Genomic DNA, 72,089 nt, shown 5'->3' with positions numbered 1-72,089 from the left:
AATGCAAAGTGAGGTTGTTAGTGAATGGTTTCTGGAGAAGGGATATTGCAGGGAGGATCTAGAGAAATGTAGGGAAGAAATAGAGAGAGAAAATGTAGGAGAGGGAGTTTCGGTTAAAACAAAGAAAGACTTCCGTTTCTCCTTCCTCACACAGTATAATGTCCATGCTGGAATAATTAAAAATGTAATAAGTAAGAATTGGTCAACTCTAAAGAATGACCCAATACTAGGGAAGGATATCCCAGACCATGCAAATGTGATTTTCAGAAAAGCACCAAGTCTACGGACTACACTGGTGCATTGCTCCTCACATGCTGAGGGAGTAAGGAAAGGGAATAAATTCACCTGGTGTGGGTTCTGTCTGCCGTGCTGTAATAGGAAGAGAGAAAAGAGTAAGAGGGATACCCAGACTGTACATTCCAATCAGAAGGGCCAGGATTACAAAGTAAAAGGGTTCATCACCTGTGAAAGTGTAGGGGTGGTCTACATGCTGGAGTGCCTGTGTGGCCTCCAGTATGTGGGCCGAACCATGAGAAAATTGAAAGTGAGAATACAGGAACATGTTCGAAACATCAGAAAGGGACTTGAGACACACAGTGTCTCGATGCACTTTAAAACCAAACACCAGAAAGACCCTAGTGGTCTGTTATTTTCCGGGGTTGAGCTGGTCAAACCACATTGGCGGGGAGGGAATTCCATCGAGCAGATCAATAGGAGGGAGGTTGAGTGGATCTACAAGATGGATTCATTACAACCAAAAGGGATGAACGTGGATTTTGATTTGAAACCCTGTCTCACCTGAGAAAATTTTCTGTAGTTCCCATTTAGGCCATGTAAAGACCTGTGGCAGTACTGTGGGAGTGACCGCATTCGACGGGAGTTAATCATGTGGATCGTGACGTGTTCAGTCATTCATGGATGGAGGGAGGTGGCCCTAGGAGATGTACTCCACCATTGGTAGGAGGAGATCCCGTGGGGTGTGACGGGTTGGCCGTCCATGAATGAAGGAGTGAGGCCCTACGATGTGTAAACTGCTATTGGAGGGCGGTCCCATGACGTGTGAAACTACCACTGGTTGGAAAGGATCATGTGCTTTTTGACACCCACATTGGTGGAAATGGACCGCGTGAGGTATGGTACGTAGGTTACCAATGAATGAAGGAGGGCGGTCCTCTGCGTAATTAATCATGTGGGTGGTGACATGTTTAGCTAACCATGAATGAAGTGATAGCGTCCAGGAGATGTGTTTGTACTATTGGTTAAATATTTGCTGTATGGGGTGGGTGAGTAGTCCGAATTATGAGTATTAGTATGTTATGCGATCAGATGTGATCAGATGAGAATTAACTATGAACATGTTATGCGATCAAGATGCGATCAGATGTGATGTAATTATGAACATGTTATACGATCAAGATGCGATAAGTCCAGATATACTTGTATGTTAAGTATTAATATAGTGATCCAAGGGAGGTTGTGATATGGATTTTATGAGCGTATTTTATGTATTCAATTGAGTTTTATATGAAGCCGTAAGGGCTATGACGATTTTAAGGAGGTGTGGTAGCTTACCACCGGCAGGTATATAAAGACCGCCCCTAGGTAGGCGGAGGAGATACCCCTGACGAAGCTTCCTAAAGCGAAACCCGGGTCGGGTGAATGATTTGTACATACTGCCTGTTACCATATCCATCTTGTAAGTACAATAAAGCCTTGCAGTTGGAACTTTTGTGATTGTACTTCACTATTTGTGGCAACCTTGATTTCTCATAAGGTTCCCAAAGGAGAGGTGAATCTGAGTGAACTGACCGCTTACCCTTATCCACGAAAGTTATGTGAGATCTGGAAAGGAGGATTTTTCTGCTTTGTCCTGGAGCAGCGCTGTCCATTTACAGAAACGCTTTTATAGATGTGAACATTACCCACTTCACTATTGGAACTCGCGACGCACCAAAAGAAAGGCAACGTACTAAAGGCTGTTTTGTACATTTTATTTCAGCAGCGACATTGTAGTCCAAGATGCATCCAGACATCCTCCCCATGCTGTCTCCGACCCATTTCGGTGGAGGTTCCATCAATTTCTGACCTTTTCCTATGAACCAGGCACCCTCCCCTTTTCAGAGCAGGGGGTACCTGGTTTAATGCTCGGGTCCTCACATTGACTTCTATAGGGCTCGGGTGCTCGGTAGAGCACCCGAGCATCCCGGTGTGCTCGGGCAGAGCACCCGAGCATCTGGGTGCTCGATCATCACTAATGGCTACATCTGAAAAATAACAAATGTAAAGCTCTTGGAATGCTATGATGAAAATTGCTTGGTCACTAAAGCCCTAAACAGGTCGGTCACTAATTAACTCGCTAGAAAACCCTTTTCCATGCGTAAAAATGCATACTCATGATGACTCTGCTATCCTTGACTCTGCACCAACAGCAATGTATGTGTATAAAATAATACGTAGATATGGGTGTTTCTGGGCAGGTTTTATAGAAATTGAGGTTTTATTATAATCAAAATCACAAATACATGCAGTTCTTACCCAACACTCAAATAAAATCATAAAAAGTCAAATAATACTTCCATATAATGCCCAGACAATATAGTCAATTGGTGCCCAAACACAATGGGGGTCATTTATCATTCCCATCACAAACAATGGGGGCATATCTCCATTGCCTGAAAGGTACGGGTCCCACCTCTGGGACCCGCACCTACGAGAACGGAGCAGGGAGAGCTGTGGCTAGAGGACCCCATATTGTATGTGATGGCAAAACCCCTTTAAATTAGGCGTATTTCATGTGCAGATTGCGGCACAACAGCTCACGCCAGTTCTAAAATTGTGGGTGTGGCATTGGAATGGGACGGGTCAGTAGGCCCGTCTCATTTACCATTTTCTATGCCTGTTTTAAGCGTAGAAAATGCTGGTCTTAATATTCAGGGGAACATTTATTAAGAATGGCATTTTACACGCCAGTCTTATTAAAGCCCTGCACTGGTGGTAGATCCGCCGCAGTTATGTAGAGGCGCCGGCCTCTCCATAACTTTGGCTCATCCAGCGCCAATCTAAATGTACAACAGCTTCCGAGCTTTCTTACATTTAGACCACTGTCTACGCCTAAAACAGGCGACGAAATTGATGAATGAGACGGGCCTTCCTGCCCTTCCCCTTTCCCGCCCATGCCACACCCACAATGTTAGACCTGGCGTGAGCGGGGTGAAGTCGCAGATAGTTGCGCCGCCATCTGTGCCTGAAATACACCTAATTTAGATATTTTAGATTAGTAAATGACCCCCGCAGTGTGCATATATTATTGCACATACAGTCCATATAATACCATCCTATATTGCCAACACAATACTGCTATATACAGTTCATAAGCTCATACCGCCCTACTGTCCGAGGTGGTTATTATCGAGTAGATATTACTGATAACAGACATACCTATACAATAATAATAGCCTTCTAAATAAAAATAAAATAAAAATCCAGACTAATGAATCTCTAATTCTGTTATTGTTTGGGTGAGTTTGATGCAAAATAATGAAATCTAATACGGCTTCGTTTTCGCGAGTCATCTCATTTCGCTCATACCGTAACATGCTAGGAGTCTCCTTAGACATAGAAAAAAAAAAGAACATGTTCTCAGCAAGGAAATGCCAGCAGTTCTTTGTAATGAAGGTTCCTGTTACAAAAACACAATCAGTGATAATGACTGCGATATTTTTACAACGAGATTTATATGTTTTTGTGAAGTTTTGCAGCAGCAGAATATCAAGAATAAATGTGAAATTATTATCTTAACATGTTGCCTCCTCTAGTGAATATAAATAGGGTGCCGCCGTAATCAGGAGTCTTTCATTTCAGAGGGCAAAGAGTTATCTCCTCCACAAGCTAAAATTAGGTTAGAACAGATAGGGAGACTTTCAGGCACTTCGGCGTAATGAAAAACAGGAAGGTAAGCATCTCCAGAAGAATTTTTTTTTTTTTTTTTAGGTAACTGATATGGATCTGCGACCCATCAAATGGGCTTTTAAAGGGTAAATGGGTTCATGTAAAAATCAGACATCATATAGTACGTGACAGTCTCTTTCTAACAAACCTAGAACCAGCCCTGGCCTCATATGGATCCAGAGATCTCCACATTTATTGCTCTTATTGTTCTGCAAGATTCTCTTCAGGCTTGCAGCTCAGGGGGTGTGTCCTTTCTGCTGCAGCTCTCTCCCTATTACAGATCAGTGGGAGTGTTCTTTCTGCAGCAGATCTCTCCCTATAAGGCCTTATGCACACGAACATATTTTCTTTCCGTGTCCGTTCCATTTTTTTGTGGACTATATGCGGAACAATTAATTTCAATGGGTCCGCAAAAATCTAACTTTTATTATATTTACTTTTATTAGCCTCTAGGAGCAGGGGGAGGCGTTACTCCGCGTCCTAGTGGCTCCGTTCTCCCACCTCTGTCCACGCCCTCCAAGACTTGATTGACATCGCCTGGCAGCGTTTACATCCTCCTGTCTGGCCCACAGTGCGGGTGAAATCTCTCGCCTGCTCCGTGCCGTTTAGTATTCGGCGCTTGCGAGTGTCCTTCCCTCACTAGGGTGAAATCTCACGCCTGCGCCGTGCCGTTTAATATACGGCGCAGGCGTGAGATTTCACCCGCACTCAGGGCCAGGCAGGAGGACATGAACGCTGCCTGGCCCTGTCAATCAAGTCTTGGAGGGCGTGGACAGAGGTGGGAGAATAGAGCCTCTAGGACACGGATTAACACCCACCCCCCAGCTCCTAGAGGCTAATTTGCATATAATAAAGGTTCGATTTCTGCAGTAACGGGGGCATGTCTTAAAACCGGACTAGGCTAGTTAGGTTCAGCTGACATTAGCACATTGCTAATGTCAGCCAGGTTAATAGTGGTATTTCTGGTGACAGAAACCCTTTAAAGAGGTTTTCCAGGACTTGACTACTGGTGACCTATCCTTAGGGCTCATGCACACGAACGTTTTTTGCGTTCAGTATACTGGCCATTTTTTTAGATCAGTATGCGTTACTTATACTGAACCATTAATTTCAATGGGTCAGCAAAAAAAACTGAAGTGTCTCCGTGTGCATTCCGTTTCCGTATTTCCATTTTTCCGTTCCGTTGAAAGATAGAACATGTCCTATTATTGCCCGCAAATCATGTTCCGTAGCTCCATTCAAGTCAATAGGTCCGCGAAAAAAACAGAACACATACGGAATGTACTCCGTATGTCTTCCGTATCCGTTCCGTTTTTGCGGAACCATCTATTCAAAATGTTATGCCCAGCCCAATTTTTCCTATGTAATTACTGTATACTGTATATGAAGAAAGAACTTCGTGGCACTCTTTTGTAGATACGCTACTGGAAGTCGGGTTCCCACCCCATAGAAACAAGAAGAATATAAACTCCAGTTTATCCAATTTGATAAGTTGTATTTAATAGGAAATGCGGTAAATCATATATGCGCGACGTTTCGGCCACAATCCGGCCTTCATCAGACTGGTACCGCTAATGGAACTATTCGGATCGCGGGCGCACGTTCAGTAGATGCAGATTCCGTACTGCTATTAGTGATAAAGGCACCTCACTAATAGCAAAACGGAATCTGCATCTACTGAACGTGCGCCCGCGATCCGAATAGTTCCATAAGCGGTACCAGTCTGATGAAGGCCGGATTGTGTCCGAAACGTCACGCATATATGATTTACCGCATTTCCTATTAAATACAACTCATCAAATCGCATAAACTGGAGTTTATATTCTTCTTGTATACTGTATATGTAATACGGAAAAACAGAACGGAAAAACGGAACTGAACTGGAAACACTACTGAAACAAAAAATGGAAAAACTGATCCGTTAAAAACGGCCCGCAAAACACTGAAAACGCCATACGTGTGCATGAGCCCTTAGGGGGGGGTCTGACTACCGGAACCACCACTGTTTTTAGGAGCTCCTGCACTGAAACATAGAATCTGAACTACACAGCTCCACACACTATGTAGTGGCCATCCCGAGTTATACTGAATGGGACTCGCACTGCAGTAACCAGGCATGGCCACCACACAGTGGTATTCGCTGGAATAAAGTGGTGGCAGGGCTAGGAATTTTACCATTGAAACAATTCTAAACGGGGGGATTCCATAATTATTCACCCATGGACCACTTGGGAGACATCGCTCTATATAAATAACAGGGTCATACCACAGGAAAAATGTAATATGTAGTACCCCAGAGCGGGCACTACTGTTCCTTCACCCTGCTACTGTCTCTAATAGGCTGACAAATAATGTCATCTGTGTATTTAATTCCAGGTCCTTTTGATATTGTGCCTTAATAATGTTGTTATGCAATTGTATATCATGCACTGAGTCTGGTTGTCCAGAAGGTGGCAGTGTGTCTGGCAGAGTATCTTTAGGTAGAATGAGACTTACCATTCCATTCTCCACCTTTTGAGCAGAAGTGGGCTAGTCCTGCTTCCTACCAAAGGAAGGGCTGCAGGAAGCTATAGTCATTTTAGAGCAGGGATCAGCAACCTTCTGTCACGATCCCTCAGGAGACTGATTTAAGAAAATCAAATAGATTGGCTGAGCGTGGAGGAATCTAACAGCCTCCTTGATTTCTCTTGATTCAGTGTTGGCAGGATAAATGACCACTTCCTTTTTCTCAGCTGTTGCTCAGTGGTCATCACTTCTGCCCTTTATAGTCTGACCCCACCCTTCTGACTATGCGGTAGATGGCTTCATTTGGGTTTGACTGAGTTGGTGTGAGTTTGTCTCTGGTGTTCCTGCTTGTCTGTCTCTACAGAAGTTAAATGTTGCGTTTGTTTGTGTTTGTTATATTCCCTGTTGTTTGTATCTTGGCCTGAGACAGAGACTTCAATTCGTCCATCTGGGGAGGAATGGGTTGTCTCTGGTGCTAACCTCATTCCAGGGCCTTATAGGGATATAAAGGCCTAGGTATCCTGCATATGAATATTCCTACCTTCAGGGTCTATTTATATTGATAGATAGTTAGGGCCCGGATTAGGGTTGTCTAGGAGGTGACCTGTTTCTTCCCTAGTTTCCAGGCCCAGTTACTATTACCCTTCCCTCCTGTGTTCAGTGTGGAGTCCCCCTACACACACACACACACACACACTGATCGTGACACCTTCGGCACGCCAGGTGTTGTCAAACTACAGTTCCAAGCATGCTCCATTCATTTTTGTGAAAGTTCTTAGAAGAGCAGAGCAAGTATGCATGCTGGGTGTTTCATAACAGCTGGAGTGCCGGAGGTTTCCTACCCCTGGTCTAGAGTATAGACCCTAGTTAATTGTGGAGTTGAAAGAGAGAAGGGAATGCCCCCTCCTGCAGCAGGAGTCTCCAAAGGGAAGCAGCTCATAGAGCACCATGACTCCTTACAGTATACAGAGTATTACGAGGGGGTCAACAGCCAAAGACACCCCACTCAAAGGTACCAGAGCTGCTATAAAGTCCAGCTACCAGATTGAAGCCAAAGTCTAGCACAGCAGAGAAAGAGAAAGCAAGGTATGCAAGTTGGCCTGCCAGTTTACACCAAAACCTGCTGGAGCCAAGAGGAAAACCACTTATTGTCAGGATGCAAGTTTATTTAAGTAAAGCTAGGGAGCGATGGTATCCAGGTAGGAGCACCGTGACACATAAAACTATTGAGGCTGCATCGCCTCTCGGCATTCCTAAAAACTTGGGACACAATCGGCCCTGGGAGGCGGCGCGTTGCAAATACATATAAAGATCACTGGCATATTGCCTTGCAGTACAGACACGCAGTGATGGCCAGTTCGCCATGTTCGCCCGCGAACACATGCGAGCTGCCATCTTAACTGACAAGTCCGGCGAGGCACAGGTAAGTCCTTACCTATGCCCGTGCGCGAGCCGGTCTGAAATGAAATGCAGGCTCCGGGTGCAGGCAGTTCCGAGAACAGCCCGATGAAGGCCCCCGGAGGCTGTTCTCGGAACTGCCTGCTCCCGGTGACCGCATTTCATTTCAGACCGGCTCGCGCACAGGCACAGGTAAGGACTTACCTGTGCCTCGCCAGACTTGTCAGTTAAGATGGCAGCTCGCATGTGTTCGCGGGCGAACACGGCGAACTGGCCATCACTGCAGACACGTGCAGACACGTATGTTGTGTATTAAGTGTTGCCGTACTAGGCAAAATTTGTGAACCATGTCTATGAAATGCTAAGAGGTACTTGTTGCAGAACAAGTCAATGGGTCAAGTTCCCTCATTAGGTTTGCATCTTGATAAACTCATGAAAAGGATGGCAATCCTACCGACTTTTCTGAAATATGGATGGCTGAGACTGAGTAGAACAAACAAAATCAGTGCAGATTATGAACAGTGGGTGTGAATTGTGTAAGAAACAGCAGTTTGTATGAATTGGCTTCAGATGGGTAAACGCGCTGTATGAGTGAATACACATGTTCTTGCAGCCATACTGTTACTACAGAGCAGGGGTGAGGCTACGTCCCACCATTCTGTACTAGCATGTGATGATACCCATTAAACTTCACATTGTCGATCGCTCACTTCCTTATACCCATCTGAATAAGACCGATTAAGGCCCCATTCACACGACCATATTGCCGCTGTGCCAGTGTTGTGGACCGTAAACCACAAGCCCACAAAAACACATGCACCGGCTGTGTGCAATCTGTATCACCGTGCGGACCCATTGACTTGTCCTATCTTTTGCTGCATCTCGCGAATCGAGGACCCATTGAAGTCAATAGGTCGGCACCACGATGTGGAGTGCACACAGCCGGTGCCCGTGTTTTGCGCGGTCCCATGGTCATGTAAACACAGCCTTAATCTGTCTTGCGCTTCAAAATTACATGCACGTCGTCTCGCTTGCAGAGATGGCACCGTGTAATTATAACTGCTTGGTGCCATTCTGTGAATGGAACGAGCAAGTGTAATTACACTGCAACACCACTGCAAAAGAGATGGCGCTCAGATAATGTTAAAGCAGAAGCAGCGATTACACGAGTACGGCTACCTGTTCAAACAGCTGATTGGCGGGGGCGCAGGGAGTCAGACAGACGCCAATCTGTAATGATGACCTCTCCCGAGGATAGGTCATCAATATCTTTGACTGCACAACTATCCCAACTACCAATCAGTTGTGCAGTTGATTAGCTCATGCCTTTACGGGCAATCTAAAACACTCTAGGATACTAATTCTGAGATGCCAGTAGCCACCAACATCCCTTCCCCCCCGGGTTGACATATAGATAGATAGATAGATAGATAGATAGATAGATAGATAGATATCAAAATGGCAGCACTCTAATTATTGAACATACCTTTGTGAACTTGCAGCGTCCCACATATGTGTGTAAAAGGGACACTTTAAACATCTGCCTATTTATTTAATGTATTTGCAATGTATGGTATTTCCTATTTATCAGGCTGGCAATGTCTTTACACCCATTTGCCCCTAGGTGGTGCTGGCGCCATGTTAGTTAACAGGAAGTGAATTCAGTTAGGGTACTTTCACACTCGTGTCGCTGGAACTGCCTGCCGGATCCGGCAATTCGGACGCAAACGGATGGCATTTGTCAGACGGATCCGCAACCCACAAATTCATTGAAATACCAGATCCGTCTCTCCGGTGTCATCCAGAAAAACGTTTTGCCGGAACACTTAATGCCGGATCCGGCACAAATGCATTCCGGCAAGTGTTCAGTATTTTTGGCCGGAGAGAAAACTTCAGCATGCTGCGGTATTTTCTCCGTCCAAAAAACGTAAGAGGGACTGAACTCATGCATCCTGAACGAAATGCTCTCCATTCAGAATGCATTAGGATAAAACTGATCAGTTTTTTTCCGGTATTGAGCTCCTGTGACAGAACTCAACACCGGAAAAGAAAAACGCTAGTGTGAAAGTACCCTGTTGTTGTGTGTTGAGGAGGAAAGCCAAGTGTATGGAGGAGAGAAACAGGCCTTATCCACGATCTAGCTGCAATTTCTTTCCTCCGGGACCTGATCAATCCTGGAGAGGACAGACTAAGATTAGTTACAGCAGCTTAGCACTGGACAGTAAGTCTACGTCTAAATATAAAGCAAGCCTAGTGAAGGTTAGAGCTGAGTCTGGCCTATGGACTTCACAAGCACAAGTGACCAAGAGTCATCACTCAACTACAAATGAACTGTATCTGTACTGACTACCTGAAGACAATTGATTCAGTAAATGTTCAACTGTTTGATTACAACCGACTCCTCATCATTTCTACTACTACACTCAACATTTTCACCTTACGGTGCTGGCGTCACGAACACAGGGGCCCAGCCACCAAAGCACCTTAAACTCCTATACCATCAAGGGCACCTCAACTTCCATCTGGCTGGTGTTCCCTGCAACAGAGTCCTGTCTTCCCATCCACTGCACGCCGGCCCAGGGAGGCTCTGCTAACCGTGAGTACATGAACTACTTACCCCCATCAGCCCACCGTAGCCTCACATGTTGCCCCTGCGGACCCGGTCGCTCCAAACTTTTAGATAGAAAGACAGGTAGATAGATCTGAAATAGATATGAGTTACGGAAAAAACAGAAGGAAGGAAGCAATGAAGAGGTAGGACGATAGATACAAAGAAAGAGAGAAGGAAAGAGGTAGAAAGATCGATACAAAGAAAGAAGGAAGGAGGTAGAAAGATAGATACAAGAGAGAGAAAGAGAAAAGAAAGAAAAATAGATAGATAATCTTTATTTATATAGTGCCAACATATTCAGCATTTTACAATCAGGGAGTTCAAATACAGAGTCAAAAATAACATAGCAACAAACAGGTCAACAATTAAAACAAGACGAAGAGGGCCCTGTTAGCAAGAGCTTACAATCTATGAGGAGATGTGAGACAGATAAGGTAACAAGTGCTTTATTTCTACAGTGGTCCAGCCATCTTAACACAATTGGGGAGTAGATATAAGGCTGCATGAGCCGTCACCAGCCAATATCTGTAGTGCTTCTGAGTGCATGGGGTGTGGTGGATACTGAAGGGGGTGGGGTGAATGGTGAAGGGTTAGATCAGGGGATGCGATAGGCCTGTGATGTCTAACCTCCGACACTCCAGCTGTGGTAAAACTACAACTTGCTTGGATGTTCTCAGAACTCCATAGAAATTAATAGAGCATGCTGGGAGTTGTAGTTTCACCACAGCTGGAGTGCCGGAGGTTAGCCATCACTGCGGTAGGCTAACCTAAAGATGTGTTTTTAGGGAGCATCTGAAACTGTGGATGTTATGGATTAAACTGATTTCTTGGGGTAGGTGTCACGGCGGACGGGGAACTCAGACACACAGATAAACCAACAACCAAGCTCTAGGCGAGAAGCAGGGGAAGGGTCACCTCCTAGCTAAACCCTGACCTCTTTCCCTGCACTGCTCAGCCCACATTCAGACCTTGAAGGTAGGAATGATGTGTCCTCGTGCCTGGGCTAAAACACCCTAGATTCCCTGAGATGGTGAAAAGGGGAAAAGGAGCAGCCTGCTCGCACAGAACCTGGATGGGAAAGATGACAAAAACACAACCTAGACAGCAATCAACAAAAACTAAAACCACACTTATCTTTTCTGAGCTGGAACAGACAACCTTTCTTCCTTGCTTCCAAGGCCAGACTGATTTCTATAACCCGCTCAGAACACTGGACTAGAGTGATATTTAAACCAATGACCCCACCCAGTGCACCTGATGGGAGGCGGGTCCAGCACGACTCCAAAACAAAACTAAACTAAACACGTGCTGCTATTCTGGCCGACCTCCGCACATAGTCAGAGCAGGGCATGACAGTAGGGCATTCCGGAGAACTGGTGGAGCTCTGGAGAAGTCTTGGAGATGAGAGTGAGGGGTTCGGATTATGGTGGACGTCAGTCGTAAGTAATTGGTTGAACGGAGAGCACAAGTAGGATGGAAGACAGAGATGAGGGAGAAGATGTAGGAGTGCAGCACTGTGGAGAGCTTGGTGGGTGAGAATGAGGACTTTAAATTAAATCCTGTACTGTATTTAATTAGATACTGATAATAACAATGCTTGTAACGGAGAATACATCTGGACACCACATGCGCTGGAGCTCCTCGCTATCCTTTTCTATTTTAATCTCTGCTTTGAAACCACAACAATGCTGATTATTCTTGATGTACTGAACTCGTTTTTTAGAAATGACATCCATTCGCTTCTTATTAAGAAAGACTTGGACGTTGTCACAGCCCGGATATGTTCTTAGCACTGCTAAACAGTTACAGCTGATCTTCTAGTGCTGATCTTCTAGTGGTGTCTTCTAGTGCTGATCTTCTAGTGGTGTATACTAGTGTTGATCTTCTGGTGTCCTTCTGCTCAAACAAGATCCATAATATATGATGGGCTGAATAAGTCACAGGAAAATGAGTCTGGATAAGGGACTGGTCTTGAAAGAAGTATTCTTTTGGAGAGGTATATACCTGGAGAGTCTGGGTCCAGCAGAGAGTGAGCTGCTTTTTGTTAGCGTCTCTCAGCTCTTTCTTTTTTTTTTTTTTTTTTTTAATATCTTTATTACTTGAAGTATATAAAAGAACAGAGAATTACAGTACAAAAGTATTTTTTTCCTTTTTTTCTTTCCCCTTACCCCCGTGACCACCCCCCTCCCCGTACCTGTGGTGCGTCAAAAAAAAAAAAAAAAAAAAAATAGAGAGGTGCCCCTTCTTGGGACCCCTCTCTATGACGTCCACACGCTCTACTAAGGAATTTTGCCATCTTAATGAGAGGACCCCTGTAATGTTTCTTACCATTCTAAACGTAATTTATGTCTTTTTCATTTTAAGACTGTTTGGATAATTCCTGTCTAATCAGCTGGAAAGATAAACATTTTGTTCTATTCGCATTTAGGGTATTAGCTGTAATGATGGCTCCACTGAGACCAGTTCTTGTGCTTTGCCAAAATCACAGGACGCCTGTTGTCAGCAGATGACCGTGAATATCTTTATATTGAAGTGTATGTCTATGGGAATGTAATGTACCAAATACATAGCTGTATGCCATACAGTTGAAAAATGTATATTGAAGTCCATGGGCCCTGGTGTAAGAGTTCAGCTTGGGCTCCCCTTCTCTTAGTGCCTGAGGCAAGAATTGAAACAGAACCCCCCCCCCCCCCTCCCATGCCAAACTCTCAACCTAACCCCTTCTGTCCAGCCCTACTGTTAAAGACATTCTTGAAAAATATTACATTCAGCTCGACAAAACATACAGCACCACACACCTCTTACATCCAGCGACATCTCTGATGTAGATATTCTCTTTCCTTATCTTCTCCATTCAGACTAGACCACCATGTTGACTTCTTTTAGCCATCTCTTATCTCTACAGAGTTTGACAAACAGACATCTTAGTTTCCTACTTTTCCATCACCCTCCCACCTTCTCAAAACCCCGTCCTGGAACCCCCAATACTGTGCCCGCTGTGCTCCCCAATATTATACTGCAGAAACAGTCCCCCTGATAATACTAGTAACAATCAGATAGCGCCCCCTTCAATAATTATTGGCACACAGTGCCCTAAAAAATAACTGCACCCAGCAAATAGTGTCCCTGACACTAATAGTGTAAACATAATGGGGGTCATTTACTAAGCTGAAATACGCCTAAATTAGGCTTATTTTATGCGCAGATGCGGTCACAACAATTAGTTACGTCGCTATCTGCGACTTCTCCCCGCTCACTCCCCACTTTACTATTTTCTACGCCTGTTTCTGGCATATAAAAAGGTCTAAATTTAAGACAGTTTGAAAGCTGTCTTACATTTAGAACTGGTGCTGGATGCGCTATAACTTCGGCAGAACCACCGCCAGCTATAGGGGTTTATTAATACCGGCATCTAAAACGCCAGTCCTAATAAATGTGCCCCAATGTCCCTGAAAAATAATTGTGTAAGCTGATACTCAGCCTGGGTGCCCCCCACAGTGTTAGTAGTCCTAAAGGTCTCACCATTAGAAATAATTATCTGCCAGAGTGCACTTAGTGGTAACCATGCCTCCAATAGTAATAATGTCCCCCATAGTGCCCATACTAGTAATCGTATCCCCCATAGTCCCCCATTAATAATAATTCTCCTTATAATGTGTGCCAGTAGAAAAATGGCCCCTAATGTGTGTCAGTACAAAAGTAACCCCTTATAACATGTGCCAGTAAAAATAATATCCCCTTTATAATGTGCGCCAATACAAAAAAAATCCCTTTATAGTGTGCACCAGTATAAAAACTACCTTCTTATAATGTGCACAGGCACAATAAATACCCCCTTGTAATGTGTGCCAGTGCAAAAAATGCCCCCTTATAATGCATACCAGGGGGAAGACTACCCCCTTACAATACATGCCAATGCGCAAAAATGCCCCTTAAATTGTGTGCCAGTACAAAAAAATGACCCCTCTACATGGTGCCAAATAAAAAACAATAATCTCAAATACTTACCTCAAGTGATGCAGTACAGGCCCAAGTTGTACGCTGCCTGGCTCAGGCAGCTTGATGATGATTACTTCATTGCGCCGCCTGTGCCAGGCCTGTCTCACTAGGCCTGAAGCCTATCAGAGGGAAAGGTGGGGCAGGGAGACATCAATTGAGACTGAGACTGCTAAGACCCCTATAGCTATGCCCCTGTTGATGTCTACTGGCCTGATGGATGCACAAGGGACACGGTTATGCCATCCGTTGGTGAATGGGGCTCTATTGATATGCGTGGCACATACTATATGCTGAACGGACACTACAGACACAGTGTGAATTGATCCTAACAAATCATGCATCAATGTGATCATAACATGACCAGGACATCCACTGCAGGTAAACAATGAAGGTTCCTATTGAATGACAGCAAGCAGAGAACTTTGTAGAGGTCCATTAGGAAATGATACAAAAAGTCAATTGGAAAACTAAATAATTTTTCAGTATACAAGGAATAACATTTGAAGAAAAAAGTATAGGATCCAGCTCCATAAAACAGGTGTTTCTTTATTTCATGCGGTTAACAAAATCCAACACTTAATGCACAGTAAATAGTCTACGCTTTTCGAACTATAAAATACAGTCCTGATCAAAAGTTTAAGACCACTTGAAAAATGGCAAAAAATCCTATTTAGCATGGCTGGACCACCTCCCGACCGCCTAACGCACGGATGCGTCCGGAAGGTGGTTGATTCATTCCTCCTGGACGCATCCGTGCGTCATCTCGCGAGACGCGAGATTTCCTGTGAACACGCGCGCTCACAGGATCGGAAGGTAAGAGAGTTGATCTCCAGCCTGCCAGCGGCGATCGTTCGCTGGCAGGCTGGAGATGTGATTTTTTTAACCCCTAACAGGTATATTAGACGCTGTTATGATAACAGCGTCTAATATACCTGCTACCTGGTCCTCTGGTGGTCCCCTTTGTTTGGATCGGCCACCAGAGGACACAGGTAGCTCAGTAAAGTAGCACCAACCACCACTACACTACACTACACCCCCCCCCCCGTCACTTATTAACCCCTTATTCACCCATGATCACCCCAGATCACCCCATATAGACTCCCTGATCACCCCCCTGTCATTGATCACCCCCCTGTCATTGATAACCCCCTGTAAGGCTCCATTCAGAGGTCCGTATGAATTTTACGGATCCACTGATAGATGGATCGGATCCGCAAAACACATACGGACGTCTGAATGGAGTCTTACAGGGGAGTGATCAATGACGGAGGTGATCACCCCATATAGACTCCCTGATCACCCCCCTGTCATTGATCACCTCCCTGTCATTGATAACCCCCCGTAAGGCTGCATTCAGAGGTCCGTATGAATTTTACGGATCCACTGATAGATGGATCGGATCCGCAAAACACATACGGACATCTGAATGGAGCCTTACAGGGGAGTGATCAATGACTGTGGTGATCACCCCATATAGACTCCCTGATCACCCCCATGTCATTGATCACCCCCCTGTCATTGATAACCCCCTGTAAGGCTCCATTCAGAGGTCCGTATGAATTTTACGGATCCACTGATAGATGGATCGGATCCGCAAAACACATACGGACATCTGAATGGAGCCGTACAGGGGAGTGATCAATGACTGTGGTGATCACCCCATATAGACTCCCTGATCACCCCCCTGTCATTGATCACCCCCCTGTAAGGCTGCATTCAGACGTCCGTATGAATTTTACGGATCCACTGATAGATGGATCGGATCCGCAAAACACATACGGACGTCTGAATGGAGCCTTACAGAGGAGTGATCAATGACGGAGGTGATCACCCCATATAGACTCCCTGATTACCCCCCTGTCATTGATCACCCCCCTGTAAGGCTGCATTCAGATGTCCGTATGATTTTTACGGATCCACTGATACATGGATCGGATCCGCAAAACACATACGGACATCTGAATGGAGCCTTACAGGGGGGTGATCACCCCATATAGACTCCCTGATCACCCCCCTGTCATTGATCACCCCCCTGTCATTGATCACCCCCCTGTCAGGCTGCATTCAGATGTCCGTATGATTTTTACGGATCCACTGATACATGGATCGGATCCGCAAAACACGGACATCTGAATGGAGCCTTATAGGGGGGTGATCAATGACAGGGGGGTGATCACCCCATATAGACTCCCTGATCACCCCATATAGACTCCCTGATCACCCCCCTGACATTGATCACCCCCCTGTCATTGATCACCCCCCTGTAAGGCTCCATTCAGACATTTTTTTGGCCCAAGTTAGCGGAAATTATTATTTTTTTCCTTACAAAGTCTCATATTCCACTAACTTGTGTCAAAAAATAAAATCTCACATGAACTGACCATACCCCTCACGGAATCCAAATGCGTAAAATTTTTTAGACATTTATATTCCAGACTTCTTCTCACGCTTTAGGGCCCCTAGAATGCCAGGGCAGTATAAATACCCCACATGTGACCCCATTTCGGAAAGAAGACACCCCAAGGTATTCCGTGAGGGGCATATTGAGACCATGAAAGATTGAAATTTTTGTCCCAAGTTAGCGGAAAGGGAGACTTTGTGAGAAAAAAATAAAAAATATCAATTTCAGCTAACTTGTGCCCAAAAAAAAATTTTCTATGAACTCGCCATGCCCCTCATTGAATACCTTGGGGTGTCTTCTTTCCAAAATGGGGTCACATGTGGGGTATTTTTACTTCCCTGGCATTTTAGGGGCCCCAAAGCGTGAGAAGAAGTCTGGTATCCAAATGTCTAAAAATGCCCTCCTAAAAGGAATTTGGGCACCTTTGCGCATCTAGGCTGCAAAAAAGTGTCACACATCTGGTATCGCCGTACTCATGAGAAGTTGGGCAATGTGTTTTGGGGTGTCATTTTACATATACCCATGCTGGGTGAGAGAAATATCTTGGTCAAATGCCAACTTTGTATAAAAAAATGGGAAAAGTTGTCTTTTGCCAAGATATTTCTCTCACCCAGCATGGGTATATGTAAAATGACACCCCAAATCACATTCCCCAACTTCTCCTGAATACGGAGATACCACATGTGTGACACTTTTTTGCAGCCTAGGTGGGCAAAGGGGCCCACATTCCAAAGAGCACCTTTCGGATTTCACAGGTCATTTACCTACTTACCACACATTAGGGCCCCTGGAAAATGCCAGGGCAGTATAAATACCCCACAAGTGACCCCATTTTGGAAAGAAGACACCCCAAGGTATTCCGTGAGGGGCATGGCGAGTTCCTAGAATTTTTTATTTTTTGTCACAAGTTAGTGGAAAATTATGATTTTTTTTTATTTTATTTTTTTCTTACAAAGTCTCATATTCCACTAACTTGTGACAAAAAATAAAAACTTCCATGAACTCACTATGCCCATCAACGAATACCTTGGGGTGTCTTCTTTCCAAAATGGGGTCACTTGTGGGGTAGTTATACTGCCCTGGCATTCTAGGGGCCCAAATGTGTGGTAAGGAGTTTGAAATCAAATTCTGTAAAAAATCACCAGTGAAATCCGAAAGGTGCTCTTTGGAATATGGGCCCCTTTGCCCACCTAGGCTGCAAAAAAGTGTCACACATCTGGTATCTCCGTATTCAGGAGAAGTTGGGGAATGTTTTTTGGGGTGTCATTTTACATATACCCATGCTGGGTGAGAGAAATATATTGGCAAAAGACAACTTTTACCATTTTTTTTATACAAAGTTGTCTTTTGCCAAGATATTTCTCTCACCCAGCATGGGTATATGTAAAATGACACCCCAAAACACATTACCCAACTTCTCCTGAATACGGAGATACCACATGTGTGACACTTTTTTGCAGCCTAGGTGGGCAAAGGGGCCCACATTCCAAAGAGCACCTTTCGGATTTCACCAGCCATTTTTTACAGAATTTGATTTCAAACTCCTTACCACACATTTGGGCCCCTAGAATGCCAGGGCAGTATAACTACCCCACAAGTGACCCCATTTTGGAAAGAAGACATCCCAAGGTATTCGCTGATGGGCATAGTGAGTTCATGGAAGTTTTTATTTCTTGTCACAAGTTAGTGGAATATGAGACTTTGTAAGAAAAAAATATATAAAAAAAAAAATCATCATTTTCCGCTAACTTGTGACAAAAAAAAAAAGTTCTATGAACTCGCTATGCCCATCAGCGAATACCTTAGGGTGTCTACTTTCCGAAATGGGGTCATTTGTGGGGTGTTTGTACTGTCTGCCCATTGTAGAACCTCAGGAATCATGACAGGTGCTCAGAAAGTCAGAGCTGCTTCAAAAAGCGGAAATTCACATTTTTGTACCATAGTTTGTAAACGCTATAACTTTTACCCAAACCATTTTTTTTTTTACCCAAACATTTTTTTTTTTATCAAAGACATGTAGAACAATAAATTTAGAGAAAAATTTATATATGGATGTTGTTTTTTTTGCAAAATTTTACAACTGAAAGTGAAAAATGTCATTTTTTTGCAAAAAAATCGTTAAATTTTGATTAATAACAAAAAAAGTAAAAATGTCAGCAGCAATCAAATACCACCAAATGAAAGCTCTATTAGTGAGAATAAAAGGAGGTAAAATTCATTTGGGTGGTAAGTTGCATGACCGAGCAATAAACGGTGAAAGTAGTGTAGGTCAGAAGTGTAAAAAGTGGCCTGGTCTTTCAGGGTGTTTAAGCTATGGGGGCTGAGGTGGTTAACAAGGTTCCAAGTAGAGCTTCAACATGCAACAAGAAGAAATGAGAGTGAGACAAAACATTTTTTGAGCATTCAATTTAATGAAAACAACGAATAAACTGAAACAGGCTGTTTTTCAGCTGATCAAAAGTTTAGGACCACTCCTCCAAAAAAAAACTAAACCCCCCCAAAACAGAAATCCAACTTCCAAACATGAACTCAGTAATGAGTAGCTCCGCCGTTATTGTTTATCACTTCCAAAATTCGTTTCGGCATGCTTGATGCAAGTTTTTCCATGAGGTGAGTGGGAACATTTCTCCAAGTGGTGAAGATGGCCGCACGAAGGCCATCTACTGTCTGGAACTGTTGTCCATTTTTGTAAACTTCCCTTGCCATCCATCCCCAAAGGTTCTCAATTGGATTTAGATCAGGGGAACACGCAGGTTGGGCCAAAAGAGTGATGTAATTCTCCTGGAAGAAGTCCCTTGTCCTGCGGGCATTGTGTACTGTAGTGTTGTCCTGTTGAAAAACCCAGTTGTTACCACACAGACGAGAGCCCTCAGTCATGAAAAATGCTCTCTGCAACATCTGGACATAGCCAGTGGCCGTTTGACGCCCCTGCACTTCCTGAAGCTCCATTGTTCCACTGAAGGAAAAAACACCCCAGACCATTATGGCGCCCCCTCCACTCTGGCGCGTAGAAAACATCTCAGGTGGAATCTGCTTGTCATGCCAGTAACGTTGGAAACCATCAGGACCATCAAGGTAAAAAAAATTCTCATCAGATAATAAAACTTTCTTCCACCTGAATGTCCCATGTTTGGTGCTCTCTTGCAAAGTCCAAATGAGCAGTTCTGTGGCGTTCAAGGAGGCGAGGTCTTTGAAGCCGTTTTCTGTTTTTGAAGCCCTTCAGTCTCAGATGCCGTCTGGTGGTTATGGGGCTGCAGTCAGCACCAGTAAGGGCCTTAATTTAGGTCGAGGATCGTCCAGTGTCTTGACAGACAGCCAATTGGATCCTCCGGCTCAGTGCTGATGAAATTTTTTTGGGTCTTCCATTTGACTTTTTTGTTCCATAACCCTCAGGATCATTTAAGAAATTCCAAATGACTGTCTTACTGCGTCCCACCTCAGCAGCGATGGCGCACTGTGAGAGACCCTGCTTATGCAGTTCAACAACCCGACCACGTTCAAAAAGTGAGAGTTTTTTTGCCTTTGCCATCACAACGTGTGACTACCTGACAGAGAATGACAATGAATCCACATCTTTTCACAGATTTGGCCTTTTAAAGGCATGTGGTCCTAAAATTTCGATCAGCTGTAAAACAGCCTGTTTCAGTTTAATCGTTATTTTCAATTAATTAATTGCTCAAAAAATGTTTTGTCTCACTCCCATTTCTTCTTGTTGCATGTTGAAGCTCTACTTGGAACCTTGTTAAGATCCAACAATGTAAAATATGATTTTGTGCCATTTTTCAAGTGGTCTTAAACTTTTGATCAGGACTGTACCAGTTCTTACTCATGACAAATATTACACATACTTCCTGCTTCCTATATACTACTATCCCACCAATCCTTATTAGTTGGGATATCACGTGATCTCCAAAGCATGGAAGTGAATAAAAACTGAACAGAAAATTCTGAAATAAAAACTCCACAAAAATAATTATCTTCATAAAAACGAATCTATATGCAATAGATATATGTCCTATCAGTGATATCGCAGTATTAAATCATGTTTTTTATTTAAGCCAGTGGGGGAGCAGGTTCCTAATTGAAACATCCAAAAAGCTTCTCTATTGAGACGCTTTCTTCTGTGATCTCCACTTCTTTAAAGGGTTTCTGTCACCCCGCAAAACTCATTTTTTTTTTTTTTGGATAGTTAGATTCCTCATAGTGCGATATAGGAGAATATAATGCTCTTACTTACTTTCATGCGGCCGATTCTTTATAAAACGAACTTTTATAATATGTAAATGAGGGCTCTACCAGCAAGTAGGGCGTCTACTTGCTGGTAGCTGCTGCAGAAATCCGCCCCCTCGCCGTGTTGATTGACAGGGCCAGCCGTGATCTCCTCCTCCGGCCGGCCCTGTCAGTAATTCAAAAATCGCGCGCCTCGTGTCATTCGGCGCAGGCGCTCTGAGATGAGGAGGCTCGTATCCTCAGCACTCCCTCAGTGCGCCTGCGCCGATGACATCACCGAAAGAGAAGACGTCATCGGCGCAGGCGCACTGAGGGAGTGCTGAGGAGACGAGCCTCCTCATCTCAGAGCGCCTGCGCCGAATGACGCGAGGCGCGCGATTTTTGAATTACTGACAGGGCCGGCCGGAGGAGGAGATCACGGCTGGCCCTGTCAATCAACACGGCGAGGGGGCGGATTTCTGCAGCAGCTACCAGCAAGTAGACGCCCTGGTAGAGCCCTCATTTACATATTATAAAAGTTCGTTTTATAAAGAATCGGCCGCATGAAAGTAAGAGCATTATATTCTCCTATATCGCACTATGAGGAATCTAACTATCCAAAAAAAAAAAAATGAGTTTTGCGGGGTGACAGAAACCCTTTAAGGTGTGGTGACCCTTTCCGCCCCTTGGATCTTTAGCGCTGTCGTATCGCCCTCATGTGTTAGTAGCTACAAATGTGGCCACATGAGATGCATTTGTTGTGACCATATGAGTATTAGGGCTCATGCACACGACAGTATTTTGCGTTCAGTATACTGGCCGTTTTTTGAGTTCAGTATGCGGTACATATACTGAACCATTTATTTCAATGGTTCAGCAAAAAAAACTGAAGTGTCTCTGTGTGCATTCCGTTTCAGTATTTCCGTATTGTGAAGAGATAGAACATGTCCTATTCTTGTCCACAAATCACGGTGCTTGGCTCCATTCAAGTCAATGGGTCTGCAAAAAAAACGGAACACATACGGAAATGCATCCGTATGTCTTCCGTATCCGTTCCGTTTTTGCTGAACCATCTATTGAAAATGTTATGCCCAGCCCAACTTTTTCTATGTAATTACTGTATTCTGTATATGGCATACGGAAAAATGGAAAGAAAACGGAAACGCAACGGAAACAAAAAACGAAACAACGGATCCATAAAAAACAGACCGCAAAACACTGAAAAAGCCATACGGTCGTGTGCATGAGCCCTTAGTAAGATCATTCAATCCACTGCAAATGGTAGATGCTATGAGGTGAAATCTTACATAAACTGCAATACGAAGTTTGCCATTTATGTAATTGCGTGCACCATTTGTTTATTGCAACATGTAGGCTGTACAACTAATTAAATTAAAACTCAAATATGCAAACATATCTCGGATGTGCCGCACTACAATGTCTCTGCGGCCAGCCTGCATTTTGCACCAACACATGAGGGCGATACGACAGCGCTAATGGTCCAAGGGGTGGAAAGGGTCACCACACCTGAAAGAGGTGGAGATCACAGAAGAAAGCTTGAATGACATCGGGCTGCCTTCTCACCGATCGGGTCCCTGTCACAGCAGAGCGGGGACCCGATGGGCTCCCTCACCCGCCACAAATACTTTCTTTGCCACGGTCAGCGCTGGCCGCGGCATAGAAGGGGTTAATCCGCTGCCATCGGCTTTTACAGCGATGCCGGTGGATACAGCATGGCCCCGGCTATCAGGACTGCCAGGCCCCTGCAGGCATTGGAACCTGCCTTCTACAGAAGCCGAAGAGATCCAGCCCCAGGCTAGGTCTCCTAGGCAACCTGTTAGTGTATAACTCAGTGTAATACACTAACAGGCAATGCATTACAATACAGATGTATTGTAATGCATTGCATCGGGCATAAGACCCCCAAAAGTAGTGGGACAGAAATAAAGTTTTAAAAAAAAAGTGTTTTTAGTAATAATGTGTTTTAAAAAATAAAGTTTCAAGTAAAAAAAGAAAAAAACTCCACTTTCCCCTGATTTTATAATGAAAATAGAAGAAAGAAAACACATATTAGATATCGCCGCGTCCGCAGCTCTATAAATTTTGAACATGATCCCCCCCATCTGATAAACACCGTAAAAAAAAAAATATAATAAAAACTGTCAAAAAAGCAATTTTTGTCACCTTACATCACAAAAAGTGCAACACCAAGTGATCAAAAAGGCGTATGTTCGCCAACATGGTACAAAAAAAATTGTCACCTCATCCCGCAAAAAACGAGCCCCTACATAAGACAATCGCCCAAAAAATGTAAAAAATTATAGCTCTCAGAATATGGAGACACACATCATTTTTTTGGTTTCACAAATGCTATTATTGTGTTAAAGTGAAATAAATAAAAAAAAGTAGACATATTAGGTATCGCTACGTCTGTAACAACCAGCTCCATAATGTAATATAAATATCACATGACCTAACCCCTCAGATGAACACCGTAAAAAAACAAAACAAAAAAAACTGTGCCAAAAAAGCAATTTTTTGGCACCTTACATCACAAAAATTGCAACACCAAGCGATCAAAAAGGTGTATGCCTCCCCAAAATAGTACCAATCAACCCATCACCTTATCTCGCAAACCATGAGAACTTACCTAAGACAATCGGCCAAAAAATAAAAAAGCTATGGCTCTCAGACTATGGAGACACTAAAACATACGGTAATTTTTTTTGTTTCAAAAATGCTATTATTATTTAAAACTTACAAAAATAAGAAAAAGTACACATATTAGGTATTGCTACGTCCGTAACGACCTGCTCTATAAAAATATCCAAAACAACCAACTTTTTGGTCACCTTGCCCCATAAAGTGTAATAATGAATGATCAAAAAATGTACCCAAAAATGGTACCAATAAAAACGTCAACACTTCCTGCAAAAAACGAGCCTCTGCACAAGATGATCTGAAAAATATAAAAAATATGGCATTCAGAAAATGGAGACTTTTTTTTCAAAAATGTTTATTATGTAAAACTGAAACAAACAAAGAAAGTAGAGATATTTGATATCATCGTATCCGTAACAACCTGCTCTATAAAAATAGCACATGATCTAGCCTGTCAGATGAATGTTGTAAAAAATAAAAAAGTTTAAACTGTGCCAGAACAGCCATTTTTTGGCTACCTTGCCTCACAAAAAATGTAATATAGAGCGATTAAAAATCATATGTACACCACAATAGTACCAATAAAACTCACCTTATCCCGTAGTTTCCAAAATGAGGTCACTTTTTGGGAGTTTCTATTATAGGGGTGCATCAGGGGGGCTTCAAATGGGACATGGTGTCTAAAAACCAGTCCAGCAAAATCTGCCTTCATGTGCCCTGCCATGTGCCCGTACAGCAGTTTACGACCACAGATGGGGTGTTTCTGTAAACTACAGAATCAATGTAATAAATATAGAGTTTTGTTTGGCTGTTACCCCTTGATGTGTTAAAGAAAAAATGGATTCAAATGGAAAATTTGCCAAAAAAGTGAAATTTAGAAGTTTCATCTCCATTTTCCTTTCATTCTTGTGGAATAGCTAAAGGGTTAACAAAGTTTGTAAAATCAGTTTTGAATAAGTTGAGGGGTTTAGTTTCTACAATGGGGTCATTTATGGGGGGTTTCTACTATGTAAGCCCCACAAAGTGACTTCAGATCTCAATTGGTCCTTAAAAAGTGGGTTTTGGAAATTTTCTTAAAAATGTTAAGAATTGCTTCGAAAATTTTAAGCCTTTTAGCGTCCTAAAAAAATAAAATGACATTAAAAAAATTATGTAAACATAAAGTAGACATATGGGGAATGTTAAGTAATAAATATTTTATGAGGTTTCACTTCCTGTTTTAAAAGCAGAGAAATTGAAATTTTGAAAATCGCGAATTTTTAAAAATATTTGGTAAATTTGGGATTTTTACTAAATAGAGGTGAAATATATTGACTCAGATGTATGACTTTCATGAAGTACAATGTGTCACGAGAAAACAATCTCAGAATGGCTTGGATAAGTAATAGCATTCCAAAGTTATTACCACATAAAGTGACACATGTCAGATTTGCAAAAAATGGCCTGGGCAGAAGGGCGAAAACTGGTTCGGGGTAGAAGGGATTAAAGGGCATTTGTCAGCAGATTTGTCCCTATGACACTGGCTGACCTTTTACATGTGCACTTGGCAGCTGAAGACATCTGTGTTGGTCCCATGTTCATATGTGCCCGCATTGCTGAGAAACATTATGTTTTATTACATGCAAATGAGACTCTATGAGCAATGGGGACATTGCCGTTACACTTATTGACTCTGCTCTTTCTGCAACTGCCGCGTCCTCTGCACTTTGATTGACAGGTCCTGGCAGTGTAAATGTCATAATCTCTGGCTCTGTCAAACAATCAAGCTATGATGAGTCCTCACAATTATGAGCTTCAGGGATACCTCTACCCCCCCCCCCCCCCCCCCCCCCTCCTGCTCATGACTGACACCTTTCTATCTACGCACAGTAAATTCCTTAAAAACTATGTTTTAAACGCCGGTCTTAATAAAGCCCCTGCGCTGGCGGTGGATCCGCTGAAGTTATATGGAGGTGCCGACCTCTCCATAACTTCGGCGCATCCAGCGCCAGTTCTAAATGTAAGGCAGCTTCCGAGCTGTCTTACATTTAGACCATGATGAATGAGATGGGCCTACCGTCCCGTCCCCTTCCCAGCCCGCACGACACCCAATTTATTAGACCTGGCATGAGCAGGGAAAAGTCGCTGATTGCGGCGCAAATAACCTTTGTGCTGCAATCTGCACCAGAAATATGCTTAATATAAGTGATTTCTGATAGTAAATGACCCCCTTTGTCCTATACACATAACAGAGGCAGTTCTGGAGTCCATGGTCCTGTCACAATGTTACGTTGTCCTTTTCCCTTTAAAGGATCAGAATACACCAATAGAAGTCTATGGAAAGGGGAGAGGAGAGCGCTTCAAGGAGAGGCAGAAGCACAGCCACAGTGGCTGCAGCAGGTATATACTTTATTATTAAATTTTTAATGTAAAAAATGAAAATCAGACATCATATAGTACATGACAACGATCTCTTTCTAAGAAAGCTAGAACCAGCCCTGTACCTCCCATGGGTCCAGAGATCTCCCCATTCCTCGCTCGGATTGCTCTGCTAGATTTATAACAAGATGGCAGCCTAGGGGGTGTGCCCTTTTTGGATTCAGCTCAGGGGCATGTCCTTTTCTGCTGCAGCTCTCTCCCTATCACAGCTCATGAGGAAGTTGAAGGCACTGAGCATGTGCATCCACCTCAGTGAGGTGGACAGAGAAATAAGGGGGGGAAAAAAACAGCGCTATACGGATAGAATTTATTGAAATAAATAATATAATGGCTATACGTAATTTTTAATGACATGCAGTTAAAAAAGTATTCAGATGTATTCTGGGGAGGGAGGGGGGGGGGGGGCCGCACTGGCCACCGATGCTTTTAATACTGGGGAGAGAGGGGGGTCTGGTGTCTTTTTTGTGGGACAACCATTTTAAGAAAATAATCAACACAGAATGTTGGACCTTTAACAAAGCATTGTAATAAATAGTGGAGACCCCCAGTGATCAGCTAGTTATCCCCACTTAAAAACTTGCCACCTGCCCTTTACTACTGACTGGTCGTATGTATAGATACCAGTGCCCGAGCTGTACACAGGTTAGATCTGCTTCAGGGTTTGTTTGGTAACTGGTTCAGACAGGGATTACTGGTTGTGTAAATGTGCAAGCCAGTTCAGATGAATCATTGGCTCTGCCTTTATAATACCGTCTTGTGTAATCAGCTCCTGTGCAGACCCAGGTGCCTCCCTGGTTATACACTTCAAACAAATGTACATGTATGTAGTGTGATCTTATGGATACACGACGCAACTCCTTCTGCTCCTTGATTCTTGCCAGGGGTGAACTGACCATAGGCCATACGGGGAAATTTTGCAGAGCCAGAGCCCTCCTCATGGCCGCCAACTAGTTGCATAATGATCTGATGCTCTCAGCCTTACTTAATGCCAGGAGCATCAGGCACTTATGCATCTGGCAGCCGGCCACAGGTGTCCCTCCTAAATTCAACTGTACTGCCATCCTCAGGACGGAGATACAGTTCAGTGCTGCAGCAGGGGCGGCAGTATTTTGTGCTTTTTTGGGGGTATTTAGTGCTGCTGAGGCCGTATTTTGTGCCGCACTGTGGTATTTGGTTCTGCTGGGGCAGTATTTTGTGCTGCACCGTGGAATTTGGTTCTGCTGGGGCAGTATATTGTGCTACACTGTAGTATTTGGTTCTGCTGAGGCAGTATTTTGTGCCGCACTGTGGTATTTGGTTCTGCTGGGGCAGTATATTGTGCTGCACTGTGGTATTTGGTTCTGCTAAGGCAGTATACTGTGCTGCACTGTGGTATTTGGTTCTGCTGGGGCGGTATTTTGTGCTGCACTGTGGTATTTGGTGCTGCTAGGGCAGTATATTGTGCTGCACTGTGGTATTTGGTTCTGCTGGGGCAGCATACTGTGCTGCACTGTGGTATTTGGTTCTGCTGGGGCAGTATATTGTGCTGCACTGTGGTATTTGGTGCTGCTGGGGCAGTATATTGTGCTTTACTGTGGTATTTGGTTCTGCTGGGGCAGTATATTGTGCTGCACTGTGGTATTTGGTTCTGTTGGGGCAGTATATTGTGCTGCACTGTGGTATTTGGTGCTGCTGGGGCAGTATATTGTGCTTTACTGTGGTATTTGGTTCTGCTGGGGCAGTATATTGTGCTGCACTTTGGTATTTGGTGCTGCTGGGGCAGTATATTGTGCTGCACTGTGGTATTTGGTTCTGCTGGGGCAGTATATTGTGCTGCACTGTGGTATTTGGCGCTGCTGGGGCAGTATTTTGTGCTGCACTGTGATATCTGGTTCTGCTAGGGCAGTGTATCGTGCTGCACTGTGGTATTTGGTTCTGCTGGGGCATTATATTGTGCTGCACTGTGGTATTTGGTTCTGCTAAGGCAGTATACTGTGCTGCACTGTGGTATTTGGTTCTGCTGGGGCGGTATTTTGTGCTGCTGGGGCGGTATTTTGTGCTGCACTGTGGTATTTGGTGCTGCTAGGGCAGTATATTGTGCTGCACTGTGGTATTTGGTTCTGCTGGGGCAGTATACTGTGCTGCACTGTGGTATTTGGTGCTGCTGGGGCAGTATATTGTGCTGCACTGTGGTATTTGGTTCTGCTGGGGCAGTATATTGTGCTGCACTGTGGTATTTGGTGCTGCTGGGGCAGTATTTTGTGCTGCAATGTGGTATCTGGTTCTGCTAGGGCAGTGTATCGTGCTGCACTGTGGTATTTGGTGCTGCTAGGGCAGTATATTGTGCTGCACTGTGGTATTTTGTTCTGCTGGGGCAGTATACTGTGCTGCACTGTGGTATTTGGTTCTGCTGGGGCAGTATATTGTGCTGCACTGTGGTATTTGGTGCTGCTGGGGCAGTATATCGTGCTTTACTGTGGTATTTGGTTCTGCTGGGGCAGTATATTGTGCTGCACTGTGGTATTTGGTTCTGCTGGGGCAGTATATTGTGCTGCACTGTGGTATTTGGTGCTGCTGGGGCAGTATATTGTGCTGCACTGTGGTATTTGGTTCTGCTGGGGCAGTATATTGTGCTGCACTGTGGTATTTGGTTCTGCTGAGGCAGTATTTTGTGCCGCACTGTGGTATTTGGTTCTGCTGGGGCAGTATACTATGCTGCACTGTGGTATTTGGTTCTGCTGGGGCGGTATTTTGTGCTGCACTGTGGTATTTGGTTCTGCTGGGGCAGTATACTGTGCTGCACTGTGGTATTTGGTTCTGCTAGGGCAGTATTTTGTGCTGCACTGTGGTATTTGGTTCTGTTAGGGCAGTATATTGTGCTGCACTGTGGTATTTGGTTGTGCTGGGGCAGTATTTTGTGCTGCACTGTGGTATTTGGTTCTGCTAGGGCAGTATATTGTGCTGCACTGTGGTATTTGGTTCTGCTAGGGCAGTATATTGTGCTGCACTGTGGTATTTGGTTGTGCTGGGGCAGTATATTGTGCTGCACTGTGGTATTTGGTTCTGCTGGGGCAGTATATTGTGCTGCACTGTGGTATTTGGTGCTGCTGGGGCAGTATTTTGTGCTGCACTGTGGTATCTGGTTCTGCTAGGGCAGTGTATCGTGCTGCACTGTGGTATTTGGTTCTGCTAGGGCAGTATTTTGTGCCGCACTGTGGTATTTGGTTCTGCTGGGGCAGTATATTGTGCTGCACTGTGGTATTTGGTTCTGCTAAGACAGTATACTGTGCTGCACTGTGGTATTTGGTTCTGCTGGGGCGGTATTTTGTGCTGCTGGGGCGGTATTTTGTGCTGCACTGTGGTATTTGGTGCTGCTAGGGCAGTATATTGTGCTGCACTGTGGTATTTGGTTCTGCTGGGGCAGTATATTGTGCTGCACTGTGGTATTTGGTTCTGCTGGGGCAGTATATTGTGCTGCACTGTGGTATTTGGTGCTGCTGGGGCAGTATATCGTGCTTTACTGTGGTATTTGGTTCTGCTGGGGCAGTATATTGTGCTGCACTGTGGTATTTGGTTCTGCTGGGGCAGTATATCGTGCTTTACTGTGGTATTTGGTTCTGCTGGGGCAGTATATTGTGCTGCACTGTGGTATTTGGTTCTGCTGGGGCAGTATATTGTGCTGCACTGTGGTATTTGGTGCTGCTGGGGCAGTATATTGTGCTGCACTGTGGTATTTGGTTCTGCTGGGGCAGTATACTGTGCTGCACTGTGGTATTTGGTGCTGCTGGGGCAGTATATTGTGCTGCACTGTGGTATTTGGTTCTGCTGGGGCAGTATATTGTGCTGCACTGTGGTATTTGGTGCTGCTGGGGCAGTATTTTGTGCTGCACTGTGATATCTGGTTCTGCTAGGGCAGTGTATCATGCTGCACTGTGGTATTTGGTTCTGCTAGGGCAGTATTTTGTGCCGCACTGTGGTATTTGGTTCTGCTGGGGCAGTATATTGTGCTGCACTGTGGTATTTGGTTCTGCTAAGGCAGTATACTGTGCTGCACTGTGGTATTTGGTGCTGCTAGGGCAGTATATTGTGCTGCACTGTGGTATTTTGTTCTGCTGGGGCAGTATACTGTGCTGCACTGTGGTATTTGGTTCTGCTGGGGCAGTATATTGTGCTGCACTGTGGTATTTGGTGCTGCTGGGGCAGTATATCGTGCTTTACTGTGGTATTTGGTTCTGCTGGGGCAGTATATTGTGCTGCACTGTGGTATTTGGTTCTGCTGGGGCAGTATATTGTGCTGCACTGTGGTATTTGGTGCTGCTGGGGCAGTATATTGTGCTGCACTGTGGTATTTGGTTCTGCTGGGGCAGTATATTGTGCTGCACTGTGGTATTTGGTTCTGCTGAGGCAGTATTTTGTGCCGCACTGTGGTATTTGGTTCTGCTGGGGCAGTATACTATGCTGCACTGTGGTATTTGGTTCTGCTGGGGCGGTATTTTGTGCTGCACTGTGATATTTGGTTCTGCTGGGGCAGTATATTGTGCTGCACTGTGGTATTTGGTTCTGCTAGGGCAGTGTATCGTGCTGCACTGTGGTATTTGGTTCTGCTAGGGCAGTATTTTGTGCTGCACTGTGGTATTTGGTTCTGTTAGGGCAGTATATTGTGCTGCACTGTGGTATTTGGTTGTGCTGGGGCAGTATTTTGTGCTGCACTGTGGTATTTGGATCTGCTAGGGCAGTATATTGTGCTGCACTGTGGTATTTGGTTCTGCTAGGGCAGTATATTGTGCTGCACTGTGGTATTTGGTTGTGCTGGGGCAGTATATTGTGCTGCACTGTGGTATTTGGTTCTGCTGGGGCAGTATATTGTGCTGCACTGTGGTATTTGGTGCTGCTGGGGCAGTATTTTGTGCTGCACTGTGGTATCTGGTTCTGCTAGGGCAGTGTATCGTGCTGCACTGTGGTATTTGGTTCTGCTAGGGCAGTATTTTGTGCCGCACTGTGGTATTTGGTTCTGCTGGGGCAGTATATTGTGCTGCACTGTGGTATTTGGTTCTGCTAAGACAGTATACTGTGCTGCACTGTGGTATTTGGTTCTGCTGGGGCGGTATTTTGTGCTGCTGGGGCGGTATTTTGTGCTGCACTGTGGTATTTGGTGCTGCTAGGGCAGTATATTGTGCTGCACTGTGGTATTTGGTTCTGCTGGGGCAGTATATTGTGCTGCACTGTGGTATTTGGTTCTGCTGGGGCAGTATATTGTGCTGCACTGTGGTATTTGGTGCTGCTGGGGCAGTATATCGTGCTTTACTGTGGTATTTGGTTCTGCTGGGGCAGTATATTGTGCTGCACTGTGGTATTTGGTTCTGCTGGGGCAGTATATTGTGCTTTACTGTGGTATTTGGTTCTGCTGGGGCAGTATATTGTGCTGCACTGTGGTATTTGGTTCTGCTGGGGCAGTATATTGTGCTGCACTGTGGTATTTGGTGCTGCTGGGGCAGTATATTGTGCTGCACTGTGGTATTTGGTTCTGCTGGGGCAGTATACTGTGCTGCACTGTGGTATTTGGTGCTGCTGGGGCAGTATATTGTGCTGCACTGTGGTATTTGGTTCTGCTGGGGCAGTATATTGTGCTGCACTGTGGTATTTGGTGCTGCTGGGGCAGTATTTTGTGCTGCACTGTGGTATCTGGTTCTGCTAGGGCAGTGTATCGTGCTGCACTGTGGTATTTGGTTCTGCTAGGGCAGTATTTTGTGCCGCACTGTGGTATTTGGTTCTGCTGGGGCAGTATATTGTGCTGCACTGTGGTATTTGGTTCTGCTGGGGCAGTATATTGTGCTGCACTGTGGTATTTGGTTCTGCTGGGGCGGTATTTTGTGCTGCTGGGGCGGTATTTTGTGCTGCACTGTGGTATTTGGTGCTGCTAGGGCAGTATATTGTGCTGCACTGTGGTATTTTGTTCTGCTGGGGCAGTATACTGTGCTGCACTGTGGTATTTGGTTGTGCTGGGGCAGTATATTGTGCTGCACTGTGGTATTTGGTGCTGCTGGGGCAGTATATCGTGCTTTACTGTGGTATTTGGTTCTGCTGGGGCAGTATATTGTGCTGCACTGTGGTATTTGGTTATGCTGGGGCAGTATATTGTGCTGCACTGTGGTATTTGGTGCTGCTGGGGCAGTATATTGTGCTGCACTGTGGTATTTGGTTCTGCTGGGGCAGTATATTGTGCTGCACTGTGGTATTTGGTTCTGCTGAGGCAGTATTTTGTGCCGCACTGTGGTATTTGGTTCTGCTGGGGCAGTATACTATGCTGCACTGTGGTATTTGGTTCTGCTGGGGCGGTATTTTGTGCTGCACTGTGATATTTGGTTCTGCTGGGGCAGTATACTGTGCTGCACTGTGGTATTTGGTTCTGCTAGGGCAGTGTATCGTGCTGCACTGTGGTATTTGGTTCTGCTAGGGCAGTATTTTGTGCTGCACTGTGGTATTTGGTTCTGCTAGGGCAGTATTTTGTGCTGCACTGTGGTATTTGGTTCTGTTAGGGCAGTATATTGTGCTGCACTGTGGTATTTGGTTGTGCTGGGGCAGTATTTTGTGCTGCACTGTGGTATTTGGTTCTGCTAGGGCAGTATTTTGTGCTGCACTGTGGTATTTGGTTGTGCTAGGGCAGTATATTGTGCTGCACTGTGGTATTTGGTTCTGCTAGGGCAGTATATTGTACTGCACTGTGGTATTTGGTTCTGCTAGGGCAGTATATTGTACTGCACTGTGGTATTTGGTTGTGCTGGGGCAGTATATTGTGCTGCACTGTGGTATTTGGTTCTGCTGGGGCAGTATATTGTACTGCACTGTGGTATTTGGTTCTGCTAGGGCAGTATATTGTGCTGCACTGTGGTGTTTGGTTCTGCTAGGGCAGTATATTGTGCTGCACTGTGGTATTTGGTGCTGCTAGGGCAGTATATTGTGCTGCACTGTGGTATTTTGTTCTGCTGGGGCAGTATACTGTGCTGCACTGTGGTATTTGGTTGTGCTGGGGCAGTATATTGTGCTGCACTGTGGTATTTGGTGCTGCTGGGGCAGTATATCGTGCTTTACTGTGGTATTTGGTTCTGCTGGGGCAGTATATTGTGCTGCACTGTGGTATTTGGTTCTGCTGGGGCAGTATATTGTGCTGCACTGTGGTATTTGGTGCTGCTGGGGCAGTATATTGTGCTGCACTGTGGTATTTGGTTCTGCTGGGGCAGTATATTGTGCTGCACTGTGGTATTTGGTTCTGCTGAGGCAGTATTTTGTGCCGCACTGTGGTATTTGGTTCTGCTGGGGCAGTATACTATGCTGCACTGTGGTATTTGGTTCTGCTGGGGTGGTATTTTGTGCTGCACTGTGATATTTGGTTCTGCTGGGGCAGTATACTGTGCTGCACTGTGGTATTTGGTTCTGCTAGGGCAGCGTATCGTGCTGCACTGTGGTATTTGGTTCTGCTAGGGCAGTATTTTGTGCTGCACTGTGGTATTTGGTTCTGCTAGGGCAGTATTTTGTGCTGCACTGTGGTATATGGTTCTGTTAGGGCAGTATATTGTGCTGCACTGTGGTATTTGGTTGTGCTAGGGCAGTATATTGTGCTGCACTGTGGTATTTGGTTCTGCTAGGGCAGTATATTGTACTGCACTGTGGTATTTGGTTCTGCTAGGGCAGTATATTGTACTGCACTGTGGTATTTGGTTGTGCTGGGGCAGTATATTGTGCTGCACTGTGGTATTTGGTTCTGCTGGGGCAGTATATTGTACTGCACTGTGGTATTTGGTTCTGCTAGGGCAGTATATTGTGCTGCACTGTGGTGTTTGGTTCTGCTAGGGCAGTATACTGTACTGCACTGTGGTATTTGGTTCTTCTGGGGCAGTATTATGTGCTGCACTAAGGTATTGCTGGCCCTGTGTTCTGTCAATTTGCACCCTCCTTCAACATGGGGCCACTTTTAGTTTTTTTTAGTTTTTTGCAGGGTCACTTTAATCCCTGATTCTTGCTATCCTACACACATAGGAATAGTGGCAGGCAGAAGGCTGTAATGCAGACGTAGATCTACTTCTATACTGTATACACTAAACATTAGGATATCTGTAATCAAGACCATTTACTAAGTAGCTTTTTTTTTATTTGGATGCATTTGGAGCAATAAAAAATTTTCTATGAATGATACGTGGCCATAGCGTGTGCATTTCCTATGTGGAAGGTTTGAATTAACTTATATGACAACAGGAAATAAAATCATCTCTGCCCCGCACCCCCCTCCTCAACCACCACGCTGTCACTACGTTTGCTCACATGCGGCGCTTTACCAGCTTCCATTCCAGTCTGGATATTAGAATGTTTTCGATTTTGCTTTCCCTCCGTATAACAATGACCCACACAGTATAATGTGTTCCTTCTGGTAATTATATCCCAATTTGTTGTGTTTCACACATTCCTATGGATCCGGTTTCCTCTGCTTCCTGCCAGGACTTAGGTATCAGTCCTGTTATTTGATATTCGGGCATTGTGTAGAGAGACGAGAACAGATCAATTGCGAGTGAAGTGGGTACGAAATTCTTCTGCACAATCCAGGGAGTCAGCGAACCAAGAAAACTGCTCAATGCTGCAGCAAGTACACAATCTGTCCCTATCCAACTGTTTGCATTGACACTTTTTATTAAAGGGTTTCTACCACCTCATTTTGACCTAATTAGCTCTCGGACACTAGCGATCTGCTAGTGTCTGCTCTACCTAACCATGTTATTCTCAGACCTGTGTGTGGATCCGTTTCACTAAAAACAAACTTTTATTAATATGCTAATGAGCCTCTAGGTGCTATGGGGGCGTCTTTTCAGCACCTAGAGGCTCGGTCTACTCACATTGTATGCCGCCCCGCTCGTCCGTTAAGCCCGCCCATCTCCTCTTGAATGCCATCCTCCATCTGAGCCAGCGGACGAATTCTCGCGCCTGCGCCGTGCGCGTCTGTATTCGGCGCAGGCACAGTGAATGTCTGACCGCTGCCTGCAAAGACATCTCGGTCATCGGCGCAGGCGCAGTGGAGATGTCTGTGCAGGGAGCAGTCAGACATTCACTGCGCCTGCGCCGAATACAGACGCGCACGGCGCAGGCGCGAGAATTCGTCCGCTGGCTCAGATGGAGGATGGCATTCAATAGGAGATGGGCGGGCTTAACGGACGAGCGGGGCGGCATACAATGTGAGTAGACCGAGCCTCTAGGTGCTGAAAAGACGCCCCCATAGCAGCTAGAGGCTCATTAGCATATTAATAAAAGTTCGTTTTTTTTGTGAAACGGATCGCTAGTGTCTGAGAGCTAATTAGGTCAAAATGAGGTGGTAGAAACCCTTTAATATGCAAATTAGGCATTTGGTGCAAGGAGGGTGTCAGCATTGCTCTTGTTGCAATAAAAGAACCAATACTCCAGGTGGTATTTCAATCTTGAGCACTCTATTTGCAGGATATCAGCATGAATAAGAGAATCCAATGACTTCTGCAGTGGCCGGGTTTGGGGTGGCCCCAATGCCACACTGGGTCCCCTGGACACTGTTGAGGTGTCACCACACGTTGCTGCTCTCCGGAAGGGATGGTAAGGCGTGGTGCACCCCAATGGGAAATAAGTCCAGAGAGTCAGGGTCTGCAGTAAACCAGGGTGCTTCTTTACTGTAGGAATTCAGGTGCAAAACAATACAGGCAAGGCATAGGGCTGGCTTCTCCAGTCTCCTCCCTGGCAGAAGAAGGGTTTTGATGCTGAGGAAAGGCCTGAGCTCGCTGTTCTTCTCTCTCTCAGAAGGCTAGTACCCTGGCCAAGGGCTAGAGGCCCAGGGTCTGTGGCAGAGTATCCCTGTCTCAGCGTCTTCTTCTGGTCACTCAGTAGTCTGGCAGAGTCTCCTTTTCTAAGCGTTGTTCCCTAACTGCAGAACACTAGGGGCTCTGACTGCTCTCCTTATATACAGTGTCTAGCTGAACTAGAACCTTCTAGTGGGAGGGGTGGAGTGGAGAATCTCAGCAAAAACAATTACAATGTTATATTTTCCATCTCTCATAGACTTACATTATAGCTTCAATGATACTCAATGGTAATGACTAAGTAGTTTTTCCAGACAAAAACAGGTTTTCAGACATAACAACAGAGCTAAACCAGAAATTCAAAAGGTCAGTCTGTCTGGTTTTGGTGGTAAACAAGTCTGTCTTTTTCCCTCCAAAATATGTGCTTCTTTAAACCTGTTGAAAATCACTGGCTTTTCATTACTAGCTAGAAAGTCCCAAAAGTCTCTCAGTATTCATTAACCCTTTCCACAGAAATGGAACAGGATATATATCACAACATACATATAAAATGCAGTTACACAGTATTAAACAGCATAAATCAATGTTAACCCTTTAAAGTGAAATACAGTAAGTAGTTGATAAGTAGTTTCATAGGGAAAACAGGGGCAAATGTCCAGACTTCCAAGTACCCTTGCTCCAGGGCACTACACTTCGCTTATGCGTTTTGACTAAACATAGCCTTACTCATAGCACATTAAAATAAAAAAATGCTATGAGTAAGACTATGTTTAGTCGAAACGTGTAAGCAAAGGTATTGTAGTTTTTTATCCATGCTGATGTCCTGCAAATAAAGTGTTCAAGACTGAAACACCTTGAGTGCCGGATCTTTTCCTGAAATAATTTTGGAGCTTTTCAAGTATTGTCCAGGCACCGGCTAATATGTGGTAAGGTTACAGGGTGAGCTGCTCTTTTGTTTTCTGCTGCACACAAGCTCCACTCCTTTCTGTGACCAGCCGGGGGGAGAGGGGATGCAGGTTCCATATGCATGCTGAGCCCACTCTGTATTTTACCTCTCCTGGTTCCAAATGGCCTCTAATGCAGGGAGAGCAGGCTACAGCTTTATAATATCTTGCCCCTTTTTTTTGTTTGTATGCTCCAAGGAGAAAGTCATCATCTATGGAAGGTTGGCAACATTGGAGATGTAGAGATCTACTGACCTCTTATGTAGAGATCTACTGACATGTCGGGGTTCTCTGGGATTAGAACATTGATGGCCTATCCTTAGATTAGACCTTTAATGTTTGATCGGTTGGAGTTTGACCTCTCCTTCCTTGTATACACAGGCATATTGTCTTGTCTATGTGAGCATCTATAGGCGTGTTTAGACAGGTCTATTGTCGGGAAGGAAGCGTTCATTCCCGACAGTCGGCTTCTTGCTCAATGAAGGTGTGACCGCTGCATTTACATGCAGCGATCTCCTTTCCAGTATGAGAACGATATAGCAATCCCTCGTCCCCACAGAGAATCATTGTTTCTGGGCAGTAGGTCGTTGTTTAGACAGCACGATTTGCTGCCCAGGAGCCATGATAGGTGGTGCCTGCATTTTGCTTGTTCATCGGGTGATCAGTGGCACATTTAGATGGCCAGATTATCGGGAACGGTAGTTCCCGATAATCTGGACGGTTATTGGTCTTCATCTGTGGGGTTCCTGAAGATTGAACCCCACTGATTACACATTGAAGGCCTATCCTAAAGATAGATCATCAATGTTATATTGCTGGAAAGCCCCTTTAACAAGGCAGCTCTCTTCTTTTTTTTTTTCCTTTTAATAGTGCCACTAGAGGATACCTTTATTTGTCCCACACTAATGGTGCCATCAGAGTGCCCCCAATAGTGCCATAGTCTTTTTAGCTACATCAGTGTGCTCCCATTAATAGTACTACTATTACGAGACTTCCATTAAGACTGATGTCTATGGCCAAGGGCGTAGCTATTGGGGGTGCAGAGGTAATGGTCGCTTTCAGGCCCAGGAGCCTAAAGGGGCCCAAAGACCCTTGTGCTATATAAGAAGACATTGGTATTATAGAAAGTGCATGCTGGTCAAGTTACACATCTGGCTCGAGGGAAGGGGTTAGGTCAAGAATTTGGCATGAGGGGGTGTCGTTTCAGTTTTTGCCTCAGGCAATATGAACACTATGTGCTTCCCTGACCACAAAGCACTGAGGGAAGGGGGGCCCAAGCTGAACTCTTGCACCAGGGCCCATGAGTCTTTAGCTATGCCATTGTCTATGGCCAAAGGATCTTGAATAACAGTAACAACCACAGGACCTCCCAGTGACAAGAACACTCCAGGGAAAACTGATGGACGTTGTCATGTCTAGTGCATGGCTTGAAAGGGCTTTGCAACTTTTGGTTGGCACGTAGACATCCCATGAAAGGCAAATTGCACTTTCATGTCTGTGAGACGTTGGGGTGCATGAAAGGTAGTGGTTAACAAGTGCAGCGTGCCCAGAGGAGGGGAGAGGAGAGATAGCAGTAGCAATAATGGAGGTTGCAGTTATTTACTCTGATGCCCCCCCCCACTAAGTAGTGATAAGAAGTGTCCCATCAGGGCACTCCTTGGCTTTTGGAATTCTCCACCTTGGGGCAATGATGGGGCACTCCTTGACTTTCAGGAATTCTCCTGTCTGATGGTGGTTTAAGTGCCCTTGGTGGTGTTAAATTTCAAGGTGCAAACAGGGTTCTCTGAAACTTGGGGCAATGGTGTACTGTGATGTGGCTGATGCTGAGGCCAGGTTTTATGTATGGTTTTAAAGTGCACTGTACTTTACTGAGCCTGTTCAATAGATGGTTCACACAAGCACTGTACACATTAACAGCAGTCTCTACAGTTTTCAAATGCAATTCCCAAGGCTGTATGTGGGAGATGGAGGGCTGGGTCTCTTTCTTATAGCATGCACAATCCTCCCAACTCGACCAAGCGGTGCAGTAGATCTCTGTCGCGCTGTAGTATCCTCAGTGGAATAAAGCATCTGAACAGAGGACCCTTTCTGTTCTTTTGGTTTGATGGGAAACCTGAAGCATATCACTCCCACCAGTATACAGAGAAGTTTGTAGCCTGAATATAGGTGCAGTACCATTTTCTGACAAAAGCTCTGAAATCCTCCTTGTATGGCGGATGAACCACAACCTCAAAAGCTGGCACATATGCTAAAGCTTTAGCTGCTTGTAATGACTATACTAGACTAGAGAGGAATGGGTGGTGCCTGCCCTGCCTAGTAACAGTAATTAGGAATGTTTCCACTGTTCTCTACATGTACAGCCTACGAGACAAAATGCACAGAATATAAAGCATGAAACACAGTGACAGTCCCACTGGCAGTGGGGACACTGCAGAGTCATGAGGAACAGAGTGGGTTCCTTCAAGAGTTGTGTTTAGGCAGGGCAGACTGTGACATAGGGTACCACCTCAGAGACCTACAGAGACACAGTAGGGCAGGGTATGACAGAAGTAGTCCCTCAGAGACCCACAGTGACACATTAGAGAAGGCTATGTAGTCTCCAGTCACTTTGGTGCAACCTGAACTTTTGGGAACTCTTGCATCTAATTAATTCAATAAATCTGTTGCCCTATAACATGGAAATAAGCACCAAGGAGGAGATTTATCAAGATGGGTGTAAAGTAAAACTGGCTTAGTTGTCCATAGCAACAAATCAGATCCCACCTAATATTTTTCAGAGCTCCTCTGGAAAAGCAAAGGTGGAATCTGCTTGATTGCTATGGGCAATTCCTTTACACCAGTTTTCATAACTCTCCCCTCACAAGTGTCCGGGCACCTTTCAGGTAGGAGGCGCTATAACATGACTTTTACATGACAAGCGTGTGACATGATGCTTATTCAGATATGCAGCAGATACCTGGCGTCTATGGACTGGGTTTCTATGACAGAGACCAAATGGCTGTCCTCGCTCACACCACTGCGGAGGACAGTTTAACTCCTGTAGTCATCTAATCTCTACTTGATCCATAATCCTCTCTAAAAACCCATGACAGAGGCAGTTTAGGGACAGAAAGTAACAGGAGACGGACTGTCCACGGGGCTGAGGGAAACTGGTGAACGTCTGGGTACCACCAACCAGGATTGTGCTTCTGTTCTAAGCCCACCGCTTCATCTCCAGGTTGCAATGCAGTAAAGCATTGATTTGTGCTATGCCATGCTGGTGATGCTCCTGGCAGAATGTGTACCACGGTGATGGTGATCACTACCCTCGCTGTGCTGCTGAGACGACACTTCTTCAACAAGGTGCAGCCGTAGGTATTCTAGGAGTTTGCCACCCAACTTTCAACATGGGCAGGAAGCTACCCTCTGAAATCCATCAGTACTCATAATCTCACCCAACTAGTACAGCATACCAATAGATATAGCTGATTCCAAAGTTACCTGATCTTAACTGACTAAAATCTTCCCCGAGGGTACTTAAGACTGTTTACCTCATTGAATCTCAATGTATCTTCCAGGCTTCCAGAAGGATCTGATGATAACCCACCTCCAGGGCTACATGGGGCATCGGCATCACCAGGGAGGTGAGTTAAACTACCAAGTACTGTAGGTGTATGTAGACCATGAAACCTTTCCCTTACCAAATGCATGGGAATACCAGTTGGTACTAACGTTAATGGTCATAGCTGGAATACAACGGCAAACCTCTAGTGAGAAACATCTGCCAACAAGTCTCTTCTTTTTTTCCAGGGCTGCAAGCCGTTGAACTGAAGACAAGCCCATGTCCACTCTAGAGGAGCCTGTGAAGGTAGGTCACTAAGTACCTTCATATATTCACTGTCGGTGTTCAATACCGAGGCTCCTTTGTCATAGTGAGTGGTCAAAGCCCCCGCCGTTTTGACATGTCTCTATGCCAAAGTTTAACAATACCGTTGGCACGCAACTAAGAACCTCCCTGGCACACATTCCAGGGGTGTACGAGACTGGCACTAATAATGCCACTTAACGTGAAACTCATGAAAGGCTTCACAATTTCAAGTGTATCCCGCACTGCTGAGGGGCAAAAGGGGAAGTCTGAGGGCCCATTCAGCTGCCAGGCCCTTCACTGTGCCAACTACTACGAAGTCTCTAGTGCAGTTCCCACATCACTGATATGGCGCTGCAGTACAGTGTGAGTTTAGGACTACACTACATGGGAGATTTCTTTTGGTACTATGTGAATCACCTGTGATACTGTAATTCAGGTTTCATTGTAATAAGCTATCATATAAAATTAGGCATGCACGTCGCAGAAAGGGGGGTTCCACACCTTGGGATCCCCATGTGTAAGTCAGGATGGATGGTTGCAGCCGTCTTCATTCTGTGAGCCATATGGCGTCTGGGTGGTAACATGGAAGAGAATAGCGCACACTGAGTTTCTCGACACGGATCCCCAGTTGGTCTGTGCTGAAAAACAGATCTGCGATTTGAACCATTGACTTTAAAGGGGTTTTCTGAGACTTTTTAATTGATGACCTATCTTCTGGATAGGTTATCAGTATCTGAACAGTGGCGGTCCAACACCCGGGACCCCCGCCGATCAGCTGTTTGAGAAGGCACCAGCGCTCCTGTAAGTGTCGCGGCCTTTTTCGTGCTTACCAAACACAGCGCCGTACGTTGTATAGCGGCTGTGCTTGGTATCACAGCTCAGCTCCATTCACTTGAATGGGGCTGAGCTTCACCCAGGCCAGGTTACCGATGAACGTGATGTGAAATGGCCAAGGGAAAGCTGAGAGAAGGCCGCGGTGCTTACAGGACTGCTGGTGCCTTCTCAAACAGCTAATCGGCGGGGGTTCTAGGTGTTGGACCCCCACCGATCAGATACTGATGACCTACAAGGACGTAAAATATGCTTATGTGTATACCACTCTTCCCATGCAGTGGCAAACACAAGCTATGACTGGCAATGCCAGCTGTTTGCTGGGGATATGAGAAGCTGGGTCTCTGTTCAATGCTTTAAAACTAATAATAGCTTATTTTCATTAGAGTACCCCTTTAAATAGCCAAAATAATGTGAATCCGGGGGTCTCTCCTTGTAGTTTTTTTTTTCTCCTATCTCCCAGTTGGTGAATGTGATCCACTCTACATATATCACTCAGTAACCTGTTGGTAAACAGAGAAGTAGTCGGCACTCGATCCTTTTTGCACGCCTGCACGGGAAGGAACTAAATCCTAAAACGTAATATAAAAAAATTCCAGCTGGCGCTTGAAATCTTCTATTATGTACTCTTTATTATGTCACATCAATATCTCGAAACAATGAACGCGTTTCGGCTAATCCAGCCTAATTTGTAACCTGTTGGACATCTTTTATCTCCTTTTTCCGATAAGAGCAATGCAATTAAAGGACATCTGTCAGCAGATTTGTACCTATGAAACTGGCTGACCTGTTACATGTGCGCTTGGCAGCTGAAGGCATCTTTGTTGGTCCCATGTTCATATGTGCCCACATTGCTGAGAAAAATGATGTTTTATTACATGCAAATGAGCCTCTAGGAGCAACGGGGGCGTTACCATTACACTTAGAGGCTCTGCTCTCTCTGCAACTGCTGCTCCCTCTGCACTTTGATTGATAGGGCCAGACGTGATGACGTTTACCTGCATGGACCTGTCAATGAAAGTGCAGAGGGCGCGGCAGTTGCAGAGAGAGCTGAGCCTTTAGGAGTAATGACAACGCCCCCGTTGCTCCTAGAGGCTCATTTGCATGTATTAAAACATCATTTTTCTCAGCACTGCGGGCACATATGAACATGGGACCAACACAGATGCCTTCAGCTGCCAAGCGCACATGGAACAGGTCAGCCAGTGTCATAGGGACAAATCTGCTGACGGATGCCCTTTAAATACCTAATATTACCACACGACCATTGATGGCTTTCTAATATTGTGTGCCATCGCACAGGAACGCTTTACATTTTGCATTGTGCGATTGTGCGTGCATTCACAAAAAAAAAAAAAAAAAACTATTTGAAAAGTTCAATGAGAACGCAGAGCATCATTCAGAGAAGGAGCAGCTTAGATTGGCCACAGCGATAGGGAAATATACTGGAGCGGTGGCGAGGGGATTACAGAGATTATATCCTGTGCCCCGGATTCCGGATTGCTGATAATATTTCATTTTACTCCACCGCATTAGAAAGATGTTTTTTTTGTTTTTGTGTTTTTTGCTGCAAAACAGATTTAAAGATGATCTGTTCTGGAGCCAATATCAGGTGTATAAAAGGGGACCAGGGCCCCAGGGGAGACATGTAGGGGGAGGTGTGGAGATGGGGAAGAAGACTCTGCAGTCCAGTCACGCTGAGGCTGAGCTCCGGAGCGCATTGCCTGTGGAGGCAGAGCATGCTGGGAGATGGGGAGCAGCGGGGAGCTGTGTGCTACAGCAGATTACAAATACACAGCATCAATCTTCTCTGCAGAGAGGAGGGGGGACGCTGGGGGTCCGACCATACGCATCACACCCCGGCCTCTCACATACATTTGCTGCAAATCTCCCCATCTTTACATCTAGAAGCCTATGTGTCATATATATATATATATATTTATGCTATGACGTATACATGCAGCACCAGTGCTGGAAACATTGTAACACATACAGTATACAGATGTATACAGCCGTATCCTGAAACCTGTGCTCATCTCACTGCAATGTACACATAGAAAGCTTCGCCAACCCCGGTTACTATCAATGGAATGTTCTATCACACTAAGTGTATCAAGCACGCTGTTCGGCTCTACTACATCTACTCCTGTAGGTATTAGATCTAGAAATCATCTTCATTCAACAGTGTCTGCTTCTTCAGTAGTAGAACAAGTGATCAAAGGATGGATGAGCAGGCGATATGAGATGGATTGGGGAATGGATAGATAGATAGATAGATAGATAGATAGATAGATAGATAGATAGATAGATAGATAGATAGATAGATAAATAGATAGGAGATTGTTGGGGGATAGATAGATAGATAGATAGATAGATAGATAGATAGATAGATAGATAGATAGATAGGAGATGGATTGGGGAATGGAGAGATAGATAGATAGATAGATAGATAGATAGATAGATAGGAGATGGACGATAGATAGATAGATAGATAGATAGATAGATAGATAGATAGATAGATAGATAGATAGATAGATATGAGATGGATTGGGGGATAGATAGATAGATAGATAGATAGATAGGAGATGGACGATAGATAGATAGATAGATAGATAGATAGATATGAGATAAATAATAGATAGATAGATAGATAGATAGATAGATAGATAGATAGATATAAGATAGATAGATAGATAGATAGATAGATATGAGATAGATGATAGATAGATAGATAGATAGATAGATAGATAGATAGATAGATAGATAATAGATAATTAGATATAGATAGATAGATAGATAGATAGATAGATAGATAGATAGATAGATAGATAGATAGATAGATAGATGATAGATATGAGATAGATGATAGATAAATAATAGATATGATATAGATTATAGATGATAGATAGATAATAGACAGATAGATATGAGAGAGAGAGATAGATATGAGATAGATAGATAGATAGATAGATAGATAGATAGATAGATAGATATTAGATAAATAATAGATAGATAGATAATAGATAAATTATAGATAGATAGATAGATAGATAGATAGATAGATAGATAGATAGATAGATAGATATGAGATGAATTGGTGAATGGAGAGATAGATAGATATACAGATATGAGATAGATAGATAGATAGATAGATAGATAGATAGATAGATAGATAGATAGATAGATAGATATGAGAGAGAGAGATAAATAATAGATAGATAATAGATAAATAATAGATAGATAGATATAAGATAGATAGATAATATATAGATAGATAGATAGATAGATAGATATAAGATAGATAGATGATAGATAGATAGATAGATAGATAGATAGATAGATATTAGATAAATAATAGATAGATAGATAGATAGATAGATAATAGATAAATGATAGATAGATAGATAGATAGATAGATAGATAGATAGATATGAGATGAATTGGTGAATGGAGAGATAGATAGATATACAGATATGAGATAGATAGATAGATAGATAGATAGATAGATAGATAGATAGATAGATATGAGAGAGAGATAAATAATAGATAGATAATAGATAAATAATAGATAGATAGATATAAGATAGATAGATAATATATAGATAGATAGATAGATAGATAGATAGATAGATATGAGATAGATAGATAGATAGATAGATAGATAGATATGAGATAGATAGATAGATAGATATAAGATAGATAGATAGATATGAGATAGATATAAGATAGATAGATAGATAGATAGATAGATAGATATGAGATAGATAGATAGATAGATAGATAGATAGATAGATAGATAGATAGATAGATAGATATGAGATAGATATGAGATAGATATGAGATAGATAGATATAAGATAGATAGATAGATAGATATGAGATAGATATAAGATAGATAGATAGATAGATAGATAGATAGATAGATAGATAGATAGATATGAGATAGATAGATATGAGATAGATAGATAGATAGATAGATATGAGATAGATATGAGATAGATAGATAGATAGATAGATAGATAGATAGATAGATAGATAGATAATAGACAGATAGATATGAGAGAGATAGATAGATATGAGATAGATAGATAGATAGATAGATAGATAGATAGATAGATAGATATGAGATACATAGATAGATAGATAGATAGATAGATAGATAATAGATAAATAATAGATAGATAGATAATAGATATGAGGTAGATAGATATGATATAGATGATTGATAGATAAATAGATAGATAGATAGATAATAGACAGATAGATATGAGATATATAGATAGATAATAGATAGATAGATAGATAGATAGATAGATAGATAGATAGATAGATAGATAGATAATAGATGGATATGAGATAGATAGATAGATAGATAGATAGAAGATAGATAGAAGATATATAGATATGAGATAGATAGATAGATAGATAGATAGATAGATAGATAGATAGATAGATAGATAGATTTGTGTCTGCTTCTTCAGTAGTACAAAAAGTGAGGTGGATGAGCAGGCGATATGAGATGGATTGATTAATAGACAGATAATAGATATATAGATAGATTATAGATAAAAAAGGAAATTCCACGGCACTCCCCAAAAATAGGTACGTGTTTATTTCACTAGATGGAACGTTTCGGTTCTCCCTTTGGAACCTTTTTCAAGCAGTGACAAATTCATGGTGCAAATTATATATATTTACACCACACATGTGATTATTGGATAATTAAAACAATCAAGTACAAAAATATAAAAAGTGCATGATTTTGTACTTGATTGTTTTAATTATCCAATAATCACATGTGTGGTGTAAATATATGTAATTTGCACCATGAATTTGTCACTGCTTGAAAAAGGTTCCAAAGGGAGAACCGAAACGTTCCAGCTAGTGAAATAAACATGTACCTATTTTTGGGAAGTGCTGTGGAATTTCCTTTTTCATTCATGGTTTGACGGGAGGATCACCGCCACAGCCGCTGGCACCCTTTTTTTCTACTTTGTTCTACTATTGTTTGCAGTGCTGCCCAGCCGCTTTGACTTTTAGATTGATAGATAATTAGCCCCCATCCTCCTTCTGCAGCAAAAACAGCTCCCTCTCTTCTGGGAAGGATTTCCACATTACAGTGTGGGGGGAAATTTTGCACATTTATCCAGAAGAGCATGTGTAAGGTCAGACACTGATGGTGGACGCAAGGGCCTGGCTTACAACCTCCGTTCTGTGGGGTGGATGTCAGTGCTGTGTCTGTCCAGTCAGGTTCTTCCACCAAACTCCCCCAAACATTCCTTTATGGAGCTTGCTTTGTTCACTGGGGCACTGTCGTGCTGGAACAGAAAAGGTCCTTCCCCAAACTGTTCCCAAAGTTAGAAGCATAAAACCGTCCAAAATATCTTGGTCTACTGAAGCATTAAGATTTCCCTTCACTGGAACTAAGGAGCCTAGACCGACCCCTGAAAACAGCCCAGAAGATTACCCCTCCTCCACCAAACTTTACAGTTGGCACAAGGCAGAAAGGTATGGTTAAGGTACCAGCTCCATGTCTATGAATTTAGACCAGGATGTCATAACATCTCCTGTAGCTGTAAGGTCTAGGTATCCCAATACTTTTCTCCATAGATAGACACATACATAGATAGTGTTACGGATGATGTTGCAGATAGCTGGAAGTTATGGATAAACATCCGACTGGCTTGATCCCAAACTAAGAAGCATAAAGGTGACTATAAAACCCTAAGAGCTCACCCTGACTGCTAAGCACATACAAGGGTCTCAGAGGTAGACGATTGCATGCCCTCGTACCTAGACCATGTGACACCTGAAAACCCTATAATAGTGAGGGGACACGACCACCGGCTCCCTGCACTTAATACGGAGGGAGTCAGGGTCACCTAGAATCAAGCCAGCAAGGAAAGGACTTATCTGAACAAGCAGTAACAGATGTCTCCAGCAGTGAACAAACACTTTAATCCAGGAAGTAGTATAAACCGCAAAGTGAGGCAGTATGGGAGGGAATATAAAGGGAGGTAATTAGTGTAAATAGGTAACAGCTGGGAGAAGGAAAGGAGATGACAAAGTGAAACCAAAACAAAGAACATCATGCAAGAGGTATAGAAGAACGTCTGCCAGACCTTCTCAGAGTGCTGGCGGTGACAGATAGAGATAGATAGATATGAAGAGATACATAGCTATGAGATAGATACAAGATAGATGTATATGAGATAGATAGATAGATATTACATAGATAGATAGATAGATAGATAGATAGATAGATAGATAGATACATAGATAGATTGATAGACAGATAGATAGAGAGATATTACATAGATAGATAGATAGATATTACATAGATACATAGATAGATATTACATAGATAGATATTACATAGATAGATATTACATAGATAGATAGATATTACATAGATAGATAGATAGATAGATAGATAGATAGATAGATAGATACTGTAGATAGATAGATAGATAGATAGATAGATAGATAGATAGATACTGTAGATAGATTGATTTATAGCTAATACCAGGCTAAGCGTTCTGGTTTCTACCTACAGGTCTGGTCCTTAGGCCTTTGTGCACCATGTGTGGTATCATCAGTGGTCTGGTGGTAAGTAGAGCTATGATCACACCTACAGGTTATCTGAAAGCGATGCTTTCTCAGAATACTCTATTCGAACAGTGACTTTTCTGTAGAAGAACCAGGAGGAAAACCTTGTGTTGGTAAACTTTAGGTCCACAATTCAGGTCGTATCACTTTCATATGCTATGGTTACTGTGATAATTCCTTGTCCCATGGCCCCAACAGGGTGGTGGTCCACTAAGACGTTTTACCTGACACTGTGTACAGCCCTGTGCAACCCTAAGGTTATGACTGTCACATGATGCCATCTATCATATGTACTACGCACATCTGAGTCCGCTCTGGCCTTATAGATTTACAGAACTGGAGATGATTATATTGCACCAGAGGCAATGCCTCTAGATCCCAAATGTGGATATCTCCCAGGCAAATGGTAACCCAAGTGCAGTGAGTGCTGGTATCTGCTCATCAGAGAGAACTCATCTTCACCGTGGCTTTTCTTTTGGAAATATTCCATACTAAGTTCCTTTAAAGGCCATCTGTCAGCAGATTTGTACCTATGACACTGGCTGACCTGTTACATGTGCACTCGGCAGCTGAAGGCATCTGTGTTGGTCCCATCTTCATATCTGCCCGCATTGCTGAGAAAAATGATGTTTTAATATATACAAATGAGCCTCTAGGAGCAACGGGGGCGTTACCATTACACCTAGAGGCTCTGCTCTCTCTGCAACTGCTGTCCCACTCCAGCTTGATTGACAGGGTCAGGTGTGATGATGTCTTCACTGGCTGGCCCTGTCAATCATAGTGCAGAGAGCACGATAGTTGCCAAGCGAGCAGAGTCTTTAGGAGTAATGGCAACACCCCCGTTGCTCTTAGAGGCTAATTTGCTTATATTAAAACATCATTTTTTCTCAGCAATGCGGACACATATGAACATGGGACCAACACAGAGGCCTTCAGCTGCCGAGTGCACATGTAATAGGTCAGCCAGTGTCATAGGTACAAAACTGCTGACAGATGCCCTTTAATATGCAGCACATGCTACATATTCCTTACATCAAGGAAACATGAAAAATTAAGTCTCTGCAGCCATTTTGTCCATATCAGCTGTTTTACAGGGAAAAATAAGGAAAACCAGGCCCCCTTCATCTAATCTAATGATGATTACAAGGTTTACCATAGTTCCTGGTGACATTTGCTCAGTTTTCGTTGTATGTAATATTCACACAAGCTGGATGGAGAACGATGCTACTGTCCTACAAAGTACTGTCCATATTAAATCTACTGTAATATGTAACATCCTGTTCCTTCTTGCAGTGCGATTACCTGGCCTGTCACCTTTCCACCCTCTCAGGGGCCTTCTCTGACAGCCTTGGATCTCCTCCAACCCAACAGCAGAAGAAGGCAATGCAGCTCTCTTCATATTAAAAGGATCAGTGGTCAGGGCCTCGCCAAGACCTGCCCTGCCCTCCTGGTTCCCAGACACATGGGAAACAACAAGGACATAGCTCCTCAGTCCAGGCGACTAGCAGCAGATGGCTTAGTACAGGAAGATTAAAGGCTTTGGCATTTACTTGTGTGGATTTCATCGTTAGTGACGAAGAGAGATATTCATCTGCACACTTCATTGGAATATAAAGAACATAATCCTATAACCACGGGGCCGATAATAAATAGCGCCAATCACGTGCTACTCCATCAGTGGCCTTGGTTAAAATACTACCAAAATGCCTGTCTCAGGTTGTCTCCATTCTTTATATCCTCTTATTAATATATTCCAACATGGGGGCTCACATTCTAATATCTAGAACCTGATCAAGGCTGGTGGGGACCCTACGTAGTCCTGCTGATGTCCACAGGATCAGACAATAATCTATATGTATGGAGCATCTGAAGTTGGGTAGAAAATATTCTCATATTGGATTGTTATATGCCTGATATTTTATCAACCAAAAATTGCTAGATGTATCTCCCGACCTTCTGATTTCTTCTTGATAGCGGTGACCTGCTAGGTGGTAGAAGCCTCATACCAATTGCCCCTTTTGCCCGATAATCCTTCATAGAAAACCGATTTGCCAGTGATGACTTGGAGGCTGTGAGGAACCAAACCATAGAAACTCTTCAGAGATGATGCCCTAGTTGGATTCATGACCCCAGAGCTGGAAGAGAACGTTAGCTAACCACTGAGCCCCCCCTATGTAGATAATAGGATAAGTAAATCTAACATATAAATTGATGCTCAAGCCCTTCGCCTCCTGCACCTGTTCTGTAGGACCCTCTACTCCCGCACAACCTAAGAAAACCCCTCGAAGGAGGTATTCAGAAGCCGACTCAAAACACATCTGTTCACTCAGGCATTTGGCAGCAATTAATTTCATTTCATCGTATTGACTGAATCTTTAACTCAACAATTTATTCTGTGGATTTGCTTGAAAAGCTCTTTGAATCCCGAGGGAGAAAAGTGCTGCCTAAGTATTATTATTATCTAATACCAAAAAGCAATCTGCGCTGAGTCTCTGTGCGCGACAAGTCATTTTATGTTTTTTTTTTCATTGCTGGCTGACTGCCAATACTTGTTAAATAGAAAATCCATAGAAAAATAATACGTCTGATTATACGGCAATCTACACTACATCTACAATTCAGATCGATTACCTTCAGATCAAGTGAAATATTGACTTACTGTAAATTAAAGTTGTCTGCCCGGTCTCATCTCCAGCTGTTTTTTATTTATTTTTTATTACATACTGGAAAATGTTGCCGTTAGACCTAGAGCAGGCATGCTCAACCTGCGGCCCTCTAGCTGTTGCAAAACTACAATTCCCAGCATGCCCAAACAGCCTACAGCTATCAGCTTACAGCAGGGCATTGTGGGAGTTGTAGTTTTACAACAACTAGAGGGTCGCAGGTTGAGCATGCCTGACCTAGAGGCTCTGCTCTCTCTGCAACTGCCAGGCCCTCTCCATTTTGATTGACAGGACCAGGCAGGTGTGATGAGGTTCACACTGCCTGGCCCTGTCAATGAAGTGGAGAGGGTGCAGCAGTTGCAGAGCCTCTAGGTGTAACAGCAACGCCTCCATTGCTCCTAGAGACTTCTTTGGCTAAAATCTGCTGACAGATGCCCTTTAAAGGGTTTCTCCAGATAGTGGAATATCACTAAAATACGCCATCAATATGGGATCAATGGGGACCAAGAAAATAGGACTGAGGGGCAGAACACCTGGAGGGGAGTGGTGAAGTTGTCCAACAAAATAAAAGCGAACAAAACCTCTTTAATGGGGATAGCCACCTTTTTGTTTTCTTTTTACCAAGCTCCCCCTTTTAGACAGACCAGCATAGGGAAGCATACTTACCTGCTCCTTCTACGTTCTCCAACCTTGGCTGCCTCCCTTGGGTCCACCTGCTTTGGCACTGCTTCAGTCAATGACTGGCCGCAGGGGTGACCTGCTCCCCTTGCGTCATGTCAATTGGTCACAGACGTTAACGGTTGGGCACCCAAGTGGGGAAGCCGAGACAGGGGAGCAAAGAAGCCAGGACCCTGTGCATGGGGAGCAGGTAAGTATGCTCCCATTTGCAGGTCTGGCCAGGGAAGGGGGTGCTAAAAAAAAACCATACAAAATGTGGTGTTTTCTAGGAGTAAAATCATGATCTAAGTTGATAGACCATCAATGTCTGATGGCTGGTGGGCCATGGCTCTTCCATTCTGGTGCTCATTGTGGGTCCCCAGGATAGGCCAATTATAGGCCATGAGTGTTTTACTCCAGGTAAACCACTTTCCATTTTTAAGCCAGACGAACCATTTAAAGAGTATTCTCCCTAAGATCAAAAAATCCCCACCATTACTATCACAGGAACTGCAAAGCCAGGGAAACTGACCATTACGAGACTAGGAAGGCTGAGGGACAACCTGTAAAGGCAGCCATATTGGATTATCGCAGGCGCAAATGTAACTGAACTACTGAAAACAATATTGCACAACGACACGGAAAACACAACTCAGGTTGAGACTTATGTTTAAAGGTGTTTTGGATTCTAGGAGAAATGTCCTTGTCCAGATGTAGTAGAAGAAATCCAAAGAATATTTCTAAAGAATTGTGTCGAAATCCACTGAAATTCCACAGCAAAAGCCGTATATGCGGCAAGCAGATGTGCTTCAGATTTTGCTTTGGATTCACCATGGATTTCACCCCTTATATAGTGACCACAAGTCAAAGGACCTTTCAGAGAAGGAAGGTGAGGATCAACAACATCTTAAGATGTTTGAGGCACTGTAGCTTTCTAGGTATTGCTTTCTTTTAGCGTTGCTGAAAGCAACAGCCGGCCTTCTGTAAGGATGTGCTGGAGAACAGGAACATAACATACATGAAGGAACTTCACATCTGGTCAGCTGGAGGCAGCAAATGAAGTGTTTCACATTTTATTAGGCAGTGAAATATTGGAGAAGGCAATAAATGTCAAAATTATTAATAGGTGAAAAAAACCTGTCCTTCAACAATTAACATGACTGATGCTTTCATTAAAATGCAAATCTGGCCTCAGCTGAATGCACAGGTTAATTCAACGGGGTCAGGTAGAAACAATAGAATCAAACAGCAAAACTTTGAGCAACAGCAGATCTCATAGGAGCATCTGGAAGACACGATTGAAGTTTGGATTGCCAACAGGAATTTCCACCGCTATCTAATGTCTATGAGTAGTTTACTGGGATCGCCCCTTTTCTAAAAGCAGCTAACCCCCACTGGTAAAAGCTTAGGGAGAAATATAATGCCCATTGTGCCCATTCCCTGGCTAATAAAGAGGGGAAAAAAACGTAAGAAAAATAGACCTGTATCGGGCGCCAATAGCCTCAAAAGTAATAGCCTACTTGCGGTACTTTTGAGGCTATTGGCGCCCGATACAGGTCTATTTTTCTTACGTTTTTTTCCCTATCTTCGCATTATGTCCATTTCAGGCTTACCCCTGTCTGGACACTAGACCTGTGGCTGCCTACCACCTCTCCAGTAATCAAACACACCCGTATTACACCCGAATTTTAAACCATTCACTAACGGTCCTTCTCTTTGGCGCCCTGCCTGGATATCCCAGACTCTTTTCACCATAAGGAGTCTGTGACTAATCCCCTCTTTTTTTCCCCTCGTATCTCTGTCTTAATAAAGAGGGGCCCTGCCTTGAGGATCGTTATGATTATTCTGTAATGGGGCATAAAGAAATTGAATTCTGTAAGCCAAGAGCAAGCTGTTATGCAGCTGGGATTTAGGGTCCCAAACTTTGCCATAGCAAACCAATCCATCCCAGGAATAGAAAGTAAATGAGATTCAAACTTACTGGAAGAAGAGTCCAGGACTCTTCTCCAGTGGCATTGAGCATGTGCATACTGCAGCGATGAAGCGGCAGCCGATACTCCTCCGATCAGTGAGTATGAACTACACACTGAAGTGAAGCCAGGTGTACTGTCCTCGGGTTCATCACTGCAGTGTGCAAACGCCCGAAGATGCTGGAGAAGCGTCCCGGACTCTTTGCTCAGTGAGTTTGAGTTTTGTTTACTTTCTTTTGGGGTGCTGGATGGATTTGCTGTGTAGTTTTGATGAGGTTTGTGATCCAGAACTCTAGCTGGTAGTTTAGTGGCCCCCAACCAAGTGACAGGTTCCCTTTAAAGCTAAAGCTATGAAACTGGCTGACCTGTTGCATGTGCGCTTGGCAGCTGAAGGCATCTGTGTTGGTCCTACCGTATGTTCATATGTGCCCGCATTGCTGAGAAAAATGATGTTTTAATATATGCCAATGAGCCTCAAGGAGCAACGGGGGCGTTGTCATTACACCTAGAGGCTCTGTTCTCTCAGCAACTGCCGTGCCCTCTGCACTTTGATTGACTGGACAAGACAGGGTTACGTTTTCACTGCCTGGCCCTGTCTATTAAAATGAAGGGAGCGAGGCAGCTGCTGAGAAAGCAGAGCCTCTAGGTGTAATGGTAACGCCCCCGTTGCTCCTAGAAGCTCATTTGCATATATTAAAACTTTATTTTTCTCAGAAATGCAGGCACATATGAACATGGGACCAACACAGATGTCTTCAGCTGCCAAGGGCACATGTAACAGGTCAGCCAGTGTCATAGGTACAAATCTGCTGACAGATTCCCTTTAAAGGGGTTTTCCAGGGATAATTACTTTTTATCCATTGACCGCAGCCTGCCTCCGTAAACGTATAAATTCATACTTACCTGCTTTCCACTGCTCTGGTCCTCAGCTCTGCTTCTGTGACCATGCTCCGGCCCCTGCAGTGTTTACATCCAGTGCTGCATGGCCGCTGCAGCCAATAAGATGGCCACAAATGGCACACCACCACTGAAGCCAGTCCAGCAAAGCAGGTGATCATGCCCAAGCAGCGCAGAGACCAGGCCATGGACACAGAGGCGGCAGCAGGGAGCGGTAAGGAGCAGGTAAGTTTGAATCTTCTGTTCCAGGAGGCAGGCTGCAGGCATTAGATTAAAAGTAAGTATTCCTGGAAAACCCCTTTAAGGAATTTTGAAGTATCCTTTAAACAGAAATATGTTGTTTCAGGAAAGGAAGCCACTTTATCACACTGGTATATATTTACCAATGACTGAAATATTTGTAAGCCACGCCAAAGTAAAGAATGTGGTGATTTATCTGTGTACATTCCAGGGATTTTCTTCCCAATGAAATGTACATTAAGCTCCTTAAAAATAATACAAATTGTGTTCCTGCAGATGATCATGAGGCTCCACAAGACGCCTTACAGCTGTTTAAACAGTTTTTGCTAAATTTATACATGTCTTATCATGAATATCATCACCAAATGGTGAGATTGCACCGTTTCTGTATCTATCATGCTTCAGCAAAATAGTAGTTTCTTCCAGTCCTGCCATTTTCATACTTAAAGGGAGTCTGTCACCTACTCTGAGCATCTTAGACCGCTCAGATTGCGTCATAGAACGTTTGCCCACCATTAAAATAGTACCTCTCTTGTGCCTGTCCCATGTAGAGATCCTAAAAAAAGTACTTTATAAAGTTATGCAAATTAGCAGTCGCAAGTGCCCAGGGGCAGAGCTACGGCCGCAAGTGCCCACGCCCTTCAGCTCTGTGCCCAGATAACTGCTCCCCCTACAGTCCTCTGGACCGCCTTCCATTCCTACTTGGAGATCTCGCGCAAGCGCCAGTCACCGCCGGCCTGCACATGAGCACTGTTAAGATCAGTGCCTTTGCTCACAGTGTGCAGAGCAGTGTGCATGCACGGGCCTGGCGGCGGTGGTCGTCGCTCGCGCGAGATCTCCAAGTCAGAGGAGGAGGATAAAGTACGAGAGGAGGGTGGTCCAAAGGTCTGCAAGGGGAGCCGTTTCTCTGGGTACAGAGTTGAGGGGCCTAGGCACTTGCGACCGTAACTTCGCCCCTGAGAACTTTATAAAATACTTTTTTCAGGATATCTACGTGGGGCAAACACAAAAGAGGTATTTTAATGGGGAACAAAAGTTCTATAACGCGATCTGAGCGGTCTAAAACGCTCAAAGTAGGTGACAGACTCCTTTTAAAGATTACGGATACCTTGGAGAGACTTTTTTATGATTACATTCTACCTATTTTGGGCTAAAAAAAAATATTTTTTTTTCCATTGGTCATTATTAATAGTTTTCCCTCTACAGTCTTCAGTGTCACAGCATCTGCAGACTGTTGCTTCTTCTGCTCAGTAAATTCTTCAAAGAGCTGAACTGATGGCTCAATCTGTAGTCTTCATCTTTAATTTCCTAATAGTTCATAAACACTGTTTTGAGGCCCCTTTAGAAGAGCGGGAATAAACATTTGGACCAAAACTAGTTTCAGCTAAGTGGCCCATGTAAAGGTGCCGCCAATAATCCAATGAACAAGCAAAGGCTCGTTCATCAACTTAAAGCATTGCAGGCACCCAAATCATCAATTCTAGGAAACAGATCGTTCTGTGTGACCAGGGATCTGCTGGCCACAAACAATGATTTACTATGAGGATGAGTAATCGCAGTAGCGATCACTCCTGCACATACCGAGAAGATGCTTGCTGCGATGATTGCTGCACGTAAATGCTGCTCTCATCTCCTCTGACAAGCAGGCAATTATCAGCAATGAACTCATTGTTCCTGATAATTTCCCACATAGTCTGCCTGTATAAAGGGGCCTTAAAAGGGCAACAAGAACAACCAATAAAACATACCATGATGTCCTTAGGTGTCTTTGTTATTTGCTCTTGTTTCGTCAGCTATCACAATTGTCATTCAGGGTCCCAGGAAAGCTGAGTAAAAAATGTAAGTGCTGTAAAGCGCTGCGGAACACGTTGGCGTCATATAAGTGAGTAAAATAAATAAATTACATGAAACAGTAATAGGGACTGCTAACTAAAAGTCTACCTAAATAAATCATTCTCTATACTCCCAAACAGCTAGGCAGCTTTGCCTTTTAGGGTCCTAGGAAACCTGAGTTAAAACCAAATTGAACTGTAATATACGGCAGAGTGCTAAATCTACCAAGATAAATCCACATCCTCACTCCTAAATAGTGCTATAGCTAGGCAGATTGCATTTCAGAGTCCTGGAAAAGCTGTGTTACCACTATGTGGAACTGTAATAGACTGCAGAATACTAAAGCTACCAAGATAAAGCCTCCTCCTCAATCCTAAATAGTGGTATAGCTAGGAAGATGTGCCTTTTAGGGTCCTAGGAAAGCGGGGTTACCACTATGTAGAACTGTAATAGAGAATGCAGAATAAAAATCTACAAAGATAAATCCTCCTCACTGCTAAATAGTGTCACAGCTTGGCAGATTTTTCTTTCAGGGTCCTGGGAAAGCTGTGTTACCATGCTGTGGAACTGTAAGAGACTGCAGAATACTAAAGCTATGAAGATAATGCCTCCTCCTCACTTCTAAATAGTGCCATAGCTAGGCAGAAGTGTTTATAAGGGTCCTAGGAAAGCTGAGTAAGCACTATGTAGAACTGTAATAGAGAATGCAGAATACTAAAGCTACAAGATAAATCCCCCTCCTCACTCCTAAATAGTACCACAGCTTGGCAGATTTTCATTTCAGGGTTCTGGGAAAGTTGATGTCACGGGTATAAAGATAGAGCGAAGGTGCACCCCCTGAGCTGCCACCCGGTCCCCTGTCCCTGCCTACTTGCACCACCCGCCCTAGGTGACGGGGTGCAACTTGGCGAGTAAGTGCAAGCAGAGAGATAGAGACAGCAGGGAAGCAGACAGCCAATGAGAGGTAGCACTCAAGTGGACAGAGAGGTGGAACAAGCAAGGTACCACCAAAAACGGAAGGGTCAACTAGCCGGGGTTAGTCCAGGAGGTCACGTCAGTACGAGGGAAGAGGCAAAGACAAAATCCAAAAGCAAGCCGAGGTCAAAATCCGAGAGGTAGCGTCAAGGTTCAGGGAACAGGCAGAAGAGGTGTCAGGAAGCAGATCAAGGGTCAAATCCAAAAGTAAGCTAAATAACAATAATAATACACAGCCTAAGGGACCAAAATCACAGGCAACCTGTAGCCAGCAGGTTGCCTGTATTTATAGTGGGGAGTGAGGGTCATGTGACGTGGCCAGCGTCACATGACCGACAGACAGACAAGTCGAGCACCGAGTGATCAGCTCGGCGTTCAAGGCAGACCTAGGAGCAGGGAGCCTCCCAGCTAGCAAAGCCGCCCTGGGAACGAGGCCGAACACAGATCCTTGCTCCCGAAGCTAAGCAGCAGGTCTGCGGCTGATGGGAGACCGAGTGCGCCTTCGGCGCCCCGTTACAGTTGAGTTATCATGATGTGGAACTGTAAGAAACTGCAGAATACTAAATCTATCAAGATAAATCCCCCTCCTCATTCCTAAATAGTGCCATGGCCAGGCAGATTTTCCTTTCAAGTTCTTCGGAAAGCTGGGTTACTTGCACTATGTAAGGGTAAAATTTTTACAGCTCCACAAGATTTGAATATTTTAGAAGCTGCTAAAGTTTGTCAGCTTCCATCTCTTTCACACTGCTCTGGATGTCTATTAAACTGAATGCAGCATTAAGTCCTGTCCCTTCCCAAACCTCCTATCTGCCTGTGAGCTCATGTTAGTGCACAGAGTTAGTCTCCAACCAAAGATGTAGAGGCCTGGAGCTAGGATACCCTTCACTAACTGCAAGATATCTGTAAAACTGATTTCTGCAGATGTCTATGAAGAAAGGCAAACTTTGCCATGCAGGTTATACTTCATTTTTCTTGTTTTTCAGGGTCTAGTAGCCCTTTAAAAGAGTTGTGCATGTTTGGAAGGGGTGTGCAAACCTCTCTTTCTGGGCAGGCCTACGAAGGGAAGCATACTTACCTGCTTCCCGATGCTGGCTCCCAGCTCCTGCATTCTCCATCCTCCGCTGCTCCGCTCGGGTCACTGGATGTAAAATTCTAGTTTGACGCCACTGCAGCCAATCGCAGGTCTCATCGTTGACCTCCTCCCCTTATAGTCACGGCGGACAGGATATATAAACACAGATAAATAAACAAACAAGTTTCTAGGTGAGAAGCTGGGGATCAAGGTCACCTCCTGATAAATCCCTACCAGCTCTCCCTATACTGCTAAGCCCACGTTCAGACCCTTAAGGTGGGAATAACATGTCCTCGTGCCTGGGCTGAGAATACCCTAAAAATCCCTAAGATGATGAAAGGGGAAATAGAGGCAGCCTGCTCCCTCCGAACCTGGAGGGGCAGGCGTCTCTCTAACAGCCTAGACAGCAAACCACAAGAGAACAAAAAAACAACTTATCTTTTGAGCAGGAACAGCCAATCCTTCCTTCCTTGCAAACACAGAGCCAGACAGAAGCTATAACCCGCAGGGAACACTGGGAGTGGGTGTGATTTAAACTGAAACCAATGACCCCACCCAGTGCACCTGAAGGAGGTGGATCTAGCTTGACTCCAAAGCAAAACAAAACAAAAGGCTAGACACGTGCTGCTAATCTGGCAGACCTCCGCACATAGCCTGAGCAGGGCATGACAGTACCCCCCTTCTACGGGTGACCTCCGGACACCCTGGCCCAACCTTATCCGGGTGGGATCTGTGAAAAGCCTTCACCAGACGGCTGGCACTAACATCCCGAGCCAGAACCCACATCCTTTGCTCAGGGCCGTATCCCCTCCAGTGTACCAGGTACTGAAGGGAACCCCGAAGAACTCTTGAGTCAAGAACCCTGGAGATCTCGAACTCTAAATTTCCATCAACCAGGAGGAGGAGGCAAAGGCGATGGTTCCACCGGTTTCACATATTTTTTCAGTAAAGACCTGTGGAACACATCATGGATCCTCCAAGTCTGCGGAAGATCCATACGAAACGCCACTGGATTGACCACCGCAGATATTTTGTACGGTCCAATAAATCTTGGACCCAGTTTCCAAGATGGCACTCTCAGTTTAATATTTTTAGTAGACAACCACACCAGATCACCCACACACAGGTCCGGACCAGTCATATGTCTCTTGTCAGCCATTCGCTTATACCTCTCACCCATCTTCTCCAAATTCCCTTGGATCCTCTGCCAGATAGAAGACAAGGCAGAAGAAAATCTCTCCTCCTCTGGCATTCCAGAGGAACTAGTCCCAGAAAAGGTACCAAACTGAGGATGAAAACCGTATGCGCCAAAAAATGGCGACTTACCCGTGGACTCCTGCCTACGGTTATTCAAAGCAAACTCTGCTAGGGACAAGAATGAGGACCAGTCCTCCTGATTCTTAGCCACAAAGCATCTCAAGTAGGTCTCCAGGTTTTGATTAGTACGCTCTGTCTGCCCATTCGACTGCGGATGAAAAGCCGAAGAGAATGAAAGTTGAATGCCAAGCCGAGAGCAGAACGCCCTCCAAAACCTGGAGACAAACTGTGTGCCCCTATCAGAAACCACATCCGAAGGAATGCCATGCAATTTCACGATATTATCCACAAAAATCTGCATAAGAGTCTTGGCATTGGGCAGACTAGCTAACGATATAAAGTGAGCCATTTTACTAAAACAGTCAACAACCACCAAAATTACTGTCCTCCCGGAGGAACTCGGCAGATCCGTAATAAAGTCCATCGACAAGTGCGTCCAAGGACGAGACGGAATGGACAAAGGAAGAAGTGAACCAGCAGGTCGAGTATAAGCAACCTTTGACCGTGCACAGGTTTCACAGGCTGCCACGTAATCCTCAACGCTCTTACGTAACCCGGGCCACCAGAACCTCCGGGACACAAGATCAAAGGTGGACTTACCACCAGGATGTCCAGCAAGAACAGTATCGTGATGTTCCTTGAACACCTTATATCTCAATCCGTCAGGAACAAACAACCTCCCTGGGGGACAAGAACCAGGAACCCCCTCCTGGGCTCCCAACATCTCCATCTCCAATTCGGGATACAGAGCGGAGACCACCACCCCATCAGCCAGAATCGGAGCAGGATCCTCTGAATCACATCCCCCAGGAAAACTGCGAGACAACGCATCTGCCTTAATGTTTTTAACAGTGACCATCTGGCCTGTCTAGGGTTCAGACGCTTGGCAGATTGCAGGTAAGCCAAATTCTTATGATCCGTATATACAATAACGGGGTGAGACGCCCCCTCCAACCAGTGACGCCATTCCTCAAAGGCCAATTTGATGGCCAGCAATTCTCTATCTCCTACATCATAATTCCTCTTGGTGACCGAGTGTTTCTTGGAAAAAAAAGCACACGGAACCCATTTGCAAGGAGATGAACCCTGAGACAGCACTGCTCCAACCCCCACCTCTGATGCATCAACCTCCACCACGAATGGCTGAGACACATCGGGCTGCACCAGAATGGGAGCAGACGCAAAACAATTCTTTAATAGTCGAAAAGGCCTGCAATGCCTCTTCTGACCAGACAGAGACGTCGGCGCCCTTCTTAGTCATATCGGTTAGAGGTTTTACAATGGTAGAATAGTTCAAAATACATTTTCTAGAATAATTAGTAAACCCCAGAAACCGCATCAAAGCTTTCTGATTCTCCGGTCGGTCCCATTCCAGAACCGCCCGGACCTTTTCGGGGTCCATACGAAAACCAGAGTCAGAAAGCAGATAACCCAGAAACGGAAGCTCCTGCACAGAAAACACACATTTCCCCAATTTGGCATATAATTTATATGCCAAATCATCAAAACCTGCCTCACGTGATCCTGATTGGTCTTCAGATCAGGAGAGTAAATTAAAATGTCATCCAAGTAAACTACTATGAACCTCCCCACAAAATGATGGAAAATGTCATTGACGAATCGCTGAAATACCGCTGGCGCTTTCGTTAACCCAAAAGGCATAACCAGATTCTCGAAATGACCCTCATGTGTGTTGAAGGCCGTTTTCCACTCATCCCCTCCCTTGATTCTGATCAGATTGTAGGCCCCTCTTAAATCCAACTTGGAGAACACCTTGGCTCCAACAATCTGATCAAAAAGATCGGAGATCAAAGGAAGGGGATACAGATCACGGACCGTAATACGGTTCAATTCCCGGAAATCCAAACAAGGTCTCAGCGATCCATCCTTTTTCTTTACAAAGAATAAACCCACTGCCACTGGAGACTTAGATGGCCTAATATGACCTTTTGCCAAACTCTTGGCAATATACTTCCGCATGACCTCTCTTTCAGGTTGAGAAAGATTGTAAAGCCGAGACTTTGGCAACTTAGCCCCTGGGATGAGATTAACTGGACAATCATAGTCACGATGAGGGGGCAATTCCTGAGCCCCACCCTCCGAAAAGACATACGCAAAATCTGAGAGATACAGAGGTAGAGCCGTAGTAGACACAACAGAAATAGATGTGCCAAGACAATTATCTGAACAAAACTCACTCCAACCAATGATCTGTCTTGCTTGCCAATCAATAATTGGGTTATGTTTTGTCAACCATGGTAACCCTAAGACTATAGTAGCGGGTAAGTCCTTCATGACAAAACAAGACATAATCTCAACATGTGAATCACCCACCCTTAACAAAATACCATGAGCAATATGAGTGAGACTCATATTCTTCCTCCTTGAGAAAGAGGGGAAGAATCAATTGCGAAAACCGGAATCTCTCTTTCTAAAGTGCAAGTACTTAGACCCAGATTTTGAAGAAAAAGAAAATCAATAAGGTTTACCCCAGCACCACAGTCAATAAATACTTCAACAAAAAAAATTCTTGAGTCTAGCGCCACCATAGCTGGAAGGAGAAAACGAGTACTACAGGGAGCTTGCATACCTGCTTGCTTCACCACTCCATTCACACTACCAAGTGTCAGGAATGTTTCATTTTTTTCTTTAAGTCAACCTCTTGGTGATTCTTTCTCATCAACATGCGGTTTAGTGAAAGGACAAGCAAAAACAAAATGACCACTTTTTCCACAGTAATAACATAGTTTATGCAACCTCCTAAAGTCTCTACGACCAGAACGGAAAGATACCTGACCCAGCTGCATGGGTTCCTCCTCTACCCCAGAGTTACATGTAATATCACCCTGGGGAGCAGGTGAGACGAAACCACTCACAGAAGTGATCCCTTGCGCCTTACACCTCTCTCTAATACGTCTATCTAACCGTACTGCCAAAGACATTCTCCAATGTATCCGGGTACTCATGAAAGGCAAGGGCATCTTTCAATCTCTCAGATAACCCCTGACAAAACTGACTACGTAACGCGGGGTCATTCCACTCTGACTCGGTAGCCCATCTCCTAAACTCAACGCAATAAGCCTCTGCAGTATGTTCACCTTGTAATAAATTGCGCAATTTAGATTCCGCCATTGAGACCCGATCTTGATCATCGTATATTAATCCCAAGGCTTTAAAAAAATTCTTCCACCGACCGGAGGGCCAGAGACCCGGGCGGCAGAGAAAAGGCCCAGGATTGCGCGTCCCCTTTTAACAGAGAAATGATTATTCCAACCCTCTGACTTTCATCACCAGATGAAGATGGACACAGACGAAAATACAACTTGCATGATTCTTTAAAGCGGATAAAGTCCTCCACACCCCCTGCAAATCTATCAGGGAGTGCGACTTTAGGCTCCCCATAAATTTGACTTGCACCTGATGTCAGAGCATTCTGACACCGTGTGACCGAATTACGCAGATCCGCAACCTCTAGGGATAATCCCTGCATGCGATCAACTAGCGCATCAGTTGACTCCATCTCAAAAACCGCTGAGCAATGGCAGTCAAAGTATTGGCGGGTTATAATGTCACGGCGGACAGGATATAGAAACACAGATAAATAAACAAACAAGTTTCTAGGTGAGAAGCTGGGGATCAAGGTCACCTCCTGATAAATCCCTACCAGCTCTCCCTATACTGCTAAGCCCACGTTCAGACCCTTAAGGTGGGAATAACATGTCCTCGTGCCTGGGCTGAGAATACCCTAAAAATCCCTAAGATGATGAAAGGGGAAATAGAGGCAGCCTGCTCCCTCCGAACCTGGAGGGGCAGGCGTCTCTCTAACAGCCTAGACAGCAAACCACAAGAGAACAAAAATCCAACTTATCTTTTGAGCAGGAACAGCCAATCTTTCCTTCCTTGCAAACACAGAGCCAGACAGAAGCTATAACCCGCAGGGAACACTGGGAGTGGGTGTGATTTAAACTGAAACCAACGACCCCACCCAGTGCACCTGAAGGGAGGCGGATCTAGCTTGACTCCAAAGCAAAACAAAACAAAAGGCTAGACACCTGATGCTAATCTGGCAGACCTCCACACATAGCCTGAGCAGGGCATGACATTTATGTCATGTGAAATGGTCACATGATGCAAGGGTAAGAGGTCACCACTGTAGCCAGCGGTTGGCTAATGCCAGAGATTGGCTACAGCAGCATTGGGAAGCAGGTAAGTATGCTTCCCTTTGCAGGTCTGCCCAGGCGGAGGTGGGGTGTAAAACCCTCTCCCCCAAAACGCGTACAACATCTTTAAGGCTACATCCACATCTGTGTTACAGTACTCTGGTAGTCTGTTCCGGCAGACGAGCAGACTACAGGAATTACTGTATCTGGCATAGGTGGACACCGCCAGATCCCCTTTTGCTATAATGAGATCCATTGGGTTTCCCGCATGAATGCCAGGATCCTCTGCCGAAACTAACTACCAGAATCTAGCCTAAGCTAAATTACTATCAAAATGCTAAGAATTTAGCTTAAAGAATTGTTTATGTGCTGCCAGGGAACTGGAGATAAGGGCTACAGATCGAGCCATCAGTTCAGCTCTTTGAAGGTTTCACTGAGAAGGATAGGCAGCAGTCTGCAGATACAGTCAACCTGATAGCTGAAAAGGAAAAACTGCTGAGAATTTTTAATAAAGACCAATTGAAACCTCTCCGCAGCAACACTTGTTAAAAGAAAAGAGTTCGCTCCGATCACCGCTGCGTTAAGGCAGCAACAAATAAAGTACCACTGAAATTACTGGTCACCCACAATGGAGGCCTGCAGGTCCTTAACTCACCACAAGAGGCGACTCGTCGTTTGATCGAATGGGGCCTCATCACTGAAGATTTTCACCGAGCAAAAGAAGCCGCCCCGCGTCCAGACAAGATTCCTCCAGAATGGGACGTTGCCTGATACGTGAGTCTGCCTTCAGCCGGGAGTAGCTGATTGTCTGCATTCATTAGTGTTGGTCCGAAGCAGGGAGCTTTTGTTTCTTTGTCCCAATCGGACTTCTCTTGGTCCTTTGACCGTTAATTTTTTGGTCGGGCTTGTTACGCCTTGATGACCTTATTGTATTTAACTTTAATTTTCCCTTTTAATGTGTTCAGTTCCCTTTTTTGGTTGGTTCCTATGAATACTATACATGTACTAAGTGCTTTGTGCATTTTAGCTCTTAAGGGCTTCTTTACTGAAGTGCGGCAATGCGTATTACAGGGAGACTCTATATATAGGAAATGGGGTTAAAAATTCTCTCACTTAATGTTCGCGGGTTAAATTCTCCATATAGGCGGACTCAGCTTTGGTCAGAAGCCCTTAAATCTAAATGTGATGTGGTCTTTGTACAAGAATCACACCTGTTGGAAAAAGATGCTTTTAGATGTAAACATAAGAATTTCCCTGTAATTCACCATTCCTATACACGGAAAAAAAGAAAAGCAGGGGTATTCATTGGTGTCAAATCTACGATCACCATTTCCCTAAAAAATTTAGCAGGGAGATATGTTATTTTAATATGCACTCTTGATGGTAAACCTTTCACTTTAGTGTCAGTATACGCCCCTAATGTCGGACAGGTGGCCTTCTGCAAGAGGCTGTTCAATAAGGTGGAAAAAGTTGCAGTGGGCGAGGTTGTGATGGGAGGAGATTTTAACATCCCAATCAATTTAGAATTAGACTGTAAGTCTGCGCAGGGGAGTCGCCGTACAGAGCTGCAAACAACTCTGTATGAGTCCGCCTTTCATGACATCTGGCCTTATCAGCACAGTGATGAGCAGGACCAGGGCCGGCCTTAGGTGTTCAGGCGCCCTGTGCGAGCTAACCTTGTGGCGTCTCCCCCCCCCAAAAAAAACAAAAAAACACTGCAGTGCGCCCCCCCAACACCCCAGTATAATAAACATTGGTGGCGCAGTGCGCCCCCCCCAATATAATAAACATTGGCACAGTGCGCCCCCCAATATAATAAACATTGGCACAGTGCGCCCCCCCAATATAATAAACATTGGTGGTGCAGTGCGCCCCCCCAACACCCCAGTATAATAAACATTGGTGGTGCAGTGCGCCCCCCCAATATAATAAACATTGGTGGCGCAGTGCGCCCCCCCAATATAATAAACATTGGCACAGTGCGCCCCCCCAATATAATAAACATTGGCACAGTGCGCCCTCCCCCCAATATAATAAACATTGGTGGTGCAGTGCGCCCCCCCAACACCCCAGTATAATAAACATTGGTGGCGCAGTGGGCAGTGCCAATGAGGGTTAAAAAATAAAAAAATAATTAACTCACCTCCTCCAATTGATCGTCTCCTTTTCTTTCTCCAGGACCTGTCAAAGGACCTGTGGTGACATCACTGTGCTCATCACATGATACATCACATGATCCATCACCATGGTAATAGCCCATGTGATGAGCTCAGTGACGTCACCACAGGTCCTGAAGAAAGAACAGGAGACCGGGCAGCTACGCGATCAACTGGAGGAGGAGTTAATTTTTTTTATTATTTTTTAACCCTCATTGGCACTTCCCACTGAGCCACCAATGTTTCTTATACTGGGGTGTTGGGGGGGGGGGGGCACTGTGCCACCAACGTTTCTTATACAAATACAGGAGGCGGAGGGGCTGTGGCCACTTCGCCACCAATGAAGATAACTGACCTGTAATACAAATACAGGAGGCGGGTGCTGGAATCAAATAGCCGACACCCGACCTTTGTGACAGGGAGCTGCGATCAGCGGCAGTTAACCCCTCAGGTACAGCACCTGAAGGGTTAACTCAACTGCAGCTGATCGCAGCTCCCTGTCACAAAGGTCGGGTGTCGGCTATTTGATTCCAGCACCCGCCTCCTGTATTTGTATTACAGGTCAGTTATCTTCATTGGTGGCGCAGTGGCCACAGCCCCTCCCCTCCTCCTCCTGTCTCTCTTCTTATTGGCAGCGGCGGGGGCAGCAGGCAGGTCAGACACAGGGGAGGAGGAATCAGGTCAGACAGGGGAGGGGGAGATGGAGGGGGCGCCCCGAGGGAGAACACGAGTGCAGCCTCGCCTGCCGCATATTACATTGCGAGCTGTCGGCCGCCCGGCGCCCCTGTTGCTATGGCGCCCTGTGCGGCCGCACAGCCCGCACACCCCAAAGGCCGGCCCTGAGCAGGACTATACGTTCATATCAACAGCGCACCTATCTCAATCTCGAATTGACTATATTGACTATAAGCCTTTTGCATAGGGTCATAAGGTCCGACATTGGGGGAGCGACGTGGTCAGACCACGCCCCGGTGAGCATTATCATTGAAGATGATCTTCCTAACGTCCCACGTCCACAATGGAGAATGAATACTTACCTGCTCAAATGCCCTGAAAGAGTTAAGGGGATTATAGCTAAACTGCAAGAATTCCTGCATTTCAATGACCTGCCCGACACTAATGTAAACACATTATGGCTTGCACAAAGCATTCATGAGAGGGATCCTGTTACAGTCAGCTGCGGGAATGAATAGATGTAGAAACAAAGCTTTACAAGATGCCCTATCGCAGCTACAAAATGCGGAAAAAAGTCACAAACTACTTAATAACCCCCTAACGTTAGTCTTTCTCCAAGAATGCAGAACTGCACTTAGAACCCTTCTTTTATATCGCCAAGAACTAGGTATGAAACGTTTGCAGACAAACTATTACCACGCAGGCGATAGAGCAGGCGCATTATTGGCGCGTAGATTAAAAAGAAGGAAAGCTGCAGCTAGAATAACTAGTCTAAAGCATGATAACAAAGTGTTTACACATCCCCAAGAAATAGCCAACGCCTTTGCGTCTTATTATTCCTCCTTATACAACTTACGGTTAGACAGTAACACCACTCAACCATCTGCAGAGGAAATCTCGGCATATCTGGATCCCCTTAAGCTCCCTAAAGTGACCTCAGACGATTTAAGCGTTCTGAATAGGCCAATCACCACCAATGAAATCCTCACTACCATCAAAGCTACTCCATCTAACAAGGCTCCAGGACCAGACGGCTTTCCGGTGGAATATTATAAAACATTTCACCCCACGCTACTCCCTCACTTAACCAAGTTATACAATGAATTTCTGACTTCGGGGAAAATCCCCCTGAAATGTTAAAGGCCACTGTAGTTACTTTACCCAAACCTGGAAAAACCCCTGATGCCCCTGAGAATTTCAGGCCAATTTCCCTGTTAAAGGGCTTCTGTCACCCCCAAAACCCTTTTTTTTTTTTTTTTTTTTTTTTTTTTTTGGGCTTGTTAAAATCCTTATTTAACTACTATTCCCTATATAGGGATCATACCTTTGTCTGTGGCTTCTTTTCCTTAAAAAACGATCTTTTAAAATATGCAAATCGCTTCACTACCAGCAAGTAGGGCGTCTACTTGCTGGTAGCCGCCGCAAAAAACCGCCCCCTCCTCCAGTTGATAGACAGGGCCAGCGAGCGCTCTCCGCCGGCTGGCCCTGTCAGCATTTCAAATCCCGCGCCTGTCTTCATTCGGCGCAGGCGCTCTGAGAGAAGGAGGCTCGCCTCCTCAGCACTCCCTCAGTGCGCCTGCGCCGATGACGTCTTCTCTTTCGGTGACGTCTTCTCTTTCGGTGACGTCATCGGCGCAGGCGCACTGAGGGAGTGCTGAGGAGGCGAGCCTCCTTCCCTCAGAGCGCCTGCGCCGAATGAAGACAGGCGCGGGATTTGAAATGATGACAGGGCCAGCCGGAGGAGGAGAGCGCTCGCTGGCCCTGTCAATCAACAAGAGGATAGGGCGGATTTTTGCGGCGGCTACCAGCAAGTAGACGCCCTACTTGCTGGTAGTGAAGCGATTTGCATATTTTAAAAGATCGTTTTTTAAGGAAAAGAAGCCACAGACAAAGGTAAGATCCCTATATAGGGAATAGTAGTTAAATAAGGATTTTAACAAGCCCAAAAAAAAAAAGAAGGGTTTTGGGGGTGACAGAAGCCCTTTAAATGCAAACCTCAAGCTGTTTGTTAAAATCCTAGCCTCCCGCGGCCTTGATAAATCCTGATCAAGTAGGCTTTGTGCCAGGAAGACAATGCAGAGATGGCACTAGAAAGATGATCAACCTAATTCAGGTTGCGGAATGGTCCAGGACCCCCACGATCTTTGTCTCTTTAGACGCTGAAAAAGCGTTCGACAGAGTGCACTGGGGGTTCCTGGACCAGACCCTTAGGAAATTTGGGTTTAACGGGCATATTCTACAGGCTATCCTAGGATTGTACTCAGCACCAACGGCGAACGTACTGGCATCAGGATTTTTGTCAGAACCTTTCTCGATTACCAATGGCACTAGGCAGGGGTGCCCACTATCGCCCCTGATCTTTGCATTGGTGATGGAGCCATTGGCAGAAAAAATATGCAATTGTACTCAAATATCGGAGATCACGGTGGGGAAATACTCACACTGTATTGGTTTGTACGTTGATGATGGTATCTTAACACTCACTAGCCCCTTAACATCACTGCGGGCAGTCAATGAGATACTTCACCAATACTCCTTGGTATTGTATTACAAGTTGAATATTAGTAAGACCAATGTACTTCCCATCAATGTACCTGTAAGCTTAAAGTGTGAAATAAATGAATGCCATCCCTTTAACTGGGCCACTGAATCAATAAGATATTTAGGGATTGAGTTAACAAGCTCATTAACTGACATGATCTCCCTTAACTTTAAAAAACTGAGGGCTGAACTCCCCAGAAGACTATTCTAAGTACAACAAAGTACAGCTTTCGTGGATAGCAAAAATTAATACCGTTAAGATGTTAATACTCCCAAAAATCCTATATGTATTCAGATGTATGCCCCTAAAAATTCCCAGAACTTGTATTAAACAACTACAATCTGACATGCTCAGTTTTATTTGGGGAGGGGGGGGGGGCACTCGCTCTAGGATTAATAAAAATGTGTTATATCCATCTCTTCGCAAAGGAGGCCTAGGGATCCCAGACTTACACAATTACTACTTAGCCAACTTGCTAGATCAGGCTATGGAGTGGTGGTCCCCAGTGTCACCCCATAAGTGGCTTAGCATTGAAGAGCACTATGTTAGAAGGAGATCCCTGAAGGCACTACTTATTTATTAAAGCCTTTCACCTTTCCCTTGCCTCTAAGCACAATGCAAGCCACCATATTTGCATGGACGCATGTGTTCAAACCCAAAGCACCTTATCCTCTGGAGAAGAAACATTTCCCTATCTCGGTCATAGAATACCATATCCCTACACTTCAAATCACAAATTGGTTAAATAGTGGGATAGATACACTGGGGAGCCTATTTGAACAATCCATCCTAAAACCTTTTGAGACACTGCATTCCACATACAAACTGCCTAACTCTCCCTTTTACCAGTACTTGCAGATCCGTCACTTTCTTTCCCCCCTCATAATGGGTGTAATAGAGAGTGAGCGCGACACAATCGGTAGTCTACTTAAAGAGGACCTTTCACCGATTATTACACTATGAACTAACTATACAGACATGGAGAGCGGCGCCCGGGGATCTCACTGCACTTACTATTATCCCCGGGCGCCGCTCCGTTCACCTGCTATGCCCTCCGGTATCTCCGTTCCCTAAGTTATGGTAGGCGGAGTCTGCCCTTGTTCTTCTGTAGCGCTGGCCAATCGCATTGCAGAGCTCACAGCCTGGGAGAAAATAACCTCCTAGGCTGTGAGCTCTGCGCTGCGATTGGCCAGCGCTAGAGCAGAACAAGGGCAGACTCCGCCTACCATAACTTAGTGACTGGAATCTCCGCCTACTATTGTAGTGTCCCACTAGATAGGCGTGGGCACTACACAAGGGTCAATTGGTGTGTATGTTACTTCTACTCACAAGGAACAGAAATGTTATATTTTATTATGCATTTAATGTATTTTCTAATGTGTTTTTATATGCAATATTCCCCTGTGTAATGTGTAAGCAGGCCTAGTTGGGTGTAGTTAGACATCCTACACACTAGAGGGAGATAGGGAGCCCCTAGTATAAATGTCCAGGCCCAGACAGGGAGAGGGAGTTCAGAGTCAGGAGTCTGCAGAGACAGAAGTTAGAAGGCACCAGCCAGGGACAAGCTGAGGGCCTCCTCCTGACATGCAGCTTGATAGCCCTGGCTGCTAGCTATGACCAGGAGGCTAGTGAAGAGCCCTAGCCTGCCTGTAGTCCAAGAGAGCCTCAGTGAGCTCTGAAGACACCCCAGTTGCAGGACAGAACCTCCTGGGAGAAACCCACAGTCCTTCATCATTCAAGCAAGGATATTACAAGCAAAGATAAGTAACACTGATAGGCAGATGCTGTAGGAAGCAAAGCAAGGATTTTATACCAGAGGAAGATATATATATATACCAAGGATTTAAGCCACCATTTAGGCATCCGGGCCTTGGGATTGAAACCAGACAGGAGTTCTAGAAAGGAACAGTGTACGCTATTTCTGAGGAAAGGTACAACCTGATTCTGAGTGTGTTGTGGATTTACCCTCTGAGTATCTTGCATAATCAATACCTGCCATCTTGTGAAATAAGCCTGCTTGTGAAGTACTTGATCTAAAGGACTGTATTACCATCTGCATGTACAAAGTTGGACTGTTAAGTAAAGCAACGTTTGGTTCACTATACCACCTGTGTACCTCAATTATTCCAACTATAAATCGGTGTGCCACCGTTACAGGCACTGGCGTCACGAATCCAAAAGGGACCTTGCCCCAGGCACTCAAAATATCTGTAACATCCAGGGCACCTCATCCACCATCAGGCCTGGTCCCTACATACCGAGTGTGCCCCAGAGGAACTGTGTCTACCTCTCCTTCACTGCCGCATGCCTGCCCAGGGTTCTCCAATACAGTGAGCAACCCTCGATTGCCCTTAACCGTGACCTCACTTCGCTATACCCTGCAGGTCTGGCGTGCTGCACTATAACTTACTGAGCGAAGATACCGGAGGGCATAGCGGGAGAACGGAGCGGCGCCCGGGGATAATAGTAAGTGCAGTGAGATCCCCGGGCGCCGCTCTATATGTCTGTATACTTAGTTCATAGTGTAATAATCGGTGAAAGGTCCTCTTTAAAGCAGACACCTCCCTCCATTCCAGCCTTTCATTTTGGTACTCATCTCTTCTGCCAACAGACAAAGAATGCAAAAAACCTTTTATGACTAGGTGGGAGGCTGAAATGGGGAAAGAATTCTCACTAGATAAATGGGCAGACGCTATGTATTGGTCTATGAAATGTTCAAAATGTATAAATCATTCAGAGCAGAACAGGAAAATCCAATTAAGGTGGT

General features: G+C 44.5%; 1 long non-coding RNA gene across 1 annotated transcript; it reads left to right on the top strand.

Moving 5' to 3' along the window:
* The first annotated feature begins 40,430 nt into the window (after positions 1 to 40,430).
* On the top strand, positions 40,431 to 50,752 carry LOC121003124. Its single transcript, XR_005779423.1, has 3 exons — positions 40,431 to 40,502; positions 40,669 to 40,726; positions 49,459 to 50,752. It is a non-coding gene; the product is annotated as an uncharacterized LOC121003124 (long non-coding RNA).
* The last annotated feature ends 21,337 nt before the right edge of the window (positions 50,753 to 72,089 follow it).

Source organism: Bufo bufo, chromosome 6, assembly GCF_905171765.1.
Source record: "Bufo bufo chromosome 6, aBufBuf1.1, whole genome shotgun sequence".
In the NCBI taxonomy this organism is placed as follows: Eukaryota; Metazoa; Chordata; class Amphibia; order Anura; family Bufonidae; genus Bufo; species Bufo bufo.
The sequence above is the reverse complement of the archived record's forward strand: the minus strand, read 5'-3'. Positions and strand labels throughout refer to the sequence as shown.